We start from the raw sequence: 71,049 nt of genomic DNA, 5'->3' as shown, positions 1-71,049 counted from the left end.
AATACCTGGGTGGAAAACTCCTATCTCAGCCACTCAGCTCCTAGGTGGCCTTCCGCGAGGTTCTTTGTTCTTCTGAGCCTCCCCTTCCTTGGGTGATGCCTGTGTCGGGTGCAGTGTTTGCGCCAGGCTGCCTTTCGGCTCCTCCCTTGCAGGCCCTTCCTTAGATGTCCACCTGGCTTCCTTCCTGCTTCCCTCGAAGGCCCCCTCCTCTGAGAGGCCTTCCCTGACTGCCTGGCTGGAGAGGCCACCCATACTCCCTGTTGGTTTATTTTTCCCTCATTCCATGGATCCCATTGGTTTCTTGTCTGTCTTGTTCACTAGAATGCATGTTCCTTAGTGCAGGGGCCTCAGCTCCCTCTGAGAGTGTGGGTGGGCCAGGAACAGTATCCAGAGCGTTCCACTCTCCTCCCCATGGTGACTGACATACCCACCTCTTTCAACTTTGGTCAGGGTGGGGTAGAGATAGGGGTGGGGAGGAGGGATAGGGGTGGGGAGGAGGGATGGGGTGGAGATTCAAGCTGTGGAGGACCCAGAGCATTGCATCAGTATTCTGCACTTGGTACTCAACCTAGCTCCATTTAGCAGATGAGGAAATATGACTCAGAGAGGTAAAGAACTTGTCCAAGGGTCACACAGCAATCACCGAGTTGGGATGCACATCCTGACTGACTGATTCCAAAGACCTGACTATTTTTCTTTTGGGGAGAATTTGACCAGCGGCAGCAAGAATACATAGCAGACTGGCTGCAGTGGAGACTTACAGAGAGCACAATGTCCCTTTGATCTTTCTGCCAATGTTGGCATTATTTGAAACTTTAATTTTTAATTATAGCCACTCTCTTTTGTGTGAACAATTTTCCAAAAAGAGCTGTGAAGGATAGAGTCACCCCCAGCGGTTTCTGTCCCCAGGCACAGGGCTAGGTGGCTGGATGGCCTTCCTCTTTCCTCCCCTGTGGGCCAACCACCCCCAATCTGGCCAGGAAAGACCAGTGTTGCTGGGAGACCCTGGTGGTAGCGGGGCATGGAAGTTGGGGGCAGAGGGGTGGGCACAAGGTCTTTTCAAGGCAGCCGGTTGAAAAGTGGAGAAGGGGAGGGGGGCCGTTTTGTTGGATCTTTTCAAGAGCTGGGGCCACACACAGCGGGGGGTCTGGGAGGCCCCTTTCTTTTTCTTTTTTCTCCTACACCTGCTTGACCGCCTGTTTCCTTAGAGGCTCCCAGCCCCTCGCCTTTTCTTCCTGCTGGCCCCATGGGGCTCTGCCCAGTCCCTTGGCCTCTTCCTGCTCACCTCCTGCAGGTCCCCAGGAGTGACCCTTCAGGGCTCCCCCAGAGACCAGACCCCCACTCTCCTTCCTCCCGCAGCTCCTTCCTGGCACGGCTGCCCTTCCGGGCCTCTGCCTATGCTCTTCCTCCCCTTGAGGGCCTGGCTTGCCTCTCTCTGTCTATTCATACACCTGTCAAGACAGGGTCTTCACACTGGGAGCTCGCATCACCCCTGAAAGAATTTTGAAAACTACCTACGACACACAAATATTTTTAGTCATCACCTAAATGTTTTTGTCACAAAAGTAAAGAGTTAATAGACTTCCAGCATGCTGTATACCCCACAGATGCTTTAAGTAAAATCTCATCCTGACCTTGGAGCTGTAGATCCCACTCATACATCTTTCCCAAAACTCTATCTTGAAAATTGGACAGCTGACCATCTCTTCCAAACAGTGCAGCCAGGGTGGCTGACTTTCAGTTGGAAATCTCTATGCATTTATTTTCCAGTTTGTAAACATGCTAACGTACATCTCTGCATCGCCCCTCTCTCTCTTGAATTCTAAGATAGGTAAGGCATATGACACGTGTGCTCAGTGATGTCCGACTCTTTGCAACCCCAAGGACTGCAGCCTGCTAGGCTCCTCTATCCATGGGATTTCCCAGGCAAGAATACTGGAGTGGGTTTCCATTTCCGCCTCCAGGGACCTTCCCCATCCAGGGATTGAACCTGCGTCTTCTGCATTGGCAAGAGGAGTCTTTACGACTGAGCCATCCTAAATGAGATAAGACTTCAGTGACGCCATCTGTGTTTCTTATGGACATTGCCTTGCTTTTCTGCCTCAGGGATCCTCCCTCCAGAGCTAGATTGTTTCAAATGGCCTTCCCTCTGGGGCCCTGGAAGTATTTTTTCTTTTAAACTTTTTGTTGTGAAATATAACAGGCACCAGGAAACCATATTGTGTGTGACTAAAGCTCACATCAAAACTGAAGTGTGCAGCTCAATAATTTATCAAAAAGCAAACATCCAGGTCTAGAAATAGGACATTTCTAGCTTCCCATAAGCCCCTCCCTTGGGTCCCTCCCAACAACTCTGAGTTTTATGATTGTCATGTCTTTTTTTTCTGTCCACTTTTATGACCTACACATACCTGTTTTTCTACATCATATAAAGTTATGTCATACGTACTCACTAGTACCTGGTTTCTTTCACAGGACGTTATGTGGCCGAGTCTCCAGGTTGGTATGTGGACTGTACTCCATTTTCATTACTGAATGGTATTCCACTGTCTGAGTACACCCCAGTATACTGACCATTCTGCTGTTGATGGATGTTTGGGTTGTTCTCAGTTTGGGGCTGTTTGAACAAAACTGCCAGGAACACTCATGAACAGGTCTCTGCTGCTGCTGCTAAGTCACTTCAGTCGTGTCCGACTCTGTGTGACCCCATAGACAGAAGCCCACCAGGCTCCCCCTTCCCTGGGATTCTCCAGGCAAGAACACTGGAGTGTGTTGCCATTTCCTTCTCCAATATGTGAAAGTGAAAGTGAAGTCACTCAGTCGTGTCCAACCCTTAGCGACCCCACGGACTGCAGCCTACCAGGCTCCTCCATGCATGGGATTTCCTAGGCAAGAGTACTGGAGTGGCTTGCCATTGCCTTCTCCGGAACAGGTCTCTAGGTTCACATAAATAGACATTTATGTTGAGTCAGCAGATAGGAGGGTTTTTCTGGATCATGGGGCACGTGTATGTATAACTCTAATGGTATTTAACACTGTTTTCCGGAGAGTGCCTGCGCCACTTTACAGTCTCCTCAGCAGTGTGGGAGAGGTCCTGTTGCTCCACATCCTTGCCAGTTCTTGGTTGTCAAAAACTTACATTTTAGCCAGCCTGGCTGGGGTGCCATGGTTATATCATTGTGACTTTGATTTTTTTCATTTCCCTGATTATTGATGAGATTCAAGACTAATTTATATATTTATTGGCAATTGGAATATTCTTGCCTTTGTTTTCTCCTATTTTTATAAAGGCGTATCTCAGAGATGTTGAGAGTCTGGTTCCAGACCATTGTAATAAGGAGAAGATTGCAGAGACTTGCCTGGCAGTTCTGTGGTTAAGACTTCACCTTCCAAAGCAGGGGTTTCGGGTTCAATCCCTGGTTGGGGAACTGAGATCCCACATGCCTCCTGTCCAAAAAACCAAAACATAAACAAGAGCAATACTGTAGCAAATTCAATAAAGACTGTAAAAATGGTCCACATCAAAAAAATCTTTTAAAACAGAAACTATTGCAATAAGGCAAGTCATATGAATTTTGGGGTTTCCCAGTGCACATAAGAGTTATATTTATACTATACTGTAGCCTGTTAAGTTTGCAATAGCATTATGTCTAAAGCTGGTAAACCTTAATTAAAAAATGCTAACAACACTTGAGCCTTCAGGGAGACATAATCCTTTTTGTTGTGGAGAGTCTTGCCTCCATGTTGGTGGCTGCCAACTGAGCGGGGCGGTGATTGCTAAAGGTTAGGGTGCTCTGGCAATTTCTTAAAATAAAACAACAATGAAGTTTGCCACTTCAGTTGACTCTTCCTTTCATTAATGATTTCTCTGTCACGAGCAGTGCTGTTTGATAGCATCTTACCCACAGTATGACACTTTTCAAAATTAGAATCAGTCCTCTCAAACCCTGTTGCTGCTTTAGCAACTAAGCTTATGTTGTAGTCTAAATCATTCATTGTCATTTCAACCATCTTCACGGCATCTTCACCAGGAGAAGAGGCCATCTCAGGAAACCACTTTCTTTCATCATCCAGAAGCAACTTCTCATCCATTCAGATTATATCATGAGATTGCAGCGATTCAGCCACATCTTCAGCTCTACTTCTATTAATAATTCTCGTTCTCTCGCTGTTTCCACCATATCTGCAGTTACTTCTTCCAATGAAGTCGTGAACCCCTCAAAGTCATCCATGAGGGTTGGAATCAACTTCTTCAAAACTCCTATTAATGATAGTATTTTTACTTTTTCCATGAATCGTGAATGTTCTTAATGACATCTAGAATGGAGAACCCTTTCCAGAATGTCTTCAACTGACCTTGCCCCAATGCATCAAAAGAATCCCTATCTATGGTAGCTACAGCCTTAAATAAAAGGACCTGAATATCCAAGCCTTCCTTGATGCATGGGCTGCAGAATGGATGCTGCACTAGCAGGCAGGATAACATTAATCTTGTTGTTCATCTCCATCAGAGATTTTGGGTGACCAGGTGCATGCATTGTCAATGAGCAGTAATATTTTTAAACAAATCTTTTTTTCTGAGCAGTAGATCTCAGCAGTGGGCTTAATATATTCAGTGAACCATGTTGTAAACAGACGTGCTGTCATCCAGGCTTTATTGTTAAAGTCACAGAGCACAGGCAGAGTAGATTTGGCACAGTTCTTAAGGGCTGCAAGATTTTCAGAGTGGTAAATTACCATTGGCTTCAACTTAAAGTCACCAGCTGCATTAGCTCATTAAGAAGAGAGTCAGCCTGCCCTGTGAAGTTTTTGAAGCCAGGTCTTGACTTCTCCTCTCTAGCTATGAAAGTCTTAGATGACTTCTTCTTCCAGTCAAAGGCTGTTTTGTCCACCCTGAAAATGTGTTGCTTGGTGTAGACACATTATGGATTCTCTTAGCTAGATCTTCTGGATAACTTGCTGCAGCTTCTACATCAGCATTTGCTCCTTCACCTTGCACTCTTATGTTTTAGAGACTGTTTCTTTCCTTAAACCTCACGAGCCAAACTCTGCTACCCTCAAACTTCTCTTCTGCAGTTTCCTCCCCTGTCTCAGCTTTCAGAGCACTGCAGAGAGTTAGGGTCTTGTTCTGGATTATGCTCTGCCTTAAGGGAAGGTTGTGGCTGGTTTCATCTTCTATCTAGACATTCCCCTTATTGGCAGCAAGGCCATTCAGCTTTCTAACCATTCATGTGTTCACTGGAGTAGCACTTTTAACTTCCTTCAAGAACTTTTCCTTTGCGTTCACAGCTTGGCTAATTGGCACAGGAGGCCTAGCTTTTGGTTTATCTTAGCTTTTGGCATGCCTTCATCACTAATCGTAATCACTTCTAGCTTTTGATTTAAAGTGACAGACATGTGACTATTCCTTTCACTTGAACGCTTAGAGGTTATTGTAGGGTCGTTAAAGTGGCCTAATTTCAATACGATTGTGTCTCAGGGAATAGAGAGACCCGAGGAGAGGAACAGCGATGGCACCAGCCGGTCAATGAAGCATCAGAACACACAACAGTTCTCTGTCTTGTAGTGGTAGCAGTTCATGGCACTCCAAAACAATTACAAGAGTAACAGGAGAGACCCCTGATCACAGGTCACCATAAAGAAAAAGTTTGAAATATTGTGAGAATTACCTAAACGTGGCACAGACATCAGTGAAAATGTGTTGCTGGAAAAATGTCTCTTTTAATTGTCTCACTAATATCTTTTGATAAAAAGAACATTAACTTTTAATTCAGTCAATTTTATCAATCCATTTTAATGGTTAGCACTTTCTATGTCTTATTAAAGTGTATCTCGAGCCACTTTGAGGTTATGAAGATATTTTCTTAGGTTGCTTTTTAGAAGTTTTCTGTTTTGCCTTTAACATTCAGATCTACAGGTCCTCTGAAACTGATGTTGTGAATGGCGTCATAGTGAACAGGGTAGGGATGCAGTTTTTTTTCTTATACAGGCATCCGATTGGCCTAGCACAAGTCATTGAAAAGATCGTCCCTTTCCCCTACTGCTTGGTGATGCCACACTTGTCACAGAACAGGCGTCGGTTTGTGCCCGGCATCTGTCTGGACTCCACTGGTCTCTTTGTCTATCCTTGTGCAAATACCACGTATCTTCCTTCTCTGTATAATATAGGTGGTGGGCTCCAGTAGAGCGAGTCCTTTCACTTTGTTCTCTATTTTTATAAAGGGTTATCATTTGCCTGTGTATTTCCACATAGATTTTTACAACTTGTTTTTTAAGTTACATACACACACATATCCTTGTTAGGATTTTGATTAGGTTGTATGCATGTATGTATAAGTCGGTTTGCAGAGAATTGATTTCTTTAAAATATTGTATCTTTCAACTCCTGAATATGGTGTACCTTCCATTTAGTTTTTGGATTCCTCTCAGTAATGTTTACAGTGTTCTGAATATATTTCAGGTGAACCAATTAAAAACAAAACAAAACTCTGAAGTGAGTGATAACACAGGCAACATTTGGCTATGGCAAAATCGTGAAGACAGCAATGTCCCCAGGATGTTTCCTTTGTACCCACTGCCAGCTTGGTATCAAGGTGTCTTTGAGTTGTGCCTAACCTCCCCCGACCCCAGACCCACCTCCCATGTACACCCTGCACACTTGGAAGCTGACCCAGACCTGGGACAGTAAATACGTGTGAACCAAGCACTCCCCACCACACTCCTATCCCATTGCTTGAAAAAATTGATAACCCATCCCAACATGCTCAGGATGGGTCAGGCAGTGAGTGGTTCAGCTTCCAGATAAAATGCTATCTTTGAAAAGTAGTCTATTGAGTTCTTTCCCATTAGAAAAATTTTATGCGTGCTCCTTCAGTTCAGTTCAGTCGCTCAGTCATGTCTGACTCTTTGCGACCCCATGAATCAAAGCACGCCAGGCTTCCCTGTCCATCACCAACTCCCAGAGTTCACCCAAAGTCATCTCTATCCAGTCGGTTATGCCATCCAGCCATCTCATTCTCTGTCGTCCCCTTCTCCTCCCGCCCCCAATCCCTCCCAGCATCAGAGTCTTTTCCAGTGAGTCAACTCTTCGCATGAGGTGGCCAAAGTATTGGAGTTTCAGCTTTAGCATCAGTCCTTCCAATGAACACCCAGGATCAATCTCCTTTAGGATGGACTGGTTGGATCTCCTTGCAGTCCAAGGGACTCTCAAGAGTCTTCTCCAGCACCACGGTTCAAAAGCATCAATTCTTCGGCGATCAGCTTTCTTCACAGTCCAAGTCTCACATCCATACATGACCACTGGAAAAGCCATAGCCTTGACTAGACGGACGTTTGTTGGCAAAGTAATGTCTCTGCTTTTTAATATGCTGTCTAGGTTGGTCATAACTTTCCTTCCAAGGAGTAAGCGTCTTTTAATTTCATGGCTGCAATCAGCATCCACAGTGATTTTGGAGCCCAAAAAAATAAAGTCTGACACTGTTTCCACTGTTTCCCCATCTATTTGCCATGAAGTGATGGGACCAGATGCCATGATCTTAGTTTTCTGAATGTTGAGCTTCAAGCCAACCTTTCCACTCTCCTCTTTCACTTTCATCAAGAGGCTTTTTGAGTTCCTCTTCACTTTCTGCCATAAGGGTGGTGTCATCTGCATATCTGAGGTTATTGATATTTCTCTGGGCAATCTTGATTCCAGCTTGGGCTTCATCCAGCCCAGCGTTCCTCATGATGTACTCTGCATATAAGTTAAATAAGCAGGGTGACAATATATAGCCTTGCCGTACTCCTTTTCCTATTTGGAACCAGTCTGTTGTTCCATGTCCACTTCTAACTGTTGCTTCCTGACCTGCATATAGGTTTCTCAAGAGGCAGGTCAGGTGGTCTGGTATTCCCATCTCTTTCAGAATTTTCCACAGTTTATTGTGATCCACACAGTCAAAGGCTTTGGCATAGTCAATAATGTGCTCATTACAGAACATTTAAAACTTACCAACAGGGATGTTCCTGGTGGCCCAGCGGTTAAGACTACATACTCCAAATACAGGGGACCTGAGTTTGATCCCTGGTTGGGGATCTGAGATCCCATGTGCCACGCAGCCAAAAAATGAATAGATAAATAGAAAATTTTTTAAAACTGACAACAGATGGAGAGTGAAAAAAGAACCCACGATGCCTTATCACTCAGTGAAAACGGCTTGTCATGTTTGGATGCACTTCCTTTCACCTTGTTTTTATACGCATTGTGCATTTGCTTATTTTGCTTTTATAATCTTGTCATCATTCTGAGTTAATAGTTCTGAGTCAATAGTTCTCAGCCTTTCTCATTTGATGTTAAAACATAAGTTTTCTCTCCTTTGACTCCAAACTCTTTGGAAACATCATGGCCAGGAGCTCTGTGAGGTTCTGGGAGTGACACCTGTTTGCTAACTGTTACCTGTGGTAGGAGGTGTTAGTGAGGTCACGCTGGCGTGCACAGCGTGTCCTGAGGGTCTCTGGGCATTTCTTAGCTTAGTCCTCATCCGTTTGGCATTACACCCTCAACAAAGACACTTAGATGTGGATTTCAGACCAAACAATTGCAAACAGAAGCTCATGAGGCAGGTCTTGCCTGGTGGTCTAGTGGTTAAGACTCCATGTTCCCAATGTGGGGGGTCCACGTTTGATTCCTGGTCGGGGAACTAGATTCTACATGCTACAACTATGAGTTCTCATGCTGCAACTAAAAATCTGTGTGCGGCAATTAAGGCCTGCACAAACAAAATAAATAGTGTGAATTAAAAAAAAGAAGCTTATGAGGCCTATCAAAGAAGAAGTTAGAACCCGTAACCATGGCTGTCTGAGGGTCCCGTGTTTCTTAAGAATTATTTCCAGATGCTCATGTAAATGCTTCAGGTCTGTTAGCTCCTTCTCTCCTCACAGCCCTCTCAAGGAGCTTCTGTTATTTGTCTCATTTCATAGATACAGGGGCTTCCCAGGCTGCACTAGTGATAAACAACCCACCTGCCAATGCACAAGACGTAAGAACCACAGTTCTGACCCCTGGGTCAGGAAGATCCCCTGGAGGAGGGCATGGCAACCCACGCCAACATTCTTGCCTGGAGAGTCCCATGGACAGAGGAGCCTGATGGGCTTCAGTCAATAGCATCCCAAAGAATCAGACAGACTGAAGTGACTTAGCGCACACACATAGATATAGAGCCTGAGGCACAGAGAGGTCGCGGGGCTCGACCAAGGTCACCGGCAGAGAGTGCCCAAGCCGGGATTCGAGCCCCAGCCCTCTGCCTCCGGGGCTCCCACTCTTACCCACTCCGGGAGCATGGGAGATAAAGTGGGCTCTTTGAGACACCCACACCTCCTCTCCTGGTCTCCTTCCTCTTGGCCTGAGGAACCTCTTCCTTCTGCAGGTGAGAGGTGAGTCACACGTAGGGTCCCACGACAGGCATGAGTCCACTGCGTCCAGCTGTGTGACACAGGCACATCCTTGCCTTCTCCGAGCTTCAGTTTTTTCACCAGGGAAATGGGCAAATAAGCCATGAGGGAACTGTTTCAGTGAGCTGGAACCTGCTCCCTGGTGCTGGGCTTCTGCAGCCCATTCATCGCACCAGCTCTGGGGCCACCTCCCGATGCCCCCCCGCCCCCTGCTGGCTCAGTCCCAGCTCCTCCCATCCTGCCTGCATTGACTGACTCCCCCCACAGCCAGCTAGGGTGTGACGCTACCCCAACAAAGGCTGTGGGATGGAGTCTTAATGAGTCCCCTGGAGATTTCCCCCAGTTATGGGACCAGTAGGGGCAGAGCAAGTAGGAACCAGAAATTGTTGGTGGGGGCAGAGTGGGAGAGAGAAGACTGTATTTACTTTCCTGTATCTATTTCTCTGAGAACATTAATGTCCCTTGTTTATAGAGTGTCCTTGTTCCCCAAGAGTTTGGCCTGTCATTGAGTCCCTATCACTCTGAGACACCAGGGCAAGTAAGAAAGTGAATCACGATTTGAACCCAGGTCTATGGGACCAAATCTTAGACTCCAACCTGGCCCTGTGCATCCGACTGCAAGGTTGCAATACCCACAGCCTGAGTGTCACAGCCCCACTCATCTGATCCCCCAAAACCCAGAAACTGATTTTTCGTGGCCATTTTACAGATGAGGATGCTGAGGCCCATCTGAGGTCTTGGGTGGGTAAGCGCTTAAGCCCCAAGCTGATTGGGCTTTCCAAGTCCCAGTTGGTGTCTGAGCTTCTCCAGCCAGCAGCACAGACACCTCCTTTCAAGGTGGGCAGACGATGAGGAAGAAACCTGAGTGGGAACCAGACCACAGGGAGGAGCCTCCAGTGTGGGTCGGGGTGGCTTCTTGGATCCCTAAATAAGTAAGGAGTCCAGTCCTTCAGCCTGGAGAGCAGGCTGAGGCCCCAGCCTTTCTCCTTCTGAGATGGTTACAATGGCTGCCAGAGATGAGGAGACTGCTCTGAACCAGTCTCCACACCAGGTTCTGGAGCCACAGAAGGAACGCTGACCTCACGTGCTCTTCCTAGTCAGAAGGACTGATGCTGAAGCTGAAACTCCAATACTTTGGGCACCTGATGCGAAGAGCTAACTCACTGGAAAAGACCCTGATGCTGGGAAAGGTTGAAGGAAAAAGGAGAAGAGGGCGCCAGAGGATGAGATGGTTGGATAGCATCATCGACTCAATGGACATGAATTTGAGCAAACTTCGGGAGATAGTGAAGGGCAGAGGAGCCTGGCATACTGCAGCCTATAGAGTCGCAAAGAGTTGGACATGACTTAGTGACTGAACGACAGCAGCAACAGACCCTGGCCTGCCTCACTTTTCAGAGGAAAAATCTGAGGCTTAGTAAAGGAAGTCGCTTGCCAGACATCACACAGCCAAGCAAGCATAATGCGGGAGTTTTGAACAAGCCAACCTGGCCTCGGGGTCCCCACTGTGCTGCTGTGGTTCCTGGTCTCACCCTCCCATCCCCCACCCCCCAACTTGCCCCACCAAGATCCGCCTCTGTTCTCTGGCTGGTACCAACTTCACTGGGCTCCTGGAAAGAAATGCAGCCCAATTACGCTTTATACTATAGATTGTGTTTTGGAGCTAAAGTGTGCTCCTCACTGGATCTTACTTCAAACTCGCGGTAATTCTAGCCTCGGGTTGTCTGAACTAAGCATCCACTCGGAGCCAACCTCTTCCCAGGCTGCTTCTCATTTCATTCTCATGCTAGGAAACTATTGTCCCCATTCTACAGATAAGGAGCTTGAGGCTCAGAGTTGGCATGTGACACACACTGGGACCCTCGGCTGGGCAGTAGTGGGCTGGTGTGCACCCAGTCGGGGACCCAGAGCTGGACTTTTTCTCCCTGCAGCGACACCCGTCAGAGCCGGAGGAAGACCTTGCTTGCCCCCACAGCCCAGAGCACACTGGAACACATCCATGGTGCCTGGCCTGGCCCTCTGGACAACAGGGCCTTGCACATGGAGACGCACACTCCAGCTGCCCTGGATCCCAATCTGCCCCAGATCCCTGCTAACCTGGGGTCCCCACTCAGCTTCCTGCTACAGCCCACACAGCCCCAGAGTCTCTATGATCCCCGTGATGCTCTGGCCAGGGCAGGGCCAGCTGACGGTGGCAGGAAGCCAAGGGTCCCAGGCCTGCCAGCCATAACCCACACCTCACATGGTCTGAAGTGGCACCACGGGGCCCCAGGTTGGCACAAGCCCTCCAACCGCCGGCTCAGGAGCCACAAAACTGGCAGCTCTGACCCAGCTCTGAGAAGCCCCGGCAAGACAGGAGACACCACAGTGTCATGCCCCCATTCTGTCCCCTCCCTCTGGAAGAAATGCCCTCTTCCCCAAGCAACTGATTCCAGGAGTAGCAGTAGTTACACCACTAACTAATGATAACAGTGGCCTAGTCTTTTTAAACAACTTCTTATTTTGTTTTGAGGTATAGTCGATTAACAGCATTGTGATAGTCTCAGGTGAACAGCAAAGGGACCCAGTCATACACGTACATATAGCCATTCTCCCCCAATTCTCTACAGCGACTGAGCTTCATCGCACATTTGCCATGTGCCAGGCACTGTTCTGAGCACTTGTCATGTATTACCTCATTTAATCCTCAAAACAGTCCTGCGAGGCTAGTACTTTTACCAGCCCATTTTATACACGAGGGGAGTAAGGCACAGAGAAGTTGAGTAACATGCTCAAAGTCACACAGCTGGATAGGAGGGGAGTCAGGCTATGAACCCAGAGCCCGAGCCCTCAGCCAGCACCTCAACCTCCCTGGATGAGATCCACCCCCTGTCCCTGGGGCTTATGTATTAATTCACCAACCCATTCATTCATTAAGCACTTGAGCACGTATTCTGTGCCACACACTCTGCAATCATAATCTCACTGGAAGTGTACAGCTGCTATCAGGTAGGCGTTATTCATTATCATTCCCATTTTACAGATGAGGCAAGCAATGTTCAGAGAGGCTAAGTAACTGTACAGAGACACACAGCCAACAAGATTCAAGGTAAGTAAGTAAGTAGCGTAGCTAGGATTTGGCCCTTTCCACATTCATTATTCCAATTTTTCTTTAAAAATCCCAGGTCCGCCTGGTGGGGTCTCTACAGCTCTGGGAGGGAAGCAGCAGAGAGTGGGCTCTCACAGGCCGGGGCAAGCTGCGCACTGGGCCCCCGGGGGTGGGGCAGCACAGGCCAGCCCTCAGGTTACTCCAGGCTGGGCACTTTGCAAACTCTCAGCCACCTGAGGGGTCAGCAGGAGAGACACACAGACTCTGAGATCAGAGCAGGCTGGGTTCCTGTCCAGGTCCTCCCGTCTTGGCTGTGTGGTTTGGACAAGTTTCTGCACCTCTCTGAGCCTCCCATCATACCTTATAGAATGGATATGATAAGGGCCCCAAACCCTGCTGGAAGAGGTGAAGATTTTAAAAAGCAACAAATACAAAACAGCTTCTTAACCTTTAACTCCTTTTCTCACTCATCGGGTTATCGTCAGGATTAAATAAGTCAGCACCTAACATGTTCAGTCAGATTGTTCTCTGCCTGTGTGGCTAGAGCAAGCTACCTAGAGTCTCAAGGATTTGGTTTCTCCATCTATAAAATGGGCTCACTAATAACACTACCTCCTAGGGTCATTGTGAGCTTAAAGCATCTGAAGGAGTTAAAACAGCATACCACACTCAATGAATGTTATTAGCTATTACTGCATCATGATTAGCATTGTAATTGCACAGTGAATGCAAGTTACTGGGATCATAAATTGATTTAAATTCAGCCCCTGCCTCAGGCTTCCATTCCATGGCCATCATGACCGTGTGTCTCAGAGCATCTAAGCTCTGTCTGTATGTTATGAGAAAGCTGAGTCCAGGACATGCATGGCCCCAGTCCGTGGCAGAGCGGCCTCCATTGAATTTCAGGAAAATGTCAGTGCGTGGTCTTTTCAGATGGCCAATATGGGACTCATCCATCTGAATGCTGTCGGTGTGTCTTCAGGGAGACTCTGGAGGAAGGTTCTGTCCATTTAGCCCTCCTGTGTATGAGTGATGAGCTCCCCTTTGGAAATGATGCTGGCACCAAGTACTCACCAGCAAGAGAACAGGACAAGAAAAAGCCACGTGCCAGGGCTTCTTTTTCTTTTGGTCTCGGCTGCTGCATAAACTGTGGCCAGATTCAGTGGCTCACAAACGTGATTCGCTCTTTAAGGGCAGCATGGTGTGAATGAAGGTATGGGAGTTAGCACTCGAGACACACGGGACCTCTGCTCACCACTGTGCCACACTGGACGAGTGGCTTTGTTGTTCCGAGGGCAGTTTCCTCCTCTGTATAAGCAGAGAGTTGGAAGCCTCTGAGTTTTGCTCCTCCTGGCGGGGTGAATTCGGCAGTTCCTTCCTCGCACTGCGCTTCAGTTTCCTCTCCTGTCAGACAGGAATTACGTTAATGCTAGGCTGTGAGGAGGAGCACTCAGAGGGTCCAGCCTGATGTCCACTGCGTGGTTGGCACTTAGTAACCAGGAGCTGAAAAAAATATTGCTTTTGTGGGTGAAGACCACTGGGTTTGGAAATCGAGGGTTTGATGATAAGGGTTTGCTGAAAAGTAGAGGTTTCCTGCAACCATTTGAAAACCAAGCTTTGTGGTTTGAGTGTTCTTGAGCTGCAAGGAGGAGCCTGTGCAAAGGCCCTTGGGTTCCCTGAAAGAAGAGGTCTTTTATCCAGGAGTCTACAGTGGACAAAAATCCCACCAGCTCAGTGCACCTGACTGCCTGCTTTGCCTGGGGCAGGATCTGCGAGGACATGCCCAGAAGAAGCAATGCCAGGGAGCACAGCCAAGGCCCTCCCGCTACCCACTGCTGTGGGAGGCTGTGCCAACACTACACAATCAGGAGAAGCAGCCCCACCCAGGGGCCCCTGCAACCCAAGCATGGGTCCTGGTGCCGAGGGAGGGTAGTACTGTCTCTTCGATTCTGGATGTGGCTAAGGGGGAGGGGGCTGTGTGAAAGTCAAGGCCAGGAGAGGTTATGACTAGAGGCTGCTGTCCTAGCCCAAGGATGCTCCGCACCCCCTGCTTCGGTTTACACACCTCCTGGGTGACTGGGATCTCCCTCTCCCCCAAAGCCGCCTGACCCACCTTTGTGAAGCAGCTTTGTCTTCCTTCTCAAGTGTGGTGCCTGTAACCAAAGCAACTTCTCCCAGAAAGGTCTAATCATGCGCTAGAACAGCAAGCTCCTCCTTTGTTCCACAGACTATACCTCTGTTGATGCATCCCTATTTTGTTTCTCCCCGCACATATCACTATTGATCACACCCCAGTCCAGGGCTGCTATCAACCAAACCTCATTCCTTCACAACTCTTTTCTACCCTTCCTTCTTCCATCCCTTCCTCCCTCCCTGCTTCCATCTTTCTTTCCTTTCCTCTCCCACTTCACAGCAATGCCTGTCTGCAGTCAGTTTGTTCAACTGTGTATGCTACTCTTCCTGTGGGCACTGGGGATTCATAAGTGAATATGTCCCGGGTCCTGCCCACAGGACGCTTCTCATCTGCCACTAGAGAGGATGGGAGGGTAACAGGTACAACCACTTGCCCTGAAGATGTCATTAACAGAAAAGACAAAGCACAGAGGGACCTCAGAGGAGGTGAGCAACTACCATATACGCGTGACTATTTGGTGACCCAAGTAAAGGCTAAGGGCAATCTATTCTCCCAACAAAAGATGCACAGTAAAGGTGAACAATATAAACCTTCAGCGGTGGAGGTGAGATAGTCAGAAATCTGTTTGTAATATTTATTTCTTTATTGAGAGATTGTCGTTGCTTAGTCGCTCAGTCATGCCTGACTCTTTTGCGACCCCGTGGACTGTAGCGCACCAGGCTCCTCTGTCCACGGGATTCTCCAGGCAAGAATACTGGAATGACTTGCCATTTCCTCTTCCAGGAGATCTTCCTGACCCAGGGATCAAACCCATGTCTCCTGTCTGGCAGGCAAATTCTTTGCCACTGAACCACCAGGGAAGACCTTATTGAGAGATAAATATTTTAAATCATCTTTACATAAAATATTAATATGGAAAGAATGCTTTTGTCCAGTCTAAATTTCAAGAAACTGGTTCACATTCTTTGCACGTGACTTTGACATCAGTGTCACCATCATCTGGTGGGAGGGCAGGGGGAAGACTTTTTGGTTTTCCAGAGCACACCTTAACCACAGGGACCAAGAAGTTAAACACGGCTCTTTCGGACCCACACGTCAGGTGACCACGGGACACTGCTCCCTCTGCAGGTACCATCTGCAGAGCATTTGGACAGTTGGGGCTTCGTTTGCAGGCAGGCATTTTTGATTTGCACAACACTGCCACTTATTTGAGTGCTCTGAAAATGACCTTTAAAAGGCCCGTTGACAACACCCTCCCTTTGTGACCTTCCCTTTGGGACACTTGTAGTCACAAAATACTGTTTGCATTGCACTGTTTTATATGAATAAACTTTTCTAGACTCCTTTTATAATAATACAGACCTCTATATGCATCCCAAACTCACATGGACTGAGAGTATATGAAACTAATGTACCCTTCCCAAACAGGACCTCATGTTTAAAAAAAAAAAAAAAGACTGACAGAGCATCCATAATATGAGAAATCAGCGGCTCAGACACAAGGCAACCTTATGTTCAAGCATGTGTGATAAATCAGGGGTGGTGGGGAATAGAGATGTCTTCCCAGAGATGGAGGCTTTAACCTGACCTTGAAGAACAAAAACCCTTTGGGATGGACCAGGCACTCCAGACAGAAGGCACCAGAGAAACTGAACTTGGTGCAAGGGAGATGTCTCTCCCAGACACCCACCTTTCATTCACACAGCTCCAGTCAGCTTTACTCGGAAATTTGAGGCACATGTTCTCCACTCTCTGAGGCTCAATCTGCCTGTCTGAGAAGTGGGGGTAATAACATATTTCATAAAGTCACAAGGGAAACAAAAGCATGGAAAACAGAGTCGGAAAAAAACTGGGTTGAAATTAGGTTTTCTTGGGCAAGTCATTGCACCTCCCAAGCCTCATGTTTTTATCTGAAAAATGGAGCCCTGTCCTGTGAGGACAGGGGCTAGCAGGCTTCATGCCCTACTGAGTGTGATCTGAGTTCCCCGACTAGAGAGGTGGGGTGAATGAATGAGGAATGCCTGTTACTCTCTCTGCCAGAGACGCTGTCCCCAGCTCTTCCCATGCTGATTCTCTGCTGTTCCTCAGATGGAGCTGGCCTGCTCCGAGGTTCTTCCTCAGCCCTACAGAGTCACCCCCTCAGTCTTGCTTTATTTCCGTCTTGGCTTTGATCGTTGTATTATCTGATCCTAATTGCTTGTTATTGCTGTCTTTACTACTCGCAGGCACTGTCTGTATCTGCAGCGCCCAGCACAGAGCATGGCACCTAGGATGTGCTCAATACATATTTTAATTAATGATTCAGAGGCTCTCTCCTCCCAATCTTTGGACACTGCCTAGGTTTCTCCCGCTTGTGGGTGCAAGACCCCACCCCTACTCGTCACCCTGCTCGAACTGTTTTTACGCTTTTCACACTGTCCAAGGTGACCTTGCGCTGGGTGTTTTCCTTCCGGACCCTTCCCACGCCCCCACCCCCGCACAGAAGCTCTGCCGGCGCGGGGTTGGCCCCCTGTGGCCCAGAGCCTGGCATACATTAAGCCTTCTCAAAATGTTGGAATTAATGACTGAAAGGCCAGCTGGCTGACGAGCCTGACACCCTCAAGGGCACCCAACTGCCCTGCGCGCCTTCCTAACCCGGGCGCGGGAGCGGCGAGAGCGGGATGCTCGGCGGTTCCTCTCCCGCCTCCCGGAGCAAACTTTCAAAAGATGCGGCGGCCGCGGCCCCGCCCCTCCCGGCGTGGTTGGAGGCGGCGGGAGGCGGGGGCGGAGCCGGCGGGCCCGGGCCTGTGGCTCCGCCTCCTCCTGCTGCCGCCGCTTCCCTCTCCGCACCCGCCCCAGCTGCAGCCCGCCGGCTCGCCGGTGCAGCCGCGATGCCCCGGAGCCAGACCCCGGCCCGGCTCCCCGGCCCGGCACGTAATTAGCCTCCCTGCGTCCCGAGGGCGCCGGCGCCACCGCCAACGCCGCGCCCCGACGCAGCGATGGGCAACACGGTGCACAGGACCCTTCCAGGTACGCCGGGAAGCCCTGCCCGGGAGGCAGGCGCTGGATTTCTCGTCTCCTCGGGGGACCCTCTGGGTGACTTCCGGAGAGCCACCCCACCCCCCGCTCCCCTTAGCGCTCTCGGCGGGCGCAGTGGGCTAGAGTCTCCAGTGCCTCCCGGCTCCCGGCTTAGCGCGCGCGGAGCGGCTGGGCTTTGCGCTCCGGGAGGGCGGATACCGCGTCCTGGTTACCTTGGGGACCCCCGTGCTCCTTCTCCCGGCTTTGGCTAGATGCGCGAAGGGGCCGTTGGGGCGATGCTGCGCTCCCCGCGTTGCCTTTGTTCCAGCCCGAGGGCGCTGATGAAGGAGCCCGGGGCGCTCCAGGGCGTGAATGGAGCCGGGCTTCTCAGAGCTTCCGACGGCCAGAAGCCGCCGGTTGTGCCGAGACTGCAGCGGCTGAGAGTGGGGGGCGGGGGGTGCTCGCAGGGGTACCTCAGTTACCAGCCGCTCAGCGCCCCCGCGGCACATGCTGCTTGGTTTGGCCACGTTCCCACGCGCACCCCGGCTGCGCCCCCCTCTGGTGTCCGCTCAGCTGGGGGCTCTCTAGACCCCTCTCAGTCGCCGCCGCTGAGCGCATCGCCCCCTAATTAATACAACCCCAGAATTTTCAGGGCCACAGTAGGGGCATTCAGAGCTGGAAAGAGGTAGGCGTGGGCTAGAGAAAGCTTTGCTAGAAAATACCAGGTAACTGTAGGAAGAGATCAGCGCTGTTCAGAGGCTTGGAGGCTCAGTGACCAGCATGCAAAGAAGCTTCGCGGTAAAGGTGTGTATCCCAGTTTTATACTGAAGAAACTGAGGCCCTGTGGAGGGGAAATGACACACCCAAGGTCATGTTGCTAGTGTTGGGGGGGCGCGTTGATATTGGGATCTGTGTCTGCCTACCTTTATCCCTGCCCCCAAATCTTTAGAATAAGTCTTTATTCTGCCTTAAGGCTGGGCATTTGTAGCATCCTGGGCAGAAGGTGAGGGTCACAGATGTGAGGTTTTACGAGGAAAGGAAGGTATCACCCCATCTCTGCTCTAGAGCTATATCAAAAAATAATTATATATAAAAAACAATTGTTTCTTCCTCTGGGTGGGACTGAAATGCATGGTGCTGAGTCCTGCATTCCCAAAGCTGGCTTATAGAAGAGGAGCCTCTCCTTCTGCTTATAAGCCCCTGGGTAGCTTTCAGGCCAATGCACACAGAATTCAATTCTCAGGGAGGTGAAGTTGCCAGCAGAGGGTCACCAGCTAGTCAGTGACAGAGGTGGGATACGAATCCAGGTCTTCTTACCTGAGTGTGGCCACGCCCCCTATGGCCAGGGCTATGGCCTTCATGGGGATGGAGGGAACCCACCCACCCAGTTTGGAGGTGTCCAGGGATGTTGGCAAATAGAACAGCATATGTCCTCCCAGCCACAAAGATACGAGCCCCCTTTGTGGGATTTCTTAATTAAGAAACATTTATGCTCTTCTAGTAAAAAAAGCCATTCTGCCACCTGTGGGTCGGCTTTGGGGTAGATGAAGGGACAGACGCCTGCTGGGCAAGCTAAATATAGCTGGATATTTATGAAGTCTCCATCCCACTCAGCCCTTTCTCTGTGGACTGGGTCACCCCGGGGCTGGGAACCTGGGGTTAAGGTTGGTTACTCGCAGCAGTAGCTAAGCGTGAAAAATTCAGACTCCACTGGGACTGAAGCCTGCACTGCATTTAAAACTAGAATTCCTGCGCCGCATCAGGCTGCAGGTGCCAAGAACACGAAGAACCATTTATTGTTTTCTGACCTGCCCGTACTTAGTTTCTCACACACGCTGTGCCATTTTTACACCTCTGTGCTCAGTACCTGATGCTCTCCACACCCAGAATATCCTTTCACTGTTTAGTCTGTCTTTCAAAACCCAGCTCAGTTGTCACCTCCTCCAGGAAGCCTTCCCTGACCACCCACACCCAATCCCATCCTTTACTCTGCCACCTCAATACCTTCTTGTCTCTGCATGTTAATTGGACCACTTTGCTTTGTCATCACCCACCTCCATGACTCTCCTTGGGGCTACCTGAGGACAGAGTCCACGTCTTGATCATCTTATATCCTTGGTTGCCCAGCGCAGAGCCGGGCTCAGTGGAGCCTCAAAGCTGGTGGTGGAGCTCACATGTTGCCTGCATCTTAGGCGGAAAGAGCCCTTGGCTCAGCATTGCCCTGTAGAAATCCTTGCGCTTTCATTCTCAGGAAAAGGACACACACGTGGGGTTCCTTCTATGGGACTTGAAATAGAGAGCTGGCATTTGCTGAGCACCTGGATTCCATGCCAGGCTTCCTGCATATGTGGCTTTATTTACATGCCAAGCACACTTCTCCTTAAAGCTCCTGCACTTGCTGATCCCTCTGCCTGGAACATTCTTCCCCCAGACCTCCACATGGTGTCTGCTCCAGGCAGCTCTTGTCATTGCCCCTGCCCCCAGCACTCCCCACTCCCTCCCCCTGCTTTGAGTTTTTCCACGTGCTGCATGGTCTGTGTAGTTAGCTGTTTATTGTCTGTCTCCCCCGGGAGGATTTTGCCCATTTTGTTCACTGCCATATATTCAGCATCTGCAGCAGTGGGTAGGACATAATAGATGTTCAGTAAATATTTGTTGACTGAATGAATGAACTGAGTTCTCGCATCAGCCCTGTAAAGTGGGCATTATCATCTCCATCTTACAGATAAGGAAACCAAGACTCAGAGAGGCAAAATGACTCATTCCCCTTCACATGGCTTATCCAATTGGCAGAACCAGGATTGAAATCCAGGTTTATTTAGCTCCAAAGTCCTGCAGTCTTCCCATGATATGCAGTAGCCTCCCAACCGATGGTTCAGATACCATTTATTGAGTGCCCAGAGTACACCTGCTGTGATAAGGAAATGCCCCCCCAAAAGGAATGTCTTTTGTGATTGACTGAGGGGCAGCACCTTGGTGGCCCCTTGCAATGCCCTATAAACAAACATTAAGGTCGGCATGGGAACTCATGTTCGCTATGCTCTTACTGTGTGCATTACCCATTCCCTTTCTAGTTTCAGTTCAGTCCTGCAAAATACGTTGTCATTCTCATCCATTTCACAGATGAGGAGACTGAGCCCCAACTCACACAGTTAGGCAGTCGCAAAGCTGGGCTTAGCAGACCCAGGCCTCTCTTTTAATGCCACCACGTGACCTTTTTTTCTTTTTTTCTGTACTCCTTTAGCCTTAATCTGGGTTTTGCAAAGGAAAAAAAAATGAAAAATGTACACAGGGCAGGGGTAGGGAGAGCAGGATTCCACAGGGAGGGACAGAGGGGGAGGTACTCTCCGCCTTCTCCCACCAGCCCATTTCAGTCCCACCCTCCATGCACCCCTGGGGCTCACTGGTAGTTCTGGTTGGAGAAAAGGCTGAATTCAAAGTGCTGGTTGGGTTTAATCATTAAGCCAGTCCATGCTTGACCAAGTCAACAGCCCTCTCTAGTGTTACATCAGTGAGCGGTGTCCTGAAGCTCCAGAGTATGGGAAGCGTGCTCAACCTGCTCTGTGCCCTGAGTCTGGGGCTTTACCCACATCACCTATTTCAGATCCTCCTAACACCCTTTAGAGGGTCTATATTTATCGCCATCTTACAGGGAGGCAGATGGAGGATTGGAGACATAAAGGATAAAGGCACACCAGTATAAGGGGGAGATCCAGTCTTCCTAACCCAGACGATCAATCTGCAGAAGCACCTGCTGCTCCAGGGCCACTGTGGGGCCCTCCCTGCCCAGCCTCTGTCTTTATTTGACCTGGATCCAGAGCCATGTGGATGTTAGGCCTCCTGGGTCTTCTGTGCTCTGGCAGAGGGGACCAATGCTCCGGGGACCAATGTTCCGAGGGCCCAGCAGCCACTCTTCTCCCTAGACCTGGACTGTCTCAGCCCTAGGAGGACAGCAGCCTTTCTCCCTGCAGCCATCACGGTGGCTGCACGGATGACCCAACCAGGGCTGTCCCTCTCCCTCTGCACCTCTCCTTCTCCCTTACCCAGTCACAGTATGAAGTTCGGTTGGGCCTGCCTGCTTGTCTGGCCCTGTCTGCCTCCCTTCCACAGGTCTTGAAGAACCACTTTTGTAGCCCTCCATCTGAGGCCTGAGCCTAAGCCTCTCGAAGTGGCAGTGGTTCCTCCGACAGCCCTGAAGCCTGCCAGGCTGTCAGCACATGGTTAGGGATCCTGACCAGTCAAGGCTCCTTGGTGATGGCCCGCGAGAATGCTGGGGGCCGCGGCAGGGTAGAGTGGAGCAGCAGTCTTACCCATCCGTGGAAGTGAGAAAGAGGGACGGGCTGTCCAGTGCATAGGACATGTGGAGAAGTTGCCGTGGAGAATCGGGAGCCAAAAGGAACTAAGGCCTACCTCTGTTTTTACCCTCTTTCTGATCCCACTTCTTCTCCTTTCCTCTCTGTCTCCCCTGGCAGGAAAGGAGGGAGCCCTGAGGTGATGGGGGTAAGGAAGGCTTCCTGGAGGAGGCGACATCTGAAGGAAAGTCCCACTGAATTTCTGCCTCCCCCCACTCAAATGTCTTCTTTTTCTGTCTGCCTTCAGGGTCTTCTGTGGCTCAGTTGCCCTAAAGCCACCCTGATCTCTGCTTAAGGGCTGGGCACCCAGGCTGGGGTGACCCTGGGGTGTGCTCTGCTCTGCATTTTCCTGAGTGTGCATCTTGTTCATTTATCTGACATCTGTTGGGCACATCTTGTGTACCAGCCCTGGGGCTCAGTCATGAATGAATGGACAGCCACTGGCAGCCCCCCTCCCCCTGGAACTGGCCACTGGTGGAAGAAGGATGGAATGCTCTAGTAAAACAGCCACCTGGCTGGTTATATCACTGCAGAGCACGAGGTACTGTTACCCTGTGCCTCAGAGAGGGAGGGGCTGACACCTCAACAAGGCCTGGCCACCAGATCAAGTGGTCTGTCTACTGTGGATCATGTGAGACCAGCTTTTAGAAAACCTTTAATGACATGAGAATGACAGTGTTAGTCGCTCAGTCGTGTCGCACTCTTTGCGACCCCACGGACTGTAGCCCACCAGGCTCCTCTGTCCATGGGATTCTCCAGGCAAGAATGCTGGAGTGGGTCGCCATTCCCTTCTCCAGGGGATCTCCCCAATCCAGGGATCAAACCCAGGGTCTCCTGCATTTGCCAGCAGATTCATTGCCGCTGAGCCACCAGGGAAGTCCTTTAGTGACACAGACTAGGATAAACAGTAAGGTATCGAGCGTGTTCAGGTAGGAAGTATTCTTTTTTCAGAAACTTTTGCTTCCAGTGTGCGTGTGTGTGTTGCGTGTTACAGTGTCAAATGCATTTCTCTCTGGGGGTGGCAGCGGTTAAGCGCTGTGACGAGCGTGTTCAGTGGCCGACAGCAGTGGGCGGTCTGGTGTCCTGGTCCAGACACATCTCGTCGTCAGACTGCCTGAGTCCATCTCAGCGTGACCATTTCCTCGGGCAGTGATGGTGGGCAAGGACTTCCTTCTGAGCCTCAGTTTCCTCAGTTGAAGTGGGGGTGCACAGCTCCCCCACACTGGGCGGGGGTGAGCGTTAAACAGCATGGAGGCTTTAGCATAATGTCCAGGGCGGCTGCTGTCATGGTTATTGTTGCCTCCGTGGAAAGGAGAGCCCTCAGGCCCGCTCCTGGGGTCCCTAGAGGGGGCTGACTGACAAGTGCCCTTCACTTCCTGCCTTGAAAACCCTGCCCCAGGTGACCACAAGCCTAGAGCCAAAGGGCTGGATTGGGAGGCCTCCCTTTCATAGCACCGACAGCAGTTCCCCAAGGTTCCTTGAGCCCTGTCCAAGACATCTCATTTCTGATGAGAAGAATCTGTGTGGCAGGTTGCATTTTGCAGTTTGCATTGGCCCCCCAGACCACCAGGTCTAGTGGGAGAGACTTAACAAGGACAGGGCAGTTATAAGAAGTTGGGGAGGGGAGCCCAGGGGTTGGGAGGAGAAGCAGGGAAGGCTTCCTGGAGGAGGTGTTGTCCAGCTGAGACCAGAAAGCAGAGAAGTTAGCCCCAAGGGAATGGGAAAGGCTGCTCAAGGCAGAGGATTAGATGTGCAAAGGCCCAGGGGAAGGAGAACAGGGTGTGTGGAGGGGCAGATGCAGCATTCTGGGGGTCCCAGTGCCAGTGGGCGTGGCAGTGTGAAGTCAGAGTGGCGGGTGGAGAACAGCTCAGAGGAGGAGGGGTTTCTGGCCTGCAATCAGGAGACTCAGCCTCTCAGACGCCACACTGCCCACTGGGATGAAGCTCTGTGTCTGCGAGGCTGGGCCACAAAGGCTGCTCAGAACAGGCTGTTTAATCTTCTCCATGGACAAAAAGAGTCTGCTCTCTCCGCTTTTGGACCAAAGAGTTGTCTGTACCTGGCGGTGCTCTGTAAGGGCTGAAAATAGAAGCCCAGAGGCTGGGTGTGTGGCAGGAGCTTAAAGCAGAGAGGGGAGAGGAGGGGGCCAACGTGCTGTCGGTTGTGAGCACCCGCCTGGGGGGCATAGCCAAGCGGTCAGCACTGCAGCATGCCTGCCCCGTGCCAGGCCCTTTCTCTGTTTCATCCCCTTTAAACCATCAGGATGCGTCTCCCGGAAGCTGGCTCCCACTTCACAGATGAGGACACTGAGTTCAGAAGGATCATGAGAACTGCCACAGCTTAGGTGGCAAGGAGGTAGCAGAGCAGATTTGATCCCAGGCCTGCCTGACCCCAAAGCCCCTTCCCCATCTCTGTGGGACACTGCCCCCGGGGCCCCTTGTCCTCATCCTGAGCTCCTGAACCCCCCTCCCCACAGGCTGTCCTTCCCGCAGGTGCACCTTCTTACTTTCTGTGTCGTGGGGAGGTGAAGCACCTCTGTCCCTGGCAGCCAGAGTGAAACTGCCTATAGAAAAGCTCCATCCTCCAGCCCCACCCGCCTCACCCCAGGCCTGGAGACTCTAACTCTTAAGGTGGAGGTGGCCTCTGGGAATCTTGCTCTGGAGGAGAAGGGGTGAACTGGAGCTCCACACCCCTTCCTCCTGCCCCATCTGCCTGATAAAAGCTGGCCTGTGCTCGGTCACCCCCAGCCCCACTGACAGGTGTCACTGCCACCCACATCATTCCCACTGATGGGGCTCGCAGCCCCATCTCACTCAGAGCCACAGGCAGCCCCTACCAGTCCCTCAGCAAGGGCATGGGGCCTGAGCGAGGGCACTTCGTCACCCTGCACCCAGGCTTTCCTGCAGGCCAGGAGAATCCTGTCCCCATGCTGTGCGGTCATTATTAGCAGAGCTAGTGGCAGCGTGGGCTGGGTGCCCCCATCCCTGGGTCTGAGTCTTATTATCCAGACAAACGCCTTGACCTCTCTTTGCTTCAATTCCCTTTTCTGCAGAAAGGAGATAATGATGTTACGTCTCAGGCCTGCAAAGTGTCTGACAGATAGTGAATGCTCAGGGGGACACCTGTTATGATTGTGCAGTCACTGGGCCAGCAAGGCCCTGCTCCCTGCTGAGCCCGACACCCCCAAGGAAGACACACACAAAAGAAGAGTAACCGCTAGCTTGTATCACTCAGCCAGTCTGTGCCAGACGCTGTTCTCAGCAGGCACCTGCATTTAGCCCTCAGGACAAGCCCTGTGAGACAGCTACTCTTTTTAGTCCCATACAGCTGTTGAGAGAACAGAGTGGGAAAGTGACTTGCCTGAGGGCACACAGCTCAAGTAGTCCAACATGATTCCGACTAGAAGGAAGGGATGGATGGATGACTGCCAGGTCGGGACGGGGTCAGGTTGGGGGCATGTCACATTTGCCCTGGAAGCCTTCATAGTGTTGGAACTGAAAGTTTACATTTGCCTGGCAGTTTTCTTTGTAGTTGTTCATCAACTCCTGTAGTTGTCTGTCTCACATCCTACGTGTGGCAGGGGAGCAGACTTGAGAGGGAAGGGCACTATGGACCAAACATAGAGATGACCAGACACGTGTGGACATCAGTGAGATTTCAGCCCAGTCAAAGGAAGTACTTTCTAACTGTGGAGGCTATCTGGAAGTAGAATGAGGGCAGGGGAGGAAGTGTCCTTTGCTGGAGTGGCACTGGTGTTAAGCCCGATTGTGACTTGACATGGACATGGCAGACACAACTGGAGCATCAGATGGGTCTGGGAAATTCTCTGCGAAGGTACCTTTTGACCCTGGGGTCTTATAGGAAGTGCTCCCCCGTGCTCATCTGCTGAACGCGTGGAGGGCCCTTCATAATCTGTCGCTTATATCCCTGCCAATTCTGCATATTGGGAGGTTTTAGGCCCATTTTATGGCTCAGGAAGCTGAGGCACAGAAAGATGAACAACCTGCCCTCTTCTAGGTCTGTGCCTCCCCCCGTGGCCTCCCAGCCTCAGCACTTTCCCACGCTTACAGCAGGTGCGTCTGAGTAGCAGCCATTCTTGGGTGTCAGTCCCAGCTCACTCTCATCCCTTCCCTTTCATTCTCCTTTTTCCGGGGACTCAGGGCAGCCTCTCGTCTCATGCTGGACAGAGGGGAGAAAGCTCCTTCATGAGTGAGCCATCGGGGTATGGGTGGAGTGGGAGGGCCGGGGCAGACTGGCAGTTGGCAGAGTGCCTACAGCCATTCACCTGTGTGTTCTGTTTGCGTCCTTGACATTGCGCATTGTTTATACCTTAATTATGTCCCACAGACATGCGTTTCTTTCCTTTTCCCCAAGGATGATGGATTTATGGGATAGGTGGGCACCTGCGTGCCCTGGGTCTCCAAGCCAGGTTTGCTTGGTAACTTTCCACCCCACAGGGGCAGGACCTTACCCTCAGAAGACATGCCCTTCCCCTTAAGACTCTGGGCGCTTCAAGGGCAGAACACGGGACAGTGGAATTTCCCCATCTCTGGGGATGGCGTGGACCTTCATCCCTGCAGACAGGTCTCTCAAGGACTCTGTTCCCAGGAATGCTTGGAATCACCACGTCCCACCTCCCATCTGACCGATCAGAACACTGAGGCCCAGAGCCTTACAAAGGGTCACAGAGAGATTGCAGATGGGGTCTTTGGCTGGAATCCCTAAGACAGGTGATAGAAAGAGCACTGGTTTTGGAGGCAGTCTTGTGTTCAAATCTCAGTTCTATATCTAAGCTGTGTGACCCTGGGCAAATCACTCCTCATCTCTGAACCTTGCTTTCCCATCTTTAGGATGGGGAGAATGATGGTGCCTCCCTCATGGGATTTTGATGAGGAATAAATAGGAGACTCCATGAGAAGTCTGGGCCAATATAAGATGGGGACTCCATAAGTGGACTTCAAGTTCATTGAAGGCGAGGAATCTGTGCTCCTGAAGCTGATGAAGCAGAGAGGAGCAAAGGACCCAATAGTGCCGGGTTGCACTCAAGGCCCTGTGACGAGTCCAAAAGTCTCCCTGGCTGGCTAGGGAGGCGATTCCACATGGTGTCAAGAGCTTTGGATTCAAATCTGAGTCAAAGCCTGACCCAGCTGTTTGCTGGCACCATGACCCTGGGTCAACCCCTCCCCATCTGGGCCTAATGTTCTCATCTGAGAAATAGGTTCGTAGGGATGTAGAGAGGCCCCAGGGAGTCAGCAACTCTAGGATCATCAGAGCTGAGGATGTATGAAATGGAGATTCTTATCAGGACTCCTGAGTGTGCGTTTCCAACATTTATCCTTTACTCCTTGGGTCAGAGGGCAGAAGCCCATGCAGACTCCCTGCAGGCATCCTCAGTCCATACTTACCAACTCTCTTGAGGCCTCAGGTATTTGAAGAAAGGCCAGCCTGACAGATCTGGGGGGAGAGGAAAGAGAAACCTGGATCTTTGGAGAAAGAAGAAGAGTGGAAGGGGCACCCTTGAGGCACTTCTCTGTGGGCCTCAGAGCCAAACATGGCAGGGGAGGACTTGACCTTAGCTGAGGACCCAGGCATTGTGCTGTTCCTTCCCTGTAGGGATAACGTCTGCCCTTTGCCCAAAGCACCCATAGTGTCTTCTTCCTAGCCATGGGCGCCCGGCGGGTATGTGTTCTGACGCTAACTTCACCACTTCCTGGCCGTGTGGCCTTGGGGCCGCTCTCCCAGCCTCTCCGAGCCTTCCTTCCTCAGTGGCAGTAGGTTTGGTAGCAGTCATCTCCTTCAGCGCTGTCAGGAGGATCACAGGAAATCTGGAGTGCAGAGGACCAGCCCTGGGCTCTACATGGCCCCTGGGATGTCTCCCTCTGATCATGCCCACCTCCAGCCCCCTTTTCTGACCTCAGGGCCATTAGGCACTGGGGCTCCATCCCCCTGCTATAATCTGCTTTCTTTTTTTAGATGCTGCTGATTGTTCAATCCCAAGTTCTGCCATCTCCTGACCTTTGAGTTGCTCAAAACAGGCTGACTGATGACAAGTAACACCACCCTTGCCCCCCCACCCACCCCAAGACCAAGCCGGGCCGCACTCCACCTTTGTCTCTTATACATACCCAATTTTGTTTTTCCTGCAGTTCAGGGGCAAGTGAGAAACCTTGGGGAGGAATGAGGCATAATGCAGGAAGGGTGTCACCTCCAGGGTCAGACAGGACCAGATTCAAAGACAGTCACTGCCCTTGCAGTCTGGGTGGCCTCTGGCCGGGATGCCTGCCTCTCTGGGCCTCAGTTTCCTCTTGAGGAAGCCACCTGGCAGGGTGAGGCCTTGGTATACACTGGGAGTGCTGCAGGGGTAGGCTCCCACCCTTCAGGGCCAGCAAACGCTACCCCGCCCTGATGCTTATGAAGAGCATTTCCTCAGCTCCAGGAGCCAGAGCAGTGACGTTCTAGGAGAGTTTCCAGCTGTATTTGATCCTGACAAGTAGGGCCAGTGGATCTGTTGTTTCCAAGTTGGGACCGGGTCCCTGCAGGTTCCCGCCTAGGGCTGAGGCTAGGAGTGGTCAGGCTTCTGGGCCCCACCCAGGCTGAGGGAGTGGCTGCCCTCAGGGCGAAGAGAAGGAGCATGCTGGCCAATCAGCTGGCTTATCAGCAGGCGGCTGCCAGAAGCTGCCTGGAGGAGAAGCAGGTGCCGAGGGCAGGACTGTGCCAGCCGTTGGAAGCAGTGTTTGAAACCTGGCCTGGTTTTCCCGTTCCCGCTTGCCAGGTCATTCTGATAGGCAGGGAAGAGAGGAAAGGACAGTATCTATGGGAAGACCCAGGACTTGAATCTTATTCTTCAGAGAGATGTATCCTCAGGGATTCCTTCCTTTGCTTCCAACCCTTCGGTGGCCCCCAATCTTCTTGAGGACCTTAACCTCCTCTGCTCAGCCTTTAAGACCCTTTGTGATAGAGCCCTTGACTCCCTCTCCACCCTCCCCTCAGCCTTCTATGCTCTGTTCCCTGCCCTTCCCCAAGTGCACTCAGCTTGTTCTCTCCTCCAGGCCTTTTTCTGTACTGTTCCCTCAGCCTGAAACACAGTTCCCCGTCCTTTGTCACCCCCCCAGAGTGTCCCCTCTGAGAAGCTTGGCTGCAGCCCTCGGTGCTGACCCCCTCACGAAGTCATGGTGTCTGTGTCCAGAGCACGCTGGTCTCGGCTCTGCGTGTGAGCCAATGCGTGTGAGCCTGCCGCCAGCGCAGCCCCGGCCTGGAGCAGACGCTTTGTAAATGTCAGATGCAGGAGGAAGTGATGCCCTCGAGAAAGAATGAGGGTGCATCGCCCCACCATCCTCCACAGCAGGGGGCCCTGACCCTAAGAGCCAGTGCTTCTGAAGTTGGCGTTTCCCGGGCCCCTTTATCAAGAAGAGACCTCAACTGAGGGGCCCAGAAGAGGGTCAGAGCCAGCTTGGGAATCCCAACTCTGCTGAACAGACTTGGGGGTGGGGATGACCTCACCCCCTGGGAACTCAGTGCATCAGAGCCCACTTGAACCAAGAGGGCTGCCACTTAGACCCGGAAGGAGCAGCCTTTTCTCCCAACGAGCAGTGCTGCGTGACCGCCAGCCCCCCTCCCGGGCCTCCTCGCAGCTGTTGACAGGAGTGTCAGGCCACTGCCCTGCACCGACTGGACTCTGTTTGCGAAGAACAGGAGTGGGGAGGAGCCGGGTGGCGGTTTCCAGTGTGGGCTGGCCCCTTTCCACCCTGAGTGCCGGCCGACCAGGCCTCTGAACAGAGAACAAAGTCCCATTAGGCTGGCGTCTGTCTCCTGGGTGCATGTTGCTGCTCTTTTTGGCAGAGGTGAGGGAGGCGCGGCTGTTTTCTTTCTAACCACTTTCAAACCCACCAATAGGAAAGGTAACCTGTTGCCGAAGGAGACCGACATCCCTGCCCTGCTTTGGGTGACAGAAAGTCTGCCAATGCCAGCCTTGCCTTTTCCTCTTTAGAGTGTGTGCATGTGTGTGTGTGTGTCCTCCCACTGTCACTTGAACCAGAGACTTCTTACTGAAGGTCCACCGTCTGAGGTCAGATGTGTATGGGCTCAGGAAGCCCCAGACATTGTCCATCAAATTGTGTGAGTGGAGTGTGGGTATGTTCCGGGGGAGAGAGGCTGGTACAGCTTTCGTCACCCTTAGCAAGGCCCCAGCCATCTTGGAGAGGGGCGGGGTGGGGAAGGGCCCGTCCTGCACTGCCCAGCTCTGCTGCCTTGGTTTCCTCGTCTGGAAAGTGAGGGCAGTACAGTCTCCCGCTGAAGGGTTGTGAGACTGTCAGCTCTACACACAAAGGCCCTATGGGCGTGTACGTGGGGCTCGGTAAAAGGCTAGTTAAATCCCCTGATGAGAGGGAGGGGGCAGGATAGACTGTCCTCAGGGTTGGCAATTCCCCTTCCCGGTGGAGTGGAATCTGCTGAAAATCTCAGCCAGAATGCCATCTGCTGAATGCTGACGCTGGAGGCCGTCAGCTCGGCATCCAGAGAAGCCAGAGCTGTGCTTCCTGCCATCTTCCTGGCGGTAAATGCCATCTCCTTGGACTCCTTTTAGATCAAAGGAAAGGCTGGGTTGGGGCGATGAGCGGCATCATTCAGAGGGTGGCAGAGCGCACATTTGGGATGCTGCTGGGTTGGCTTAAAAATAGGCCTCTGTCCTTGGACACAGGGCAAGTGACCCTGGGGTTTTCAAGAGGCCTTTCCTGGCCAAGGTTTCCAGCCCTCCAAGGGAGAAACGTTGCAGGATGTATTTTCCAGACCCACAGACAGCCATCTCCGACCCAGGAGTAAACCTTTTCTCCGTAAAGGAACGACAAAAGGTAGCTAAAGGGAGGAAGCCAGTGTTAACTGAACAGCTAGTATGTGCCACACACCATGTCTGACTCACAGCAATCATGCAGGGTGGAGGTGACTCTTACCAGTTTTCTAGGTCTGGCTGGGGGGCCTGGAGAAGTTAAGCATGTACCTCAAGATCACACAGCTGCAAAATGACAAAAATCAGAATTTGAACCTATGTCTGTCTGACACCAAGCCTGTGCTCTTTTTAACCGCCTCTCAAACTGAGATTTAGGAGATAAACGTGTGGAAGAGATGGCTTGAGGGGCTTACCCAAGGGTTGGACCCCGCTGTTGCCCATGAGGGAGGGAATGAATGTTCAGTGCGCATCCATGATGCGCTGGGACCCCCGCTGGGAGCTTTCTGTGCTTTCACCGCCCCTCCCTGCAGCCTGGGGGGTGGGGGTCTGTGTTCACACACTATCAACAGGTGGTGACTTGCCAAAGGCCCCTCAGGCTAGTGAGCAGCAAAGCAGGGGCTCAAACCCAGAGCCCATGAAGGCTGCTCTAAAGCACACGTGAGTAAACTGCAGAGCCACCCCTGAAGGACCGGCTCACGGAACGGCTCTGCTGTCCCCCTGCCTTCCGCAACAGCTCGCCCAAGGTTGGCAGTGCCAACACTTGTTTTTCCCAAACAGAGCCCCTTTCTCCTTAACTGCCCACAGCCACTTGTCCTCTTCCCCCCACACCTCTGTTCGTACAGTTTTTGGGTTTTTTTATTGGCCATACCCCATGGCGTGCAAAACTTCCCCCAACCGGGCATCGAAGCTGCGAGCCCTGCTGTGAAGTGCAGAGTCTCAACCACTAGACACCAGGGAAGACCTCTGCTTGCACATTTTTGAGTTGGGGCATTGCTTTCATGACTAGATGCTGGAAAGCCCCGCCCCTCTGTTCTTGGCAGGCTGGAGCAGCCTTTGGTTAATTCTGAGGGGTGGGCCAGGACGGTGCCCTCCCTCCTACCCGTAGGAAGGGACTGAGTGCAGAGATCTCCCCTTGGTTCCCACCACAGAGAAGTCTCCTCCCCCTGCCTTGTTCTTGGAGTCCCAGGACCCAGTTCCCGGCCAGAGAACAAGGGGGCTCACCGGCCAGAGGCAGCACCCCCATGAGACCAGTGGGGACTCAGCCTTGCTTGGGGGGAAAGGTCTGGTCCCTGGCGTAGGCTGGGGCCCCTTCCTGGCAGAAGGTTTTCTCACCAATGAGAATGGAGTCCATCTGAATCTGGTCCTGGTGCCAGCAGTCGGGAAACTCTGTGCTCACAGACTCAGCCATTTGGGGGAACAGCTGAAGTGATCCCCAGGAGGGGAACAGTGGGGGGCCTTTTGGCTCTCAGTGGAATATTCTGCAGCCATGAAACAGCACGGTGAATGCTTGGGAGCCATGTGGGGAAAATGCTTTTTATGTAATGTTGAGTTAGAAAAGGCAGAAAGCAGAATTAAATGTGTTCTCTGATTGAAAGGAAATTAGAAAGGGTACTCAGTACTACTTCATGCTTAGTACTTCCATACTACAAATGGAAGAAAGTCAGGCAAGAGGGAAGAGCTCTGGTTTGGGGTCAGAGCGAGCTGGGTTCATATCTCAGTGCTGCTCCTTAGATCTGCAGGAAGTGTTTTCTCCTGGAAAATGCAGATGAGAATCCTGTAGGTGAAGATTTGTTTTGAGAATTAACTACAACCATGTTATCGAAAGGTTTCCCTTGTAGCTCAGTTGGTAAAGAATTTTCCTGCAATGCAGGAGACCAGATTCCATCCCTGGGTCAGGAAGACCCCCTGGAGAAGGAAATGGCAACCCACTTCAGTATTCTTGCCTGGAGAATCCCATGGACAGAGGAGCCTGGTGGGCTACAATCCACAGGGTCGCAAGAGTCGGACACGACTTAGCGACTCAACCACCAACACTATGTTATCAAAACGTTTCCCAGGCGGCTCAGTGGTAAAGAATCCACCAGCCAATGCAGGAGACGTGTGTCCAGTCCCTGGGTCTGAAAGATCCCCTGGAGAAAGAAATGGAAACCCACTCCAGTATTCTTGCCTGGAGAATCCCATGGACAGAGGAGCCTGGGAGGCTACCTTCCACGGGGTCGCAAAGAGTAGGACACGACTTAGCGACTAAACCAACACCACCACCACCACGACAGCAAACACGTCCAGCTCCAGACGTGGCACATAGTGGGGGCAGAGCCAGTGGTGCATCTGTGGATGAGGGCCAGTCAGGGACGATGGGAAGTGTATTATGAGTTAAGGTGAGTGTGGGGAGACGGGGGGAGTTTTCTCCTTCTTCCCAGACTTTCTCTAGTATGGCTGTAGTGTTTACTGCTGTAATTTAAATAATAAAGTGCAGCTTTTCTGTTGACAGCCCCGGACTGGGATGTTCTCCGAGGCCCCTAGGGTCCATGCCACAGTTTTCTGTTTCATGGAGAAGTTGCTTCCCCTAAGCTGATGCGGGTGTACGATTTAAAGATTGCTTCATGTTGGTCTTTTATTTTAAGCAGTTTCAGTTTGAGTAAATAACACATCCTCTTACAGACTTTTTCACTCTGGTTTTCTTTATCTCCCATCAGGACTCTGGCCTCAGAGAAGGGGGGAAAAACAGTGTTTATCCCTCATTCCCTGAAGGAAGCTGGATGATATAATCAAAATTAAACAAATATGTAAATTTCCCTGGTTACTTGGCTGCCTTTTATCCTAACATATAGCTGGTTTAGCAGGAAACTTCCCCTTACAGTAACAAGGCAGTATTTCTCCTGACTCCAGCATCCATTGAAATGGCCAGGCCACTCTGAAGGAACATCTACTCAAGGTTCCCAAGCCAGTTTCATAAAGAAACTCTCTGATGAGGAGATAAGGTCAGAAAAACAATAATGATGGGATCTGAGATAAGAATAGTCAAATAAGGGTGGCCTGTGGTCTTTAGTGCTTTTGATCTGTGGTCCTATTTAATGCTTCCTGGAGAGTCTGCCAGCCGCCGGGACCTTGGAGAGAGTCCGGTCTCTTGGGCACTGGAGGACGCTGCCATCCAGAGTTGGGTGGCTGGCACAAGGCCGCACGGGCGTGGAGAACGCGGGCTCTACCGTCCTGGGCAGCCTCTCCTGACGGTTCACACAGGGCAGTATTTCTCCCAGCCGCTTGAGTTTTGTCCCGCGGGTATTGCTGCTCAGCGTGCCCTTGCTCTCATCCTTGTGGTCCTGCAGATGGCCCACAGCCTGGTGCTGTGTGCACCCTCCTTGCTACCTCAGGGACCCTCCCTAACAGACAGTGCTGGCCTGCTCTGCCGGAAGTCTGTGGCTCCCTCTGCCTGTGCTGTGTACTCTGAGCCTCCCTGGAGGGCATTCAGGACCTTCCCATCTGGTCCCCATGACGTTGACTGCACTCTCACCCCTCAGCCCTCACCCCTGCAAAGCAGTGGCTGGCTAACCTCAGACGCTTTCTGCCACACCTTCCATAGGACTAAACCTTCCTTCCAGGTCCAGCTTGCCTGACCTCTGCCCCTACTGCCTGGAGTGTTTCATCTCCTCCCTTAACACCTGGCTCTGTGGGCATCACCCCCTGCCTCCCAGCCCCTGGCTAAATCTGGGATCTTCTCTGGGCCTGATAGCCCCCCAGTGCCAATGCCTAACGTGGCCTCTATTGTTATTATTGGTCCCTAATGTTCATGTCTATTCACCTGTGTGTCTTCTCTTCCATGGAAAGACTCAGATCTCCACAAGGGCGGGATTGTATCCTCACCTCTGCTCCCTCAGTGCTTCACATCAGCAGATATATCTTCAGAAGAGATGGATAGATGGGTGGATGATGGATGGATGATGGACAGATGGATGAATGAATGGATAGATGAATGCATTGATGGATGTTTGGATAGATGGATGGAAGGATGGTTGGATGGATGGATAGGAAGATGAACGATGGATGTATGGAAGGATGGATGGATGGATAGGTAGATGGAAGATGATTGGATGGATGGATGGACAGATGGATGGATAGGTGGGTGGATGGATGCATGAATAATGGAGTGAGCATCTTGCCTGCTGCCCTCATATACCTGTCCAGTGCTTAGCAGACCCACCTAGGGGTACAAGGAATCAATAGGTGGCTTCTTGCTTCCCTCTCTACATCAGGGATCTACAGCTCAGTCATTCTGTCTGTCCTGAGTTGATTCCTAAAGGGCAGAGAAAATATGGTAAAATAGGTCAAAATGCCAATGGAGGTCACACAAATGTGGCTTCAGTCACAGCTCTGCCTTTAGCTAAGCCAGTTGTGTGACTTTAGGCAAATAACTCAACCTCTCTGAAACTCCATGTCTTCATCTGCATAATGGCGTGAATGGTCGTCCTTATCTCAAAGGGTTATTATAAAGATTAAATGAGGAAATGCAAGGCAAGTAGCCAGGCCAAAGCTGGTATTCCATACAGGGTTATTGAATGCATGGTAACTGTCAGTCAGAACAGTTTTATTTGCAAGTATCAGAAACCTATCTCAACCTGGCTTATAAGCAAAAGAGGGCTCCCCTACCTGAAAAGTTTACAGTGATCTGATTGGCCAGGCTTGAGGTACACCCCAGTTTCTGAGTTGGGGTGAGATCAGCCCACTAGTTGGAGAGAAGCTAAATCTCTCCTCCCTCTGGAGGAGGAGGGAGGGGCAGCACGTGCCCACAGGGCTGCCCTGCTGTGGGAGCTGCAGAAACCTGGACCTCTTTCACGATGGCCCAGGGCCTGTGGGAGGCGGTGCATGGCCAGCACCGCCCCCCAACCCTGCCCAGGGCTCTCCTTACCCTTGTTGGGTGGGAGTGACTGCTGACATTCTGCCTCCCTGTGTCAGGGTGTAGTTGGCCAGAAGAATCCAAGGAAGGGGTTCCTGCCCAGGCCCTTAGTGACCTTGAGATTGGGCGGGTTCCTTCTCCCTCTGTGGACCCATTTTTTCATCTGCAAAATGGACTTATTCAAGGAGATGCTCTCCAAAGTCTGCTCTAACTATAATAAAGGCAGCAGCTGGCATTTATCAAGTACCTGATGTGTGCCAGGCCTTTGCTGGGCACTGGAATCACAGATGAAATAGACAAGCCCCTGCTTTCCAGGGTCCACGCCTGGTATCGCCCAGCCTTTCCTTGCCACTTCCAGTATCTGTCGTAGAACCAAGACGCCTTTTTAAAAATTTTGTTTACTTTTAAAATATAGTTTAAGCTCTGTTTATTGTATACAGCTTAAACATCCAAAGCAAATACGGTCATTTCTCAGTATCCTGGGGGCAGGAGGATTAGTTCCAGGAACCCCCACAGATATCCCAACTCCTATGCCCAAGTCACTTATATAAAATGGTGTAGTATTTGCATATAACCTACACGCATCCTTCCTTATACTTTAAATCATTTCTAGATTACTTATAATACCTAATACAATGTAAATGCTATGTAAATAGTTGTAAATACAATGCAAATGCTATGTAAGTAGTTTCCGGTTCACAGCAAATTCAAGTTTTGATTTTTGGAATTTTCTGGAATCTGTTTCCCCTGAATATTTTCAATCCATGCTTGGTTGAATTCAGTGACACAGAGCCGGAAAACACACAGGGCTAACTGTGTTGAATGTTTTTTATTTCTCTCATGAAAAACTAAAACCTCCAGATCTCTACTACCTTCAAAAGATATCCAGAATCAGACCCCTTCTCACCACCTTTACTCACAGCTCCCCGCCCCAAATTTGAGGCACCATCATCTCCACCCTGGAGGAATCCCGCAGCCTTGTCCTAGCCCCTAGCTTCCTTGCCCAGACTCCACCCCGCCCTCCCGCCCCCCACCAACAGTCTACTCTCCACCCTGTAGCCTGAACTTTCCTACCATTTCTTTGCTCTGCTGCTGTTCCTAAGTCGCTTCAGTCATGTCTGACCCTGTGCGACCCCCATAGACAGCAGCCCACCAGGCTCCCCTGTCCCTGGGATTCTCCAGGCAAGAACACTGGAGTGGGCTGCCATTTCCTTCTCTGATTCATGAAAGTGAAAACTGAAAGTGAAGTTGCTCAGTCGTGTCCGACTCCTAGCAACCCCACCGACTACAGCCTACCAGGCTCCTCCGTCCATGGGATTTTCCAGGCAAGAGCACTGGAGTGGGTTGCCATTGCTCTAAATCTCCAATAATGTCCCATCTCACTCAGAGTGAAATGGTGAAAGAAAAACCACAACCAGAGGCTCTCTTTCCCACCCCACCCCCCCCATCCCCACCAATCCAGCTCTGCTGTCATTTCCTTCCACACCTAACACACTGACACCATTCCACCCCCACGAGCACATTCCCACCTCAGGGCCTTTGCATGTGGTGTTACCCCTGCCTGGAATGCTCTTCCCCCAAATACCTTCACCTTCAGGTCTGCTCAAAAGTCACTCATCAGAAGGACTTCCATGGTGATCCAGTGGTTAAAACTCCATACTTCCATTGCAGGGGCGCGGGTCCCATCCCAGGTCAGGAAACTAGGAACCCACATGCTGCAAGGTATGACCAAAAAAGTAGAAAAAAGAAACTCACTCGTCAGCGAGGCCCTCCCTGACAACTCCTGTCTGGCATAACACTGCTTTCTGCCCCCTCCTTTGACTGTATCCCACCAGATATGTTTTGCTTGTTGTCCTTCTTTGCCCACTGGAATGACAGAGCCGTGCAAGTGGGAACCTTATCAGTCTTGGTGACAGCTGTATTTCCAGTGCCTGACATGGCACCTGGCACTTTCTAGGTGCTCGCTAAACATCTGTTGAATGGATGAATGACTGAAGTCCCATGAGGGTTATTTTTTCTTATTTACTCTCGCCTCTCCTTGTTATTTGTCTTCCGTGGGTCAGTGGCTTGTATCTGGAGAAGGGTCTCCAGCAGGAATTCCTGCCTCGGTGACTGGGGCCTCCGCCCCTCAGGCCTGGGGCGCCATGGTGTGCCTGCACTGTCATTGTCTTTCCCTCTTCATTTTCTCCTGTCCTCACCCCCAGAACCTCAATGTTAATTGAACCCCACGATGCCCCCGAGCACAGTGAACCCCAGGGCTGGTGTGGGAAGAGTGATCCTGCAGTGGGCTCTCATCCCCCACGGTCGCCATTCTGCAGACCGTTGTGTGCCGGGGGCTGCCTGTGAGTTGTGAGCCTTTGCCTTGAAAATGGTTCTCAGCTGCTGTTGTGAGCGAGCACCAGAGACTTGGGTGGTAATCACCTTCCTGGCTACCTCCCGGGCTACCGGAGCCTCCTGGAACTGCCCCTGTGATGGAGGAGGAAAGCTGGGAAGGACGATGCCCCCACCTCCAGACCGGATCACCCCAGTTTGTGGCCAGCGACCAGATCCTTTGTAAGGAGCCTCTCCCAAGTTTCTCCAGGTCCTTCAGGGCACAATCCCCATAGAAATGAATTATGAAAGGTGTATGTTCTAGAAAAGCCAGCCTTGCTTATAAAGAATGCCTTCCTCTTCTGTGGGTAAAGGGGAGAAGTCAGAATTCTGGCTCGGGTGTCCTTTGGAACTCAGTATTACAATCGTGTTATTAGTTGCCTATTAAACACATGCTCTGTGCCAGGCAGTCTTCTAGGAACTCACCCACATGGTCTTTTAGCAGCTGTGTGAGTTAAGCTGATGGTCCCATTTTACAGGCAAGGAAACAGGCTAGAGAAGTGATTGGGTCTGCTGTGTGTGTCACAACCAGGAAGTGCCAGAGAACTGAGATTCCAGGCTGTACTGGGGATCCCAAGAGGGCCCCCCAATTGCCTTTTTAATAAAAATTACACAGAGAAATGCAGCCAAACACCTTCCACTACTTCTCGAGAATCCAAGCTGCTGTAACCTTTAGAGGGACTTTGCAGTCCAGAAGGGGCTTTTGGAGGAAGCCTCTAGAAGTAGCTTCCCTAGCGGCTCAGCTGGTAAAGAATCCGCCTGCAATATGGGAGGCCTGGGTTCAATCCCTGGGTTGGGAAAATTCCCTGGAGAAGGGAAAATTTACCCACTCCATATTCTGGCCTGGAGAATTCCATGGACTGTGTAGTCCATGGGGTCCCAAAGAGTCGGGCACGACTGAGAGACTTTCACACACTTTCTAGATGTGGAGGGTTTTGATGGGGACAGAAAAGTCAGTTGGCCCCACACTGGCTGTCGTGACAAGCTCACTGGTGTTGGCCTGTCTGCGCGTGAAATGGCTCTGAACAGTGCTTCACTGGATGGACACAAACACACTAAACCTTGCTCTTCGCTCATCTGTGAAGTGGGCAGAGTGAGTTTGCTGTGGCATTCTTGGGCAGTTTGGAGTGACTGAAAGTTGCGATTACAGGTCAAATTAAGATGAAATTTAAAAACGACATGATTATTAAAAGACAAATCGGAGCCACAATGTCGCCAGGGGGCCTAACCCTCCTGTCTGTCTCTTCCGCCAGAGTCCAGCCCGCCGGCGCGCCTCCTGGCCACCCGGCCTTGCTGCGGCCCTGGCCCGGAGCGGCGCCCGGTGCTGGGCGAAGCGCCGCGCTTCCACGCGCAGGCCAAGGGCAAGAACGTGCGGCTAGACGGCCACTCGCGCCGAGCCACGCGGCGCAACAGCTTCTGCAACGGGGTCACGTTCACGCAGCGGCCCATCCGGCTGTACGAGCAGGTGCGGCTGCGCCTGGTGGCCGTGCGCCCGGGCTGGAGCGGCGCGCTGCGCTTCGGCTTCACGGCACACGACCCGTCGCTCATGAGCGCCCAGGACATCCCCAAGTACGCCTGTCCAGACCTGGTCACGCGGCCCGGCTACTGGGCCAAGGCGCTGCCGGAGAACCTGGCGCTGCGCGACACGGTGCTGGCCTACTGGGCCGACCGCCATGGCCGCGTCTTCTACAGCGTCAACGACGGCGAGCCCGTGCTCTTCCACTGCGGCGTGGCGGTGGGCGGCCCGCTCTGGGCGCTCATCGACGTCTACGGCATCACCGACGAGGTGCAGCTCCTCGGTAGGTCGCGGTCCCCTCTGGAAGGGAGGCAGGGTGGCCCCGCCGGGACCAGGCAGTGGGTCCTGGTTCGCATGAGGGTGTGTTTCTTTAACATTCACGAATACCCAGGGCTCCCTCTGCCAGGCTTCTAAGCACTTTACACATTTCCACTCTTGGGCAACAACCCACCATCCCGTTTTACCGATGGGAAGACTGAGGCCCGGACTGATTAAATTATGTGCCTTGCAAAACCTGGATGGGAATCCACACGGTGGTGGTCCAGAGTCCGCGGTCTGGTCCAGGTCCCTTCACTCGCTCCTTCCCTCGGTTGTGTGCTCACTCGCCCACTCATTGCATCGCTCCTGTGTGTGTTCCTTCACTCCCTTGTTCACTTGCTCACTCATTCATTCACGCAAGCATCTATTCACTGATTCACATATCTGTTTATGCATTTGCTCATTCACTCACAATCCACTTCCTCACTCAGCAGTCGAACCCATGACCTAATCTTCTAGTCCCTACACTGCCCAGAGAGTGGACAGTAGGTATCATATCAAGGCCCATGGTTAAGGGGGTCAGGGTCCACTGGGGATGCAGGCAGGTAAGTGTGGCCCTGGCTCCAATAAAGGAGAAGTGACTAATGCTGAAGTCCTGGTGGTGAGAACTCATGGGATACAAGTCTGTTGCTCTTAAGACCCTATTTCTCTCTCAAGTTTTTTTAAAAATTGAGGTAAAATTCCCATAACACAAAAGTAAAGTGTCCAGTTTTGTGGCATTCATCATACAGTTTGGGCAACCATCACCTCTGTTTAGTTCCAAAACATTTTCATCACTGCAAAGACAAATCCACACCCATTAAGCTGCCACTCCCATCCTCACCTCCCCCCAGCCCCTGGCCTGCTTACTGTTTGTGACATTAGCTCTTGAACTCAGGTTGCACGTGAGCAGCCCAGCCTCCACTTCTGGGGGATAAAAAGGAGAGCAGGTTTCTCAGGGTACACAGCCCTATATGTATTTACCTGCAATGAATGCACAGATCTAAAGTTTGGGTTTTGATGGAGTTATATACTCCATCATAAGCCAAGTTGCTGCCTGCCCCTTTAAGGCAGCCCCCCTCCCTCCCCCCGGGGCAGCCACTGTTCCGATTTTTCACCATAGACTTGCACCACTACTTGAACCATGCAGTATATGCATTTGTGTCTGGCCCCTTAATCTCAGCACAAGATCTTTGAGATTCATCCATGTTGTTACTGTGTCAGAAATGTTTTCCTTTATCATTGCCCAGGAGTATGCCTTGGTTTGGATAGAGTACAGTTTGTATATCTGAATGTCTGGGCGGTTTCTGGTCTTTCAGCCCTGCATCTTGAGGGAAAACCCTGGCCCTGGGCTCCTTGCTGCCCTCGCCACTGCCCACACCACCATTGGGCAGGGAGGGGAGATGCATGCATTCGCGCCCCCAACTCCCCAGAAGAAGAAAGGCAGCAAAACTGAGCAGCTAGGAGCAGAGGGATGGGAGTCACTTGGATCTCTGCTCCACACCTGGCTCTCCACTTGCCAGCTGTGTGGCCTTGGCCAGGTGACCAAACCTCTCTGTGCCTCAGTTTCTTCATCTGTAAAATGAGTTCATGATAGTACCTACCTCATGGGAGTCTTGGCAGGGGGACATGAGATGGTGTATGAAAGGGATACTGCATGACGCCTGGCACATGGAAGGTGCTCAAGAAATAATAGCTAAGAAATGAGAATCTCTGTCCGTCTGCACGGGGGCTGAGGCACATGTCTGAAATCCAGGCTTAGGCAGACCAAAGTATAAATAGCTACCCATCTTCCAAGCTGGGGCCATATTCAGGCATTTTAACCGTGTTCTCCCATGCTCTTTTCCATGGAAGTTTCTGGTATTTTACCCACAGGAAATGCAGGTTTCTAAAAACCTCCTCTAGAACCCCTGTCTAGACCCCGCTCTAGACCACTTTTTTTTGAAGCTTTTTATTCCCTATGGAGCGGGGAAACAATTGGGCCTCATTCACCTGTTCCTTCAGACACCAAGTCTCAGTACCAGCCGAGAAATCACAGCCACTCCATAATCAGCACAAGGGGATTAGGATTTTTTTAAAAAAAATACAAATTGGAAGCAGCCTCTGACTTAATGAACTGAACAGACCTGTGAGGAGTCATGGACTCTGGCCTCCCTGCCTCGTTCATTGGTTCATTTAACAAGCCTTGGCTGAGCCTCTCCAGCACCCCACGCCCCTGGGAGGAAGGAGAGGGCCCGTGGAGCATCAGCGTCAGGTGGCAGACGGGAACCTCCGTTTTCTAATCTGCCAGTGGTGCCCGCGATGGGCAGCTGATGCGAAGCACCTAGCACTGGTGTCGTGGGACGATGTTTGCAATGACACGTGGGAGGGAAGATGAGAGCAGAAAGAATGCCATCCATGGGGAAAGTCATCCATAGGTGACTTTCACTTCCTTCTCTATACCTCTCTGAGTTATCTTTTTAATATATATGGAAAGGGCTGATATTACTTTTACAAGCAGAAAGGGCAATAAAGTTATTCTCCTTTCTGAAGGTTATATGAGATCATGGAGAACTTACTGACATGTGATCGAGGCTCAATAAATGTTTCCTTCCCAGGGAAAGAGCAAACTGACACTGGTTATATCAGGGTGAAGGGGTTATGGGTGTTTTTTTTTTTTCTTTTTTTTTTCCTCTCCCAAGTTATCAACGATGATTTATAATCAGAAAAAAAAAAGTTATAATGAAAATAAGGAAGCAAAGTAGTCATGATTCTGTATGGTTTGAGTCCGGGCAGTAGGTACTCTGCTGTTGCCAGCACAGCATGAGAACCACAGAAATCCCACCATAAGTGGGGTCCCTCCCTCCCAATTCCTGGAAGAACTAGGCTTCTGAGGGTGGTGTCCACTGTACCGCCTGGATAAATAAGAGGTGGCTGATGTTCGTATCAAGCAAATTCCTCTGGCCTCCTTTTTCTCACAAGGAACAAGAAGGTTAACACAGTTCGTTTAGAGTCTTGGCTGTAAAACTCCAGAATAGGGACCCTCATCCCTACCTCAGGTGGCGCTAGTTGTAAAGAATCTGCCTGCAATGCAGGAGACACAGGTTCAAATCCCCTGGTGAGGGAGGTGGCAACCCACTTCAGTATTCTTGCAGGGACAATCCCATAGACAGAGGAGCCTGGCGGGATACAGTCCATGGGGTCACAGAGCGTCAGACATGACTCAAGTGTAGGACTGTCCACCTGTCCCTCCCTCACCTCTCTCGGGTCCCACTGGATAGAGCCTCACCACCAACAAGCTACAGCAGCATCTGGGTAAGGCTGTCAGGTTTAGGATGCCGAGTTACACTTGAATTTCAGAAAAGCGATGAATAATTTCCTTAAGTATATCCCATACAATATTTGGGGCATACTTAGAATTTGGTTTTTTAATTTTTATTTTGTATTGAAGTATAGTTGATTTACAACAAGTGTACAGCAAAGTGATTCAGTTATACATATATCCATCATTTTTCAGATTCTTTCCCCATATAGTTTATTACAGAAAACTGAGTAGAGAAGAATTTGTTGTTTATCTGAAATTCAAATGTAACTTTGCTTCCTATACTTTATCTGGCAGCCCTCGTCTGGGAAGCGTCCTCCTCATCTGATGGAATGGGGGTGCACTGTACTCACCCTGGATCCTGAGCCAAAATTAAGTCTCAGAAACAAAAAGGGATTTGTAGTCCTTGCCCGTTTCTTTTACATGCTAGACTTGTGCTTTCAGCCCAGCATCCTGCCAGGGGGTCCAGCTGCAGCTGAGAGCACCGCCTCTCTGAGGTCGGACCCTGGGGCACCCCCTCTTGTGATGTTCAGTCTTTCCTCAAGACAGGGTGACTTAGCCCCTTTTTATTTATTTTTATAGCTCCACTATATATTACAATTATTTTTTAAGTAGCTAAATTAAGATTTTTAGTTGGAGTTTCAGTATCAAGCTCTCAAAAATTAATAGAATGACTATACAGAGAAGTAGAAGGCTATAGTAGACCTGAAAAGCACCGTGGACCAATTCAAGATAATTGAGATTTATACAGCTTTCACACAACAGTAGGATACAAATTCTATTCAGGTTCCCATTGACTGTAAACTAGGAGACACTGGACTTAAAGTACAGTAATTTCATGGTCTAAAAGTACTGAAATCATAGAGTCTGCTCTCTCATCACTGTGGATTTATGTTAGAAAGACTTCCTTGATGGCTCAGTGGGTAAAGAATCCACCTGCAGTGCAGGAGACACAGGAGACATGGGTTCGATCCCTGGGTCAGGAAGATCCCTTGGCAGAGGAAATAACTTAGGCCCTTCTAGATAAACAATCGAGGGCTTGGAGAAGGAAAGTATCCTGGTTTGAGAGTGACACAACCAGGATTAGAGGCCAGGTGCATCTCCCTTTAGTTTGGTGGGTCTCAGCCTTGGCTGCATATTGAGGTAACCTGTGGGGGTGGGTTGTGTCTCTCAAAACTCCACCTCCCAGGCTGTACCCAGGCCAATTAGATCAGAACCTGGGGGTTGGCTCCGGGCATCCAGGTTTCTTAAGGCTCCTGGGGTGATCCCCGAGTGCAGCCAGGACTGTAATCACAATGATCCTCCCTGTTCCTCCTCCCTTTCTGGTACCGAGTTGAGTTCCTCAGACCTCTAGTTCAGGGCACGGCAGCATCACACGAGCTCCTCTTCTTGTTTTGACTTTTCTGCTTCATCTCCAATCCCAACTCCCACTCACGTTTTCCCCTGCCCAGATAAGCACCACTCTTGATGTTTGGCATAAGTCCTTGAGCATGTATTTTTAAAAAATACATAGAGCTGTTTTGTATGTTTGGCATGCATAGGTGGATGGTATTGTGCTAAAGATCTTACTCTGTTTTCCTTTTTTCACCTGCCCCATTTTAAGATTTATCAGTGTCCGTCTGTCTGGTTCCGTGTTTCCTAACTGATGGATACCTGGGTTGCCCCCGTGCAGACAGCATTACTGGATACATTCTTCCCCAGGGCTGCCCTGTGGCTGCTGGGGTTACATTCTCTGGGGCACTGATCAGGATGGGCTTACTGGGGCCCGGATTGGTCCATCCTGAGAGCCTGTGATTTCTCTGGATGCTCCTCTGGACCAAACAGAAGGAGCAAATTTCTGCTGAGTCGAGCAGTTCTGGGACCCAGGAGGGGAAGGTTCAGCCAAGTCATGCACACCTGTCTCCCCTCTCCTGGCCCCTTTTTCTCTGAAGAAGCCCTTTCCCCGAGCTCTGGAGTGTAGGCCTCATGCTGTCCTGAGGCAGCCCTGTCCCTCTTCCGGGCAGCTCAGGAGTGGTGCACATCAGGGCCGCTGCCCAGTGGCAGAATGCTGGTCAGACTGAACATGGGATACCAGCCCAAGGCCACGGCATTGCACACTGTGCTGTCAGAAACCTTTGCTTTCAAGAGATGGAAACTGGTTCAATCTCACTCGAGCAAAAATAAAGGGAATTAATGTCTCATGGACTGCAAATTCCAAGAAGCAGCTGCTTGTTTGCCTGGCTCAATGCAGGGCCCCGAGGAACAGCACCCAGAATATTGACCTGCCTTTACCCCTTGCCTGGCTTTGTGTCATCCTCCAGCAGGCTGTCCCTCTGGGGTGGGGGCAAGGCCACCAGTATCTCCAGTTCCACGTCTCGTGAATGTAGCAAATCTAGTGGGAAGGCTGCTGGGATCTCAGGATCTGGCCTCACTGATGTCTGTGGCCAGAGGGATGAGAGAGAGGAACGGGCCAAGTTTAGGCTCCCTGCTCAAGGTACTGAATGGAAACGGGGCGGGGAGAGGTTCCCTCCAAAGAAAAGCTGGTGCTGAGACCAGAAGCAGCAGGGACTGGACGCCAGAAGCCAGTAACAGCAGCTCTCCAAAGGCTTTATATGGCAGTCCTTAACTGACCGTGAAAGCCTTGAGCCCTTCTGTGAACTTACTGGACCTACTCAGCCCAGGCACCACGCTGAGGGCTTTACCTGGTGATGCCCTCCAGTCCTCACAAGAGCCTTGTGAGACAGGAAACAGTTTGCCCCCATCCACACACCCAGCATGGATGGATACCTTGGCCAGGGTCACCCAACCGTTGGTGGTTCCAGAGTCAGTATCTGTTCATTAGGGTTATGAACAAAGTATGTGATAAAGACAAACTTGTCGATCTAAATCATGGCCTGCTGATCTGAGTGCATCACTCCATGCTGCAGATAAGGAAACAGGCCCATACAGGGGCAGGGACCTGCCAGCTCATCGTGGCCGTGGTGGGTGATAGGGTGTGGCCCGGGATGTAGAGAGGTGCCTTGGCGTGGGACCTGTGAGCACCCGCATCAGGCTGGCGGGTGAGGCCACCGCTGGCTTCATCCGGAGCCTGAGGGGGACCCGCTCAGAGCAATGGGCTTTGGTGGTTACTGTTTCCTTTGCAAACAGCCCAGCCCGGCGCCCAGCCCCGCCCCCACAGTCAGGTCTCTACCTGGCAGGCTGGCCTGAAGGCTTCTCCTTTCCCCGTCAGGAGTGGGATCGCCACTCTGTGGTTGTGTCCTACTAGGGGCCCCTGAAGGCCCACTGCGTGCCAGGTGCAGTGCGAGGCACATCGTTACTCTTTCCACAGCTCTGCCATCCGTCCTCCCCACAGGCCTGTGAGGCAGGGGTAGGGCTCCCCACACTGCAAGGGGAAGCTGAGGCCACTGCCAGGGACCAGCAGAGGTCTGTCTGTCGACCTGTCCAGCCTTCTTTGGTCGGCAGCAAGGCGGCATGCAGAAAAGTGCAAGCTCAGTGCCCAACATCCTCACTCCGTCCCAGTCCCCGGCACCCTGCCTGCTGCCTGCCCTTCCATGCCCATGGTGGAAGGAGCTCTGCTCCTGTCCCCTCTGCCCATTCAGGGACATTCTGTGGTCATTTGTCCCTTACTCCAGCCTCCTGCTCCCTCTCCACAGAACCATCCATCCCCATGAGCACACACAGGGTTCTGGTAGCTCCCAGCTTTAAAGAAAATGCCCTTGACAATCTCTTCCACTGGCTACTACCATTTCTCTGCTCTCCTTCAGAGCGAAACTTTCTTAAAGGTGTTGTCTATACCACCCCCTCCTGATCCCTGCTTCGGCTCAGCCCAGTGAAATTTAATTTAAAAAACTGTTGAATGTGAAATTAAAAAGACACAGATAGAAAGCAACTTTCTTTAAAATTGTACAAAACAGTATGAGTAGACCCCAAAGGAAACGATACATTATCACCTTTACACCACCCTCTGATTTCTCATAATTACTATTCAAACAATAGAAAGTATAGCTAGCAATTTAAGAACTGGGGAAGAGATAAGCCCAAACCCATTTCTACCATTTTTGTTCTATACTGCATATCACTGCTTCCAGACAGTTTCTGCTGTTTCTGCACTGACACGGGATTGCAGTTATAGGTAAAACTGAACCTGCTTAGGAGCTGAGGGAGACAAGAAATGGTGGGTCTGTAACCTGGTGTATCGTCCATTCAAACAATAGGGCAGGTACCAGCCGGTAATTTTTAGGTTCTGCCAACAAGGCTTTCTCTTGACGTTAGACCAAAAACAGCTGCTTATATTCCCAAGGCTTTGTCGTATGTGCAGCAATGGCTGGATCCTGAGGAGGCTCAACACTTGATCTCTACCAGTTACCCATGTAGTCACCCGTGATCCAATCGGGCCTGACTCACCCCACGCCCCTATCTCGGTCAGTGTGAGCCCTTCAACTCCGTCTTCTCCTGGCTATGGCACCCTCAAGTGCTATGAAGAAAGGTGTTCCTGGCCGCCGCAGTAACACAAGGGCAGCCAGTGCTCACGACCACCAGAAACCCTTCTCACTCCCATTTTATGAAATGTCTCCCTCATGTACCAAAATCTGGCTGCAGCAGAGCCGTCCCCACTGCTCAGTGGGCTTTGGCCTCATGCTGCCAAGGCCAGAGCGGTCATCCCCATTCTCTGACCAGGCCTCGCTCCTGCCCCAGGTGACCTCTTCCACCTCCCCACCCTGCTTCTGGCCCCAGGCCTCCAAAGCTTCTGATTCTCCTTCCACCTCCTGGGCCTCTCCTCCGTGGCCCACTTGGTGGCTCCTCCCTGCCTGGCTCCACATGCTGAAAGCCCCAGGATTCTCTCCTGGGCCCTCTTCATTCTCTTTCCTTCTCACTATTAAAGCATCATCTTACTTAAATATGCATGAAGAAAAGTGCACACACAATTGTACAATTTAACAACTGAGGCATGGCCATTTCTGTTTCAGTTCAGCTCAGTCATGTCCGACTCTTTGCAACCCCCCGGACTGAGCACGCCAGGCCTCCCTGTCCATCACCAAATCCCGGAGTCTAATCAAACTCATGTCCATTTAGTCAGTGATGCCATCCAGCCATCTCATCCTCTGTCGTCCCCTTCTCCTCCCGCCTTCAGTCCTTCCCAGCATCAGGGTCTTTTACAATGACTCAGTTCTTCGCATGAGGTGGCCAAAGTATTGGAGTTTCAGCTTTAGCATCAGTCCTTCCAATGAACATTCAGGACTGATTTTCTTTAGGATGGACTGGTTGGATCTCCTTGCATTCCAAGGGACTCTCAAGAGTCTTCTCCAACACCACAGTTCAAAAGCATCAATTCTTCGGCGTTCACCTTTATGTCCAATTCTCACATCCATACGTGACTACTGGAAAAACCAGAGTTTTGACTAGACAGACCTTTGTCGGCAAAGTATTTCTTTTTATCTCCCCTTTCTCCAGATGATCTGAGCTTGTCACTGGCCCTTGAATTCCATGTCTAAGCTGCTGGCTCCCAAATCCATATTCCCAGCCATAACACCACCCTTGAACTCCAGACTTGCCCTGCCTACTCGCATCTCCTCCTGGTGTCTGAAGAGGCTTCCCACACGGAACACATTCAGACAGCCGTCACAGTGGATGGCGCCACCCACGTGGTGAATTGGTCCACAATTCGAGTCATGCTTGATTTCTCATCCAGCATCCGTCCTGTCACTTCCGCCTCCGGGACCCACCCAAAGCAGGCCCTGTGAGACCCTGGAGGGACTGATGGTGGCCCCTTGTCTCCGGTTCTTTCAGTCCTCACTTTCATCTTCACACAGATAGTTTCTCCTGTGGTATAAATTCTGCTTCACTGCCAGGCCCAGATATGATTGACCTGAGAAACCTAGGAAGAAGGGGAGGAACCAAACTCCATCACAAACCAGAAGCAGGCCTGGAGGTGGCCTAGAGAGAATGGGAAGTCAGGGCACCCATCCCAGCTAATCCAGCCTCCACATGCCCCACCTGGGACTGCTGCTATGTGGTGGTGCTTGGTGGATGATCGTGGAGGGAAGGGGTGCTTGTTGGACCCTTCCTCAGGGAAATCAGGTCCCCTGGGGACAACAGCTCCACTTGGCCTGGGACTGAGTCCCCGTGCTGGGCAGCTCAAAGAACAATAAGGATAGCTACATTTGGGGGGCAGTATTACTTGTCATGAGCCTGGCTTACGAGTCACATAGCCTGAAATGGAATCCCATTTCTGTCACCCCTAGGTGACCTTGAGTAACACTCTACCTCGCAAAGCCTGTGTTCTCCCACTGTGAAATGTGCCTGCATGCGATAGTGGTAAGGATTGCTAAGGATAACGAATGCATGGAGTTGGTTCTGACTGATGCTCAAGTAAATGGCTGTATGTACTTTCACCAGGTCCAAAGAGTGGGTTTGGAGTCGAGTCACAGGTTAGAGCCGGGCAGTTTTGGTAAGCTTCCTTGGTGGTCTCTTGATGTGGCTGGATTTCTGCCTGTAGCCACCTGTCTGATTTCTCCACAAAGAATCTGATAGGTAGATTCTCAAGTGTCAGGCGTAAGCCAGCACTCTGCCATCTCGGGCCTGTCTTACTCAGGGACAATGCCTGATGGGGCAAAGCTCCCTGTATAAAGCAAGGAGACCCAGCCTTTCTGAGGGACTACTGTGTGCCAGGTCCCAGGTTAAGTGCTGTCACATACTCTATAATACTAGCCTGGAAAACATACCAAGCTTGCACTGCCTCAGACTTCACACATGCTGCTTTTTCTTCTGGAATGCTCATGCTCCACCCACCAGCCACCATTCCCTCAGCCTTTGTGTCTTGGCTCCAAGAGGGCTGTTCTGACCCATTCTCAGGCCCCACTTCTGACCTTTGATACACTCAGAGAATACCAGGTCTGTCACTGCCTGACTGCGGGACTTGGAGTAATTCACCTTGCCTCTCAGAGACTCTGAAATCCCCTACTGGCATGTTTCCATTTTTCAGAGCATTGTGAGATGGCAGCAATCACCTGTGATGGTGGCACTCATCAGTTTGGAAGAGTCAGATTTCTGTTGGATGCTTCATTGCCATCTGCCCCTCCCGCTGGAATGGGAGCTCTGTGCCTGCTTGTTCTCCTCTCCATCCAGGGTCCAGCACTTTGCTTGGCGCGTGGCAAGCACTCTATCCATTTTGTTAATAATGTTGAAGGAATAATGATCATTAACATCTTTTGAGCACTTTTTGTGCCATGCTGTGCTAGACTCTATGAAAGCATCTAATTTAATCTCTGTAACACTGTGGGCAGGAGTGTGGAGGGCAGGTCTCACCATTATTCCATTTTAAGTTGAGAAAGTTGAGATTCCAAGAGGTGAAGTGACTAACCTAAAGTCACATAGTCAGGAAGGGCTGAAGCCAAGACTTGAACCTAAGTGTAGCCATCTCCAGGCCATGATCTTAATTAGGGTGCTCTACTGAAGAATGGGCTCTCTGTGGAGCTGTTAGGGGCAAGGAATTAGAGCTTTGGGCATGGCCTCACAGGATGACTGTGGTAGGGCAGGGAACCCTGCGAAAATGCATTACACCAAGAGGCTCCCGGAAACATCCACTTGTCTTAAATGCCTTTTCAAAAAAAAAAGTGCTTGTGTTAATCTACTCTTATTCGTTGTTTTTTTGATTACAAAATCAGTTGTTTTGTTGTTTGAGTCGCTAAGTCATGTCCAGCTCTTTTGCGAATGTAGCCCACAGCTGCAATCCTCTGTCCATGGGATTCTCCAGGCAAGAATACCGGAGTGGGTTGCCAATTCCTTCTCCAGGGGATCTCCCCAACCCAGGGATCAAACCCATGTCTCCTACATTAACAGGGGGATTTTTTTATTACCACCCCCTAGGGAAGCCCCAGAAAATCAGTGTCTGTTCATTAAAGAAAAATGAGAAAATCTGAAAACTCTTAAGAAGCAAATTTCTACCCAGATACAATCACCCTCAAATCTCTGTGTATTTTGTTCGTTCCTGTGCATCCCATGCACACATTTCCCACATAATTAGAACCAAATCATACAGTTTAGTACTTTTTGTTGTTCAGTATCACAGGCATTTCCCCACATTGTTAAATATTAATTGAAAATTTGATTTTTAAAAATTTCGGGGGTTTTGATGATAAAACTTTGTCGTATACATGTTTACTGTAGAAAAGTTGGCAAATATAGAAGATCTGAAGACAATTCCTCATAACCTTACCCACCTGAGAAATAATAACCATTAACATTTTATGTTTTCTAGACCTTGATTTCCTCTGCACATATAGTAGTATAGATAGATAGAGACACATGCACACATATATACTTTTTCTAAGGACCAAACTGAAATCGTTCTTCTTCCCTCATGTTAGGGGGAAGCATCCTCTAACACAAGACAAACTCAAATGTCCACAGAACCCAAGCAACTAGCTGAGATGGGTGAAGGGGCCAGCTCAGGGCCATGGGGAAAGGGAGCAAGCTTTCACCCACCGGTGACATGCTGGAATTTAGACCCTTGCATTGCCAGAACTGATTTTCCAAAAGAGGCTGCAAATCCAGTTTAAAGTGAAATATCCTGACTCACAAGTCTTGGCCACTAATTTAAAAAAAATTTGTTTTTAAGACCAAGTGTTGATTTATTTAACAAACCAGCAGAAGGGGGAAAAAGAAGAGACAACCCTAGCTTAAAACAGACCATGACAATGAGTGGATTTTACTTGGATCTTCATTCAAACAATCTGGGAAAAAAGCATATTCTCATACCCAATGTGACAAGAAGTCTTTAAATTTGATACAGACATACTGAAATTTTTTTAAGATAAAATGGCATGTCTAGGATTTGCTTCAAAATAACAGGAGGGAGAGCTGATGGGGGCATCAATGAAGCAAGATTGGTCATGAATGAAAACTGTTGAATCTGGGCAAAAACCAACGATTAGGTATGCTTTCTATAATCAATTGTATGCATTTATTTTTTTCAAAAAGTTTAAAAAACAAAACCAAGGAAGAACACCAGTAGGCCAACCAGACAGGTCTGTGAACCAGCATCCGAACTTGGATGGCCAGTTTGCAGTCTCTGCCCCGTACATGGAGTTGTTCAGTCCCTCAGTCATGTCGGACTCCTTGCGACCCCGTGGACTGCAGCACACTGGGCTTTCCTGTCCTTCACCATCTCCCGGAGTTTGCTCTAACTCAAGTCCACTGAGTTGGTGATGGAGGGAGTCGGGGTAGGGAATAACATATGAGGCTCTCACCAGGGGTTCGGGTGTGCTTTTTGAAGATCATGTTCACTGTTATGATTTAATATTTGAAAAACTAAAGAGAAAGAAATATTTTTTCCCATGATATAAATGACAGAACGCTAAGAAAATCTTAGCTGGAGTGGTCCAGTTTTAAAAGTTTGAGAAAACACTTTTTCTTGCTTCATTTACTTGTTAACAAGAATATTTTTATCACAAAAACAATTTCAAAATAATTATTTCCCTGATATCTGGGAATATCAGGGAAAGAAAGATTGACTGGCAGTCAGACTCTTCTAGAGACCTCATTCACTTACTCATCTAATATACTACATAATAATGAAGCCTATCTGCCAAGCACTCTGCTAAGCCCTGAGACTTGGTGGTAAACAGACTGTCACAGACGCTGCCCTCCAGGGACTCACAGTGTAGGTGAGGAGATGATCAACAAGTAATCTACCAAAGCATGAAGACCTGTATTACCTGAATGACAAACACTATTTTTATTTGCTTTTTTATTTAATACAGATCAAGAGCATTTTTTCATATTACTAAGTTACTCAAAAAATATTTTCATGACTGTGACTTTTAAAAAACTCCCCCTTGGTTTCCTGTTCTATAGAATGAGTCCCTTTCTTGCAGAAACCTTACACAGTAAAAGTTCGAGTAGCACCCAGGTATCCTGCTCCGTGCAGCAGACACAGCAGTGAGGAGGACAGGCCTTCTTTCAGAGGCAGCATGGAACCTGACAGCCCCGGGGTCCAGTCCTGACTTTGTCACCTAGTTGCTGAGCGACCTTGGTCACGTTCCCCAGCCCCCTTGTGAACGAATGGTGGGTGGTAACGGTGCACACCTCGGAGGCAGCCTGAAGACTAAATGAGAATCTCTGAAAAGGAGCTTAAAGTAACACAAACTCAAGGGTTTGCTCCTTCCCTTGGAGTTTATGTACTCATTGGGGAGGCAGAGAGATTTTTAAACGCCCTTTAAATCGTCAAAATCTTCGGGGGGGGGGCTGGTGAGGAAGAAGTTGCAAAGGGGGAAAGTCGAAGAGAGAAAGGAGGGAGAGGGGAGGACGGAGGGACGCGAGTACGACGAGGAAAGGGGAGGAAGGGCCTGGTCGGACCATCCGAAAGACACGATTATGCCAGTGCTCTCGGGCGATGCTTAATTCACTTCTACGCTTCGGGCGATCTTAAATAAGCTCAGGAAGGACTCAGGAAAGGAATCGGAGGCCGGGCGGGTGGGGTGCGGGGAGGTCACGGCCTGCTCTGCGCGCCTGGCGCTCACCGCCCTTATTCTGCCCCCATCGCGCAGAGAGCGGGTTCGCCGACACGCTGACGCCCGCGCGCCTCGGCCAGGCCCGCTTCAGCGCCTGCCTGCCGCCCAGCAGCCACGACGCGGCCAACTTCGACAACAACGAGCTCGAGAACAACCAGGTGGTGGCCAAGCTGGGCCACCTGGCGCTGGGCCGCGCCCCCGGCCCGGCCCCCGCCGACCACGCGGCCGCCGCCATCCCGTGCGGGCCGCGCGAGCGCCAGCGGCCCTCGTCGTCGCCGGCGCTGCTCGAGGCCGACCTGCGCTTCCACGCGACGCGCGGCCCCGACGTGAGCCTGTCGCTCGACCGCAAGGTGGCCTGCGCGCCGCGCCCCGACGGCGGCCGCACCCTCGTCTTCTCCGAGCGCCCGCTGCGGCCCGGCGAGAGCCTCTTCGTGGAAGTGGGCCGCCCGGGGCTGGCGGCGCCCGGCGCGCTGGCCTTCGGCATCACGTCGTGCGACCCGGGCGGGCTCCGGCCCGCCGAGCTGCCCGCGGACCCCGACGCGCTCATCGACCGCAAGGAGTACTGGGTGGTGGCGCGCGCCGGGCCGGTGCCGAGCGGCGGCGACGCGCTCAGCTTCACGCTGCGGCCCGGCGGCGACGTGCTCCTGGGCGTCAACGGGCGCCCGCGCGGCCGCCTGCTGTGCGTCGACACCACGCAGGCGCTCTGGGCTTTCTTCGCCGTGCGCGGCGGCGCCGCCGGCCAGCTGCGCCTCCTCGGTGAGTCCCCCGACTGCGCGTGCGCGGGGCTCGCCCCCGGAACCCCGGCGCCGCGGGATACCCTTGCGGCCTCTGAAGCCCAGCCAGCAGTCCCCCAGACTAGAGCTCGCAGCAGAACCGTCTGGCCTCCACTTAGAGTTTTCGATTCAGTAGGGGTGGGCCGTCAGAAGATGCAGTTTTAACCAGGGCCCCGGGGATGCCCATCCCTGGACCACACTCTGTCCATACCAACCCAAGTAACCCGCTGGTGTTGCTGCTGCTGCTAAGTCACTTCAGTCGTGTCCGACTCTGTGCGACCCCATGGACGGCAGCCCACCAGGCTCCCCCGTCCCTGGGAATCTCCAGGCAAGAACACTGGAGTGGGTTGCCATCTTCTCCAGTGTGTGAAAGTGAAAAGTGAAAGTGAAGTCGCTCAGTCATGTCTGACCCGTAGCGACCCCATGGACTGCAGCCTACCAGGCTCCTCCATCCATGGGATTTTCTAGGCAAGAGTACTGGAGTGGCTTGCCACCTGGCAATTTTTCCTCCATTATTATGCTTTATTATATGCATATTTTCACATTATATAGAGTATGTTACGTGCCAGAGATTTAAAAAATACAGCTTCATTTAAAAGAGGAAAATGAGAATAACATCATCCACAGAAAACAGGGTGCAGGCTTGACCCACCATGTTTTGAGATTGATTTTTGCATTCATTCATGCCACACATAAACATGGAGTGCACCCCGCCTCCAGCTATGGGCCAATCCGTGAGCTCCCAAGATGGGCAGGGCAGAGGACTGGATACAGACCTTGGACCTCCTCACATCCTGTCCAGCACCGAAGTGGAGATTTGCACGGTGCGATGTTCGCTACAGCAGAGGGGCTTCTCTTCTCTCCAGCTTGGTGGACCCGGGCTGGTGATGAGGGAAGGCTTCCAGAGAGCGTAGCTCTGTTTTCAAGTTTTAGAAAGTCCAAAAAATGACAGAAATAATGAAGTCTTCATATGTCACATCATTCAGTTTTGTCCTCCTGATACCCCTGTAAAACCAGTATCATTACCAATGAAGATGCCTTCAGTGTAGAAAGGAGTGATGACCTGCATCATGCGGTTGCGAGGATGAAATGATGAGGTGAATACAGTGCTTTTAGCAGGTGCCTGCCACGTGCAGCGTGTTTAGTAAGTAGCATTAGTAGTGACAGTGACTTGCTGTTAAACAGGACAGAGGAGGAACAGGGTGGCAGTGGTTGTCATTTGGTTGGTTTGGGGTTTGTTTAAGGGACCATAACATATAATCATCATTTCAACCTGAAATAAGTTGCCCGAGTTCCCACTAGGGCTTTGCAAGAACTAAGCCTAGAGCCCTTCTCCCTCTCCCCAGCACTACTATGAGAACCAGGATGAGCTTTTGGGTGGTCAGGAGAAGATGGAACAGCATTTGGAGGCCAGAGACTTGCCCTCCTGATCCCTATCTGACAGCAGCCCTGGTGCTGTAATCTGTCCATCAATCCTCTAGTAGGGCACAGAACAGGGTGTGTCCCTTCACATCAGAAATAACCATCATTTCCTGAACCAACAGTTCAGGGAAGAAAACCCGTCCATGTTGAACACTAGTCAGGAGTCTTATAATTGTAAGTAACAAAACCCACTCACAGCACCGTAAGCAAAAGGAATTTGGGGAGTACCCACATACCTTAGAAGTCTGGGAGTATATTGGATGGATTCAGGAACAGCTGGATCTAGGTGTTGAAAGTATGTCATCAGGATTCTACTTCTCTTTCCATCTCAAAGCTCTACTTTCCTCTGTGTTGGCTTCCCTCTCAGGCACACCCTACAGCACCAGGCTTGTCTCTCGATGGAATGGGTCCCTTCTTTCTTAGTGGTGCTAGTGAAAGTCACAGAATTTGGGTTTGCAGGCCTTGCTTGAGTTATGTGCCCTTCACTGGTAAAGAGTCCACCTGCAATGCTGGAGACCCCGGTTAATTCCCAGGTCAGGAAGATCTGCTGGAGAAGGAATAGGCTACCCACTCCAGTATTCCTGGGCTTCCCTGGTGGCTCAGATGGTAAAGAATCCACCTGTAATGAGGGCAACCTTGTTCAATCCCTGGGTTGGGAAGATTCCCTAGAGAAGAGAACGGCAACTCACTCCAGTATTCTGGCCTGGAGAATTCCATGGACAGAGAAGCCTGGCAGGCTATAGTGCATGAGGTCGCAAAGATTCGGACATGACTGAGCGACTTTCACTTCCACTTTCCCTGAACCACCATTGAGACCAAGGATAGAAGTTCTTTCTTCTTGGCTTGGCCTGAATCGTTGCATGAAGGTGAAGTAGTACCTCCAACAAAATTCCAGTGCTGTTTCTGAAACAGGACTGGCGATCAGGCAGACACAAACCAGATGTCTACCCCACTTGTACGATGCCATCAATTCTTGGCAGAATCCTACGCAGTAGCTCTTGTCCTCCATTAGATCCATGAGGAAGCGAAGGTGCAAAGCAGTGAAGAGCCAGGGACTAGCAGAGCAGAGCCCGCCTCCCGTGTCCCTGATGGAGTCTCTTTGGTCTCAGGAACCCTGCAGTCCAGCCCTGCGACCACGTCCCCATCAGGGTCTCTCAGCGGCTCCCAGGATGACAGCGACTCCGATATGGCCTTCAGTGTCAACCAGTCCTCCTCAGCATCTGAGTCATCCCTGGGTAAGGACGTGTGGACCCTCGGGGGTGCAGGGAGATGGGCTGCACTGGTGGCTGTGCCAGCCCTTCCTGACCTTGCCCCCACCCCCGCATCCTCTCCTGGAGGGAGGAGAAACATCTGGATGTGGCATTCCAAAGGGTGATAATGGTGCTCGCTGCTTGGGGGTAGGAGCATAGGAAAAGGAGCAAAACCCGGAAGAAAAACTGAAATCCATGTCTCCCAGAGTTGTCCTGCCATGGGTTCTGCCACAGAAGCTCTGCCCTCTTGGGGTTGCCCAGCAGAGCCCACCTGAGAACCACAAGTTAAGGTCTGCCTGTTCTCCCTTTCTGCAGTGACGGCACCCAGCTCCCCGCTGAGCCCACCAGTGTCGCCTGTGTTCTCCCCGCCAGAGCTGGTGGGCAGCAAGAACAGCGAGTGCACGGTGTGCTTCGACGGTGAGGTGGACACGGTCATCTACACGTGCGGACACATGTGCCTGTGCCACGGCTGTGGCCTGCGGCTCAAGAGGCAGGCCCGGGCCTGCTGCCCCATCTGCCGGCGGCCCATCAAGGACGTCATTAAGATCTACAGGCCGTAGCCTGGCCCGCCCACGGGCCTTGACCAGAACAAGGTCAGCTTTCTGAAGCCCACCCCCCTGGGCCAGGCAACCACCATGGCCGCCAGGGAGCCCAAGGGCACTGCCATCTCGCCCGCCACCCTGCAGTGGTGGGCACGGCGTGACAGTCGTGGAGATGAGGCCCCCGGGGGCCCAAGTCCAAGTGAGGGTTGCTTCTGGCCTGAAAGTGCTGTGCCCCCAAAAGGCCGTCCCCCGGTGGTCTCAGCTGGGAAACTGTCCTGTGTGCAATGCCTTCTGCTGGGGTTGGTGAGTGTGTGTGCGAGAGGGAGCGGGCTGAGAATGACTGAGAGAAACCCATTGGTATTTATCCAGGGATCCTGGCTCTGGGAGGTTATTTAACACTAAGGAATGTGCAATCTGGAGCCCAGACGGCAGCGGGACAAGAAGCTGTTCACTTTCTGGGGCTATGACGTCAGCTGGTTTTGAATATACAGAACCTGCACCTAAACAGAACTCCCACGATGGTATAGGAAAGGGACACTCAGATTTTCTAAGGCAAGGAGAAAATAGCTCATTGTTTACAGCTCCAAAGCAGCAACTCCTTGGGGGGTGGTGGGGGGGTTAGGTGGGTGGAAAACCTAAAAGAACAATTTGCTTTTTTAGCATCTAACTCAGTCTCTCAGTCTCGGAGAGCAGTTTTGACAGGTGCTGGGGCCGGAGCTCTGGGCAGTGTCCCCTCTAGAAGCCTTGTCACCCCTTTACCCCTAGACCACCTAGTAATAAGTGCTACACCCCTTGACTCCATCCATAAATGCTTTCAGTCTGTACCACCCTCACCATCTCCAGAAAATAAAACAACAGATCCCCTTTTCCTGGGAGAGGGAAAGAACCCTAGATGCCAGTGAGCCCCCTGGGGTTGGCATGGGCCACTCCTCAGCTCTCTGCATTTCCTGCTGAAATGCTAGGCCTGGCATCCGCCAGCAGCTGTGAGCATCACCAAGGCGACCTGCTGCCAAGTGGAGGGAGGCAGCGTGGCTCTGCCACCATCTTTGTTCTGATTCTCAGCCCATCTTCCCCTGCTGATTACTGGGATGTTAACTGATCATTAGGATGTGAGCTAGGAACTGAGACACTCTCTGAAAATGCTGACCTTGCGACTCTCCCCCTCCCCAGGGCAATTTGCTGGGCATTTTCCTAGACCCCTAGCCCTGCTTCCCCTCCCTTACCCCCTCACCCCTGCCCGGGCCCATCTCTGCAGACTCCCAGACCACACCTGGGTTGACCAGTTGGCCAACCTGCAGTTCCCATCTGGGCCCCACTCTTTCCCTGTCCTGTGCTGTATCTTTAGGGAGGGCGCTGAGCCTCTCTGTTCCTCACTTCCCCATCTGTCTAAGAAGAAACCTAGTACCTGCCCACTCCAGAGCTCTTGGGAGGACCAGCACAGCATTCTACAAAGTCTAAGACACCTTGTGAAGAACAGGTATTTTTAGTCCAGTTCCTAATCTGTTCATCTATTGAGGAAGACAAGCAAAGGAGGACGTTCAGAGTTTATGCGTTCATATGACACATCTTGCTGGGTGTCTGGAGGCCCCTTCTGTAGATCGTCTCCTAAGGCCAGTCAGTCCATGCCCTTGTGGTGCTCCAGATCTTGGACTCTCTGCTTCTTTGCCTGGTGTTCTGACCTGCTCTCAGCTTCAGAAGCTCTCCTCTTGCCCCTGCAGGAATCCCTGATTGTTTTTTTTTTTCCCCTCGTGAACTTGGGAACTACACCCAGATTTTAATTTCACAACAGAAACTTCAGGGGAGCAACTGACACCCTACCATTTACCAAATTAAGAGTTTACAAACCTAGGCAGTGCTCAGTGCCCAGCTGACTTTTTTTCCCCCTCATGTTGGGTGTGGGCAAGGCCACGCACAGGCCTCAGGAGAGAGGGCTCATAAGGCCCCCGGGCTGGTGTTCTCCAGGCAGCAGCTCCCCTGACTGGACTGACCCACAGTCACAGCCCCGGAAGTCTCTGCAGCCAGTGCCTCTCTCCTGTCTCCTTGGGTTCCAGCTGGGCTCAGTGCAGCCACGGCCAAGAATCCAGGAACCTGGCACCTGGACCCAGGGCGGACCAGGACGTGTGCCTGGCGACTTGTCACCTGGGAAGGAGAGAGCTCGTGGCCTGTGTAACTCGCTCTGCAGCCGCTATTAGTAGCATCCCCATTTCCAAGAGGAATTAAAGGGGTGTTTATCTTTTCAAAGCCAGACATTTCCAGTTTAGACATTTCCTCTAAACTAATTTATTCAGCACTGCAGAGAAGCTGCCCACACTGCCCTCTAGGTTCTGTCTGGAGAAGGGGCAGGAGTAAAGGGCAGGAACCATGCTCCTTTATTTGGCAGCCCCACGTGCCCTGCACGGCACTGGAGAGGTGCGTCCCCACGTCAGTCCTGCGAGGCAGGTCTTCGTACCATATTGAAGACACCACCTATTATAAAACACACCATTCTGTGTGCCACTAAGGGAAAAACACTGCCAATTTTAACTGTAAGGTGCCACAGCTATACAATTCATTTTATTCAGACATGTTATGTAGAAAAGCTGTGTTCTTTAGAATCAGTGGAATCTGCTATTACCCCATTTGGCAGGTGAGAAAACTGAGGTCCATGAAGTGAAGCAGGAGGTGGTAGGACTGGGCTTCAAGCCCAGTGGTGCCTGGTGCCGAATCCCACACTCTCCACTGCCTCTCCCCAGGTCCAGAAAGCTCAAGATATTGCTTGAGTTTTATTCCTTGAAGCTCACCTGGGTAGCCCTTGGAGAGAGCCGGGCACATGCCCCTGTGTGAGGGTTCCAGCCCCAGACTGATGCCTCTTTGCCACCCAAAGCCTGGGAAGACTCATGTTCTTTCTTTCAGGCTTATCTGCCCACTGCCACCTTCTCCTGGCCTGTTCCTATTACATGCAGGCACCCATCTGGGGCAGCCTGGGGGAGATCCTTGTCCCATTCACCTTCCTGGGCCCTGTGACCACCACCCTCTTAAGCAGGGCCCCCTGGAAGGGAGGGGAGGCCGGAAGATGCCCCCTTTGTTGTGATCTGGTGCCACCAGAGAAATCTGGCTGTTTCCAAGTCAAGACAAACTCCTTTGTCTAGCCCATTCTCGGAACTGGGAGTCTTCTGGGATTTAGCTACCTGGGGCAGCTGCTCCCTGAAGTGTAGCAAGACTTTTTCAGTCATCCACAACTCCTGGTCAGCATGGCCTGTGTTCTGGAAACAGGGACAGGAACTGGGTCTAAAGACAAGCCTGTGGGAAGCTCGTGGCACAGAGCAGGAGGTGGACAGATTTCTAGACTTATATTTGACCTGTCCAGTGTTGGGTCCTGTGATGGCACATAGTAGGCACTCATTAAAGGTTTCCTGAGTAGTCTAGAGGTCCAGGTATGAGTGTTCAAGGATTTGGTTAAACAGCACGTACATGTGCACACAGAGTTGTTCAGTGAACATGTGCTGAGCATCTACCTGTGGAGTACAGGGAGGACCCGAGGGACAGGACCCCAGCTCTGCCGTCAGAGGGAGGGCAGCATGAGACATTTGGGGCAGAGTTCGAGGGCTCTCTTGGCCGTTGTGTTGCCTCGGGGGTCTGTCTTGGTCAGTACACAACTGCTTTCCAAACGCTTCAGAAACCCTTCTCTGCATTAGGAGTGCCAGGCACCTTATAGGCAGCAAACTTCTGCTGAAATGGCCTTTGGCAGAACTGTGAAGGGCCCCACCAACTAATGATCGCCTCAGGCCTTGCCCGGGAGGGAGGCATGGGGAGAGAGCTACCTGCTACTTTCAGGCCTTGGGACTGGTGGCTGGAGATCAGCCCCCAAGTGGCCAGGGAACCCGCAGTCATTTCCAGAATAGCAGTGCACAAAGTTGGCAGATGAGAGGCAGTCTCCTTCCGCCGCTCAGTCTGCTCTCTGCCCTGGCTCTGGCAGAGAGGCTCTGGCTCAGGAACACAGGGCCTCTCTCCATGTCTGATTGTCTCACCGTCTTTCTAACGAGATGACTTGTACAACAATCTGTCCGTGCCTTATGAAAGTGTCTGTTCACTTTTAATCCTTTTTAAGAGCAACTTTAAAAAGTGGGCCAGGGACTAGCATACATGGTAGTGTTCTAGAAATCTGTGGTGATCACTGAAACTTCTGCCTTGTGTATTTGATGTTGGAGTGAGGAAGTGTATGTTCCCCATCCCACCCCTCCACTACCTGTGTACAGACCTTTTAAAAAAATGTCTTTTTCTTATTTTTCTGATTCAATACTGTGACCTCTCCAATACAGACTAATCTTTGGGGATCTGTAATAAAGGTTTCAAAACCTGAGGGCAGTGGGTTGGGAAGGGTTTGCACTGGTCCTGTGTGTTGTGCTTTTGCGTGTTGTGTTTCGATTTTTGTCTGTTTTTATTTGTTTTATATTAACATAATTTCCTGTTTAAAAAAAAGACAAATACAACTTTGGCTTGTTAAAAAAGAAAGTCTCTTCAGGACTGTTTTTAAAAATCACAGATACCTACATTGTTGGGGAGTGGAGGTAAGGGATACAAATCATTGCCAGGCTTGAGAAAATAACGCAAAATGTCTATAGAACCCTGAGCATATTTAAACCTTTTGCTTAGTAACTCCTAAGAAAATATCCTCAGGAACTAATTCTTATTGAGGATAAGCTCCATATTTAAGGATGGTCCTTACAGCATTATTTATAATAATGAAACACTAGAAACAACCCTAATGACCAACAACTAGGGTTTATAGTTGTCCCTCATCATTCTTTGCTCACAGGATTGGCTCCAGGACCACCACCACCACCACCACCGCACCTTGGAATATCCACAGATGCCCAAATCACTTATATAGAATAGTGTAGTATTTGCATTTGACCTATGCACACCCTCTGTATACTTTAAATAATCTCTGGAGTACTTATAATACCTAACACAACGCATATGCTATTTAAATGCTGCCAGTGCAACAAATTCAAGTTCTGCCTTTTGGAAATTTCTGAAATTTTTGTTTCAAATATTTTCCATCTGAGGCTGGTTGAATTCACAGATGCAGAGCCTGCAAATATGGAGAACCAACTGAACTTGTCAGAGTTCTTGGTTGCAAGGGACAGAAACCCAACTGGCATGAAGATTGGTTCAAGATGATGGAGTAGAAGGACACGCACTCATCTCACAAAGTCATCCTCCTGGCAGTTGACAGGAGGATGCTGGGACCCACCAAAAAAACATACCCCCACATCCAAAGACAAAGGAGAAGCCGCAGTGAGACAGGAGGAGGGACTCAATCATAATAAAATCGAATTCCATACCCACTAGGTGGGCAACCACAAGATGGAGGACAGTTCCACCAAAGAAGTCCTTCCAGTGTTGTGACAGTTCTGAGCCCCACAGCAGGCTTCCCAGCTTGGGGATCCAGCAAAGGTAATAGGAACCCCCAGGGAATCTGACTTTGCAGGCCAGTGGGACTTGACCATAGGACTTACACAGACTCCAGTCTTGGCACAGAGTCTTGAGCACACCAGGACCCAGGGGAAAGGCTCAGTGACCCTATAAGACACTGAGCCAGACCTACCTGCTGATGTTGGAGGCTCTCCTGTGGAGGCATGGGTTGGCAGTGGCAGTGGCTCGCTGTGGGGACTGGGACACTGGCAGCAGCAGACCTGGGTGCTGACCCTTGGCATGAGCCCTCTTGGAGGTCACCATTAACCCTACCATACAGCCTATAGACTCCAGGGCTGGGTTGCCTGACACCAAACAACAAGCAGGGAGGGAGCAGAGCGCCACTCATCAACAGACAATTGTGTTACAGTTTAACTGAGGACTGCCCTGTCCACCAGAGCAAGACCCAGTTTTTCCCATCGCTAGTCTCTCCCATCAGGAAGCTCACACAGGCCTCATCCACCAGAGGGCAGACAGAATAAGAAGAACCACAATCCTGTAGCTGCTAGAATGAAAACTATATCACAGAAAGTTAATCAAAATGAAAATGAAGAGGATTATGTCCCCAGAGGAAGAGACAAGATAAAACCCCAGAAAAACAACTGAATGAAATGGAGATAGGCAACTTTCCAGAAAAGCAATTCAGAATAATGATAGTGAAGATGATCCAGGATCTTGGAAAAAGAATGGAGAAAATGCAAGAAATGTTTACCAAAGACCTAGAAGAACTAAGGAACAACCAGAGATGGATAATACACTAGAAGGAATCCACAGCAGAAAAACTGAGGCAGAAGCACAAATAAATGACTTGAAGGACAGAATGGTGGAAATCACAGGAGCAGAACATAATAGGAAGAATAAAAAGAAATGAAGACAGCCTACGAGACCTCTGGGACAACATTAAACACGAACATTTGCATTATAGAGGTCTGAGAAAAAGAGAGAGAGAAAGGACCTAAGAAAATATTTGAAGAGATAGTAGCTGAAAACTTCCCTAACGTGGGAAAGGAAATATTCAACCAAGTCCAGGAAGTGCAGAGTCCCAGGCAGGATAAACCTAAGGAGGAACACACTGAGACACATACTAATCAAACTAAATCAAAATTAAAGACAAAAATAAAGAATCAAAAGCAACAAGGGAAAAACAACAGAAAACATATAAGGGAACTCCCGTAAGGTTATCAGCTGATTTATCAACAGAAACTCTAAAAGCCAGAAAGGAATGGCATGATATATTTAAAGTGATAAAAGGGAAGAACCTACAACCAAGAATACCCAGCAAAACTCTTGTTCAGATTTGACAGAGAAATCAAAATCTTTACAGATAAGCAAAAGTTAAGAGAATTTAGAACCACCAAACCAGTTTCACAACAAATGCTAAAGGAACCATTCTAGGCAGGAAATGCAAGAGAAGGGAAAAAACCTACAAAAAATAAACCCAAAACAATTAAGAAAATGGTAATAGGATTGTACATATCAATAATTACCTTAAATGTAAATGGATTAAGTGCACCAACCAAAAGATATAGACTGGACTGGGGGTGGATAAAAACATGTGCATACACGCACTTCCACTTACCACATCACTCTGCTTAACCCCCCAGATTGTAATTATATTATATTGTTAGGTTAATCATGATTCCATTATGGCTTGCAATTGTAATTATCTTTTATTTTTTGTCTGACTGTTGATTATGAAAACTGATAAACATCTTTTACTATTCTTAAAAAAAAAAGAAAGAAACCCAGCTGGAACTGTCTTTGGGGAGGTTAAAAGGCTCAGGTAACTGAGAAGTTCCATATCAAAACCCAAGAGCTCACTTTGGGTGCCTTTTGACCTGGAATCTGAAAAGCTGCGATAGAACGTGGTCTGTCCCCTTTACCCCTGCTCTCTTCGGTCCCGCATTCGCAGGAAGCTCCACGAGATGGCTGACAGCAGGTCCAGGCTACACCCTGCCTTTGAGCAATCCCTGAGTGGACCAGACTGCATCATGTGCCCCTTCCTTAGCCAATCACGGAAGCCAGGGAGATCCAGGGCTCTAACTGGTCAGACCCAGGAAATGCACTCGCCTCCACCCCATAGCCACACCTGTTAAATTAAGAGTTGGGGGTGGGAATCACCGACTGGAGGGGAAAACTGGAGCAAAGAAGAAGGAAAACTGGGCAGGGAGGAACAACAGATGTCTAAAAAATGTTGAATAAAACATGATACAGATACATCCCCAGGTAATAATATGGACTGTGAAGCCAGACAACCAGGTCCTCACCACGACATTGGGCCAGACACTTAACCTTTTTGTGTCTCAGTTTCCTCACCTGCAAAGCAAGAATAATAAGATCTCCTGGTTTTAGGATGAACGTGAGTATTACTGAGCTCATTCAAGTGATGTGCTAGGCACAGCACCTGAAACTCAGAAAACAGTTTATAACACAGGAACATGTTTATATTAAAATTTACTGGGGAAATCAAGATATAAAACTGCACATACAAAAACAACCCAACAAAAAATGGGGGAATATCTAAATAGACATTTCTCCAAAGAAGATATACAGATGGCCCAAAAGCACATGAAAAGATGCTCAGCATCACTAATTATCAGAGAAATACCAATCAAAACTACAGTGAGAGATCACCTCACACTGGTCAAAATAGCCATCATCAAAAGATCTACAAACAATAAATGCTAGAGATGATGTAGAGAAAAGGGAATCCTCCTACACTGTTGGTAGGAATGTAAATTGGTACAGCCACTATGGAGAAAAGTATGGCAATTCTTTTAAAAAACTGAAGATAGAACTACTATATGACCCAGCAATCCCAATCCTGGGCATATTCTCAGAGAAAGCCATAATTCAAAAGCATGCATGCATTTCAATTGCAGCACTATTTACAATAGCCAGGACATGGAAGCACCCTAAATGTCCATCAACAGAGGAACAGATAAAGATGTGGTACATATATACAATGGGATATTACTCAGCCATTAGAAAGAATGAAATAAGCCATTCTCAACAACATGGCTAGACCTCGAGATTAACATATTGATGATAAGTCAGACACAGAAAGACAAACATCATGTGATATTGCTTATATGTGGAATCTAAATAAGGTGGGGGAGGGAGTACAAATGAACTTATTTACAAAACAGAAGTAGAGTCATGGATGTAGAAAACAAGCTTATGATTACCAGGGGATAAGGAGAGGAGGGTGGGATAGATTGGGAGATTGGGGCTGACATATACACACTGTGATGTGCTGTGCTTAGTCACTCAGTCATGTCTGACTTTGCAACCACATGGACTGTAGCCTGCCAGGCTCTTCTGTTCATGGGGATTCTAGAGGCAAGAATACTGGAATGGGTTGCCATGCCCTTCTCCAGCAGATCTTCCTAACCCAGGAATCAAACTGGGGTCTCCTGCATTTCAGGCAGGTTCTTTACCAGCTGAGCTACCTGGAAAGCCCCATATAAACACTGCTATGTGCAAAATAGGTAAAAAATAGTACCCTGCTGCATGGCACAACGAACTCTACTCAATACTCTGTAACGGCCTACATGGGAAAAGAATTAAAAAAAAAAAAAGACTGGATATATGTATCTGTATAACTGACTCACTTTGCTTAATACCTGAAACTAATACAACTTTGTAAATCAACTACACCTCAATAAAAATTCAAAAGACAAAACGAAAGCAAACAAACAAAAAACAATGTTGCACATACACTCTGATCTCATGGATGTTTTAAAAGATTAATGACCAATAGCCTCAAAATGTGACCAAGCTTTGGAATGACCAAAAGAAAAGAAGCAAAATGCCCATGGGATGTATCTGGGTGATGGCATTATTGGTAACTTTTTTCCATTATGTTTCTAACTTTTCTTTAATAACCAATTATTACTTTTAAACTTCTTATTAGGAAAAATTATCTCTCTACTCTGCAAAAACCAACAGGAACAACTGGCCGTTGCTGCAGTTCATCAGAAATTCCCAGGCTGATTGTTTGTATTTGAGATCCAAATTTAGTCATGGTAGAGATAAGGACCTGTAAGTTTCTAGGCGAGGCCAGGCTAGGCTGACCAGTTTGGTTGGGCTTCCTCCAGGACAGGCTTTAGGGCCCAGATTTCTGGGGTGGAACTTTGCAGTGGTATCAGGCGTGGGGCAAAGGGGGAAGTGAAATTACTGCCCAGGCATGTTCCTCCTGACTTGTTAGAACAACCCAGCTTGGTTTGAATTTTAGGGGCAGAGAGAAATGAACGAGGATTTATTAAACAGAAGAAATCATGATTTGCACACATTCTCTCAATGAATCTTCACAAACATATTTGTCTCCTTAATTGACAGGGAGGAAACCGGACTCCCTCCAGTGTACAAGCAGTATGAGGCCCCAGGTATGCCTGCTCCCACAGAGGGCAGAGGAGACTGGCAGGCTGCAGTCCATGAGGTCGCAAAGACTTGGACACGACTTAGCGACAATGACAAATGCCTGCTCCAGAGTAAAGGCAAATTGTTCAGAGGTACAATTTGCACCTATCCCTTAGGTCTCAATGACAGAGTCTGCCCAGAACATAGGCATCTTCCTCTCCTCCTATGTATCCTTTTCATGACATCAGCCACTTCTCCTGGGCCAAGAGATATTTTCATAGATGCCATCTAATAATCAAGATTTTTTTTAAGGAAACCAGGGGGGAAAAAAAGACTGTATTTATCTTGGTTCTTTTGGTTATAAGAGACTGAAACCCAACTCCAGAAAAAAAACCTAACCTAAGAAACAACTCACACAACTAAACAAGTCATTCCAGCTCCAGGAATGGCTGGATCCGGTGCTCACATGACATTAATGGATATCTACCCATCTCTCTGTTCTACTGTCCTCGTGGGTGACATCACGCCCAGGCAGGCTCTCTCTTTGTGCTAACAAAGAAATCCTCCAGTAGCTCCTAACTCACATCGTGCCGGCTTAGTAACTCTTTCGAAAAGTTTCAGGCTGTCTGTATTTCCATTGACCACTTTGGTGAAAAGCTTAATCCCCTGAACCAATCTCTGTCACATACCCACACCTGATATAGGTATGACATGCCCTTTTCCCTCAAGAATCAACCAATCTGGAAAGGGAAGGAAGCCCCCAAACCAGACATGTTCAGACTAGTGCAGTTCTGAGGCTCCTGGATCAAATCCAATCACAAAGGCTCTGGACCATTTGGTGATAATTACATTAAGCATCCTTCTTTTTCCTGGAAGTTCAAGCTGAACCATGCAGCCAGTCACATCCTATTCTTGTCTAATGCTTCAGCAGACAAAGCCCGCACCCTGACCCTGAGCATCCCTGATGCAGCTGGCCTCAGAGGAGTTTTGCCACAGTATATATATGGAGATTTCTCTTTCCCTCCTTCCCTGGGTTCCTGCATGACAACAATCAATGATAATAGCAAATCATTTAATGACCACTTACTATGTGGAAGGGCTTCCCAGGTGGTGCTAGTGAGAAAGAACCTGCCTCCCAATGCAGGAGACAGCAGTTCAATCCCTGCATTGGGAAGATCACCTGGAGAAGGAAATGGCAACCCGTGGGAAACCCCATGGACAGAAGAGCCTGGTGGGCTAAGTCCATGGGGTCGTGAAAGAGTCGGACACGACTGAGCGACTGAAACAAATGGAGAGAAAACCAGGACTCAGCAAGCTTACGTAACTGTCCCCGCAGCCGATGGCCTCTCAAATACAAAAGAATGTCTTCTCTTTCTTTTTGTAATGATTTCCCAGAGTCTACACTTAGTGATTTTTCAAGGGCAAGTGGGCCTGAAACATACACACCTGTGTTTTCATTGACCCTACAAACAGCCATTCGGGGACAAATTATGGTCCCATTTTACAGACAAGGAAAGAGAGGCTCAGAGAGCACAATGCCCTGCCTGAATCACACAACTTGTGAGCTGTGGAGCCCAGGATATGAATCAAGTTTGGCTCCTTCCATGGCATCACAACTTGCCTGTGAGTAAATTTTGTGTGGGGTTGGGGGGTGGGTGTGGAGGAAGAGAAGAGAGAGAAGGAAATGAGAGAGAGAGGAGGGGATGGAAGAGAAGCGGAGGGGAGGGAACCAGACTCAGCACCTAGAAGGGCAAGGAGAGAGAAAAGCTGTGTCAGGCTGGGTCCTTAACTTACATAATGTCCACTAGTCCAATTCCAGGGACAGAAAATCTTTGCCTCTCCCTTCAGGCTCAAGTCTCCTGGCTCTTGGAAGCTGATCTTGGCTCCCACACAGAGATGTGGAAAACATGAACTTTCCAGGCATCCAGCTATGGGAACCAAGCCCCAATCTTGGCTGTTAAATGCACCCAGGATAAGCTTCCAGAAGCCCCTGGGGCAGCTGCAACAGAGTGCTCTGAACAGGCTGGTCCACTTCCTCAGCCCCTGCCCCTCCTGGCTATGATCTGCCCAGGTCCAAACCTTTCTCTCTGAATTCAGAGCCTCAGACTCCCCTCTTGCCTCTCTCCCGTGCTAGGGAAAGACTTCAGCCACCCTTTGAGGAGTCTGGGGGAACTACTCAGGAGTCAGCCAGACAGGCCGGAGATCATGGCCGCACTCAGAACAACAAGATGGGGCCCTTTGGTCTCCCCAAGATGCCTCCAGGGGATACCTTCATCTGGAAGTCTGTGTGGATGCCATTGGGAGGCGCCTTCTCTGCGCCTTGCTTCACTGCCCCTAGGTGGGGCTGTAGAAGCCCTCACTCCCCAGGTCCCAAGCGAGCTGGTGTGAAAGCATTAGTTGCTCAGTCGTGTCCGACTCTTTGTGACTCTGTGGACTGTAGCTCGCCAGGCTCCTCTATCCATGGGATTTCCCAGACAAGAATACTGGAGTGGGTAGCCATTCCCTTCTGCAGGGGATCTTCCCCACCCAGGGATCAAACCCGGGCCTGCTGCATTGCAGGCAGAATCTTTACCGTCTGAGTCACCAGGGAAGCCCTTTGAGGGGGCTACAGCCTGGCTTCTCAGTTCCCAGCAGGTGGATCCAGTGTGATGATGTCAAGCATGGGGTGGGGGTTGGGGGATGAGAACGCGGGCTTGGGAGACAGGCCTGAAGGTCCTGTCGTGCCTCTGCTGTGGAGCAAGTTATGGGCCCTCTCTGAGCCTCTGCATTCTTGAGGGAAGGGTGTCAGCCCCCGTGGATGACCAGGACGCTCTGTGTCAGGAAGTGGCTGGCACGTCGGCAGTGCCCAGCGTGGCAGTCACTATTTCTACCAGTACTGGAGGCCCACCACGCCACTCCCCTCTCATTGCACTCCTCCCTGCCCTAGCCTGGCCGGGGGCCACCTCTGCCCCCTGCAGTCCCTGGGACCTCCCTCTGGGCCTGTACTACCTCAAGGAGTGGGCTCAGGACACTGCTGGCAGCCTCTGCAGGTGACCAGCCCAGGGCTCCCAAACAGCAGAACCTTGGTTTGAACATCTCCCTCCCACAGCGTGGAATTTCCGGCAGTGGCTCACCTCCCGCCCACGGGGAATGAAAGTGAGGGGTGATCAGGCGGCGGGGGCTCCCTGGCCTCTGAGCTGGCCCCAGCCCCTTGCCTCTGGCTTGTTTTGGCTCCCTGTCAAGAATGCTGGCCCAGGCCTGGGAGGCTGACTGACCTCAGACTCCAGAGGGAAAGTCACACTTTCGTTCAATTCCCTGGAGCAACCCTGCATTCCAGGAAGGGCGTGGGAAGGGCCAGGCCTCCCTCAACTGACTGAGCTGAGCAGGGAGCTACCCGCCCCCTGGCCATCCTCAAATCGGCACTGGCCTGCATCCTCTTTGGCATCCCCTAAAGGGGACCTGCCCCACCACGGAGCCATGGAGACGGGGTTCCAGGAGAGGATGCCCAATGCCACCACAGGGCAGGAATGCAGGGAGGTGCCCGGGGAGATGCTCTGGTGGTCCCCATCTACCCTCAGCTCCTGGTGGTAGCTGTTTCACTGCTCCCTTTGCTAAGGTCATCCCCACCTCCAGAAGAAAAGAATCTTCTCTATAATTCTGAACAATCCAGGTCTCCCTCAAGC

The 71,049-nt window shown here is 50.5% G+C and overlaps 1 protein-coding gene across 1 annotated transcript; it reads left to right on the top strand.

The window, feature by feature from the left end:
* Positions 1-17,480: 17,480 nt before the first annotated feature.
* NEURL1B (neuralized E3 ubiquitin protein ligase 1B) lies at positions 17,481-62,047 on the top strand. The gene is made up of 5 exons (XM_055421829.2): positions 17,481-17,657; positions 39,231-39,776; positions 53,618-54,337; positions 56,886-57,011; positions 57,342-62,047. The coding sequence occupies exons 1-5, from the start codon at positions 17,627-17,629 to the stop codon at positions 57,584-57,586; spliced, it is 1,668 nt and encodes a 555-aa protein (XP_055277804.1). The 5' UTR covers positions 17,481-17,626; the 3' UTR covers positions 57,587-62,047.
* The last annotated feature ends 9,002 nt before the right edge of the window (positions 62,048-71,049 follow it).

The sequence above is a fragment of the Moschus berezovskii genome, chromosome 18 (assembly GCF_049115385.1).
Source record: "Moschus berezovskii isolate FMDL1 chromosome 18, NW_MosBer_1.0, whole genome shotgun sequence".
NCBI lineage: Eukaryota > Metazoa > Chordata > Mammalia > Artiodactyla > Moschidae > Moschus > Moschus berezovskii.
Note: the sequence above shows the minus strand (reverse complement) of the source record. Positions and strands in the feature narration are given on the sequence as shown.

Coding starts and splice junctions, on each gene's coding strand:
- NEURL1B (XM_055421829.2), top strand. CDS start 17,627: ATGGGCAACACGGTGCACAGGACCCTTCCAG. Junction 39,777..53,617: donor CGACGAGGTGCAGCTCCTCG/GTAGGTCGCGGT, acceptor CCCATCGCGCAG/AGAGCGGGTTCGCCGACACG. Junction 57,012..57,341: donor AGCATCTGAGTCATCCCTGG/GTAAGGACGTGT, acceptor CCCTTTCTGCAG/TGACGGCACCCAGCTCCCCG.